Raw genomic sequence first — 69,602 nt, forward strand, 5'->3', positions numbered from 1 at the left:
ACCGCCATCATCATCAACTCTTCCCCCCTCTATGCAGCGGTGTAACCTCTCTCTTACCCGCTGTAATCTCTACTCAAACATGGTGCTCAACGCTATATATTATTTCCCAATGATGTATGGCTATCCTATGATATTTGAGTAGATCCGTTTTGTCCTATGGGTTACTTGATGATCAAGATTGGTTTGAGTTGCATGTTTTATTATTGGTGTTGTCCTATGGTGCTCTCCGTGTCGCACAAGCATGAGGGATCCCTGCTGTAGGGTGTTGCAATACGTTCATGATTCGCTTATAGTGGGTTGCGTGAGTGACTGAAACACAAAGCCGAGTAAGGGGGTTGTTGCGTATGGGATAAAGAGGACTTGATGCTTTAATGCTATGGTTGGGTTTTACCTTAATGATCTTTAGTAGTTGCGGATGCTTGCTAGAGTTCCAATCATAAGTGCATATGATCCAAGTAGAGAAAGTATGTTAGCTTATGCCTCTCCCTCAAATAAAATTGCAATAATGATTACCGGTCTAGTTATCGATTGCCTAGGGACAAATAACTTTCTCGTGACAACAAGCTCTTTACTAAAACTAATTTAGTTGTGTCTTTATCTAAACAGCCCCTAGATTTTATTTATGCGCTCTTTATTTTCTTGCAAACCTATCCAAAAACACCTACAAAGTACTTCTAGTTTCATACTTGTTTTAGGTAAAGCGAACGTCAAGCGTGCGTAGAGTTGTATCAGTGGTCGATAGAACTTGAGGGAATATTTGTTCTACCTTTAGCTCCTCGTTGGGTTCGACACTCTTACTTATCGAAAGAGGCTACAATTGATCCCCTATACTTGTGGGTTATCAAGACCTTTTTCTGGCGCCGTTGCCGGGGAGCAATAGCGTGGGGTGAATATTCTCGTGTGTGCTTGTTTGCTTTATCACTAAGTAATTTTTATTTGCTGTTCTTAGTTGTTCTTTATCTTTAGTTATGGATATGGAACACGAAATACCAAAAAAATTAGGTGTACTTGCTACTCATGGAGATGGGGAACCTCCTAAAACCCTCGATGCTCATTATGTGAAAGATATTATGTACTACTTTGATAATCCTGAGAAAACCCCATTCAATTATGTTATGGGAGACACGTTGGATCAACGTGAATACTTTAGGGATTATCGCTTGACTCAAAAAGGGAAACTATTATGGGATCAAATTCATATGTTAAAGTGGTATGCTAGGCAACTATGCTTGAGATATGATTATACTTGTTGCTCTAGGATGAAGTCTCCACACCTTCCCTTTTCATGCGAATTTAATGATAATGAAGCCTTGGCTACTTATGCTAGAGGTATATATGATTACTATGATGTGGAACAAATAGAAGAATTTGTTGCTTTTATGGGTGCTTATGAAATTGAATCTATGTTCAAAGAGTTTGAAAATCTTTATGATGCTGTTTATAGACCTGAAAATTTAGCTATCCTTAAATATTGCTATGCCAATTATGAATTCAATTCTGATATTGATGCATTTATTGAGAAAGTCTCCGCTGTCCAAGAAGAGACTAATATTTTGCAGGAGTCTATGGAAGAAGAAATTGGTGAAACTGTGAGCTCATTGGATGAAAAAGATGAGGAGGAGAGCGAAGAACAAAAGGAGGAAGAGCGGATTAGCTACCCGTGCCCACCTTCTAATGAGAGTAACTCTTCAACTCATACATTGTTTAATTTCCCTTCGTGCTTACTGAAGGATGATTGCTATGATGATTGTTATGATCCCGTTGATTCTCTTGAAATATCCCTTTTTGATGATACTTGCTATGCTTGTGGCCAAGATGCCAATATGAATTATGCTTATGGAGATGAACTTGCTATAGTTCCTTATGTTAAACATGAAATTTTTGCTACTGCACCCACGCATGATAGTCCTATTATCTTTTTGAATTCTCCCAACTACACTATATCGGAGAAGTTTACCCTTATTAAGGATTATATTGATGGGTTGCGTTTTACTACTACACATGATGGTTTTGATATATATAATATGCATGTGCTTGCTGCTCCTACTTGCAATTATTATGAGAGAGGAACTACATCTCCGCCTCTCCATGTTTCCAATATGATAAAATTGCAAGAAACTGCTTATACTATGCATTGGCCTTTACTTTGTGTGCATGAATTGTTCTTTTATGACATGCCAATGCATAGGAAGAGAGTTAGACTTCGTCATTGCATGATATATGTTACTTTGTGCTCACTACTGAATTACAAATCATTGCTAATTAAAATTGGCTTTGATATACCTTGGGATCCCGATGGATTCACTACTTGAGCACTATATGCCTAGCTTAATGGCTTTAAAGAAAGCGCTGCCAGGGAGACAACCCGGAAGTTTTAGAGAGTCATTTATTTCTGTTGAGTGCTTTCATATAGTTTAAAAACAAAAAATAAAGAGGGGAACCCGAAACTTTTCAAAAAGAAAAGCGAAAGTGAGAAAAACGAGCATTGTTGAAGTGGGAGCTAGCCTTGAACTTTGTTCATGCTCACGGAAACTTTGTGAATCTTGATTGCAGAAACTTTTCAACAAAAATAATTATCCCCTTGTACAATTCCATTGTATTATAAAAATAATGTGCCAAGGTTTGCCTTTAGGATGTTTACAATGCTTGTTGGTTTGTGCGGTGCAAGACAGAAATTTTGGCTGTAGTGCGCGATTTTTAATTTTTTACTGGAACATCAAACGGTTCTGATTCTTTTTGCAATGTATTCTATACAAATTGTTTATTTTTCCAAATTTTGGCAGAATTTTTCAAGTATCAGAAGTATGGTGAATGTTCAGATTATTACAGACTGTTCTGTTTTAGACATATTCTGTTTTTGATGCATAGTTTGCTTGTTTTGATGAAACTATTGATTTATATCAGTGGATTAAGCCATGAAAAAGCTATATTACAGTAGACACAATGCAAAAACAAAATATGAATTGGTTTGCAACAGTACTTAGAGTAGTGATTTGCTTTATTATACTAATGGATCTTACCGAGTTTTCTGTTGAAGTTTTGTGTGGATGAAGTGTTCGATGATCGAGAAGGTCTCGATGTGAGGAGAAGAAGGAGAGGCAAGAGCTCAAGCTTGGGGATGCCCAAGGCACCCCAAGTAAATATTCAAGGAGACTCAAGCGTCTAAGCTTGGGGATGCCCCGGAAGGCATCCCCTCTTTCTTCAACAAATATCGGTATGTTTTCGGATTCGTTTCGTTCATGCGATATGTGCAAATCTTGGAGCGTCTTTTCCATTTAGTTTTCTCTTTTCTTTTATGCACCATGCTGGTATGAGATAGTCCTTGGTTGATTTATAGAATGCTCTTTGCACTTCACTTATATCTTTTGAGTATGGCTTTATAGAATGCTTCATCTGCTTCACTTATATCATTTGAAGTTTGGATTGCCTGTTTCTCTTCACATAGAAAACCGCCATTTGTAGAATGCTCTTTTGCTTCACTTATATTTGTTAGAGCATGGGCATATCTTTTGTAGAAAGAATTAAACTCTCTTGCTTCACTTATATCTATTTAGAGAGTTGACAGGAATTGGTCATTCACATGGTTAGTCATAAAATCCTACATAAAACTTGTAGATCGCTGAATATGATATGTTTGATTCCTTGCAATAGTTTTGCGATATAAAGATGGTGATATTAGAGTCATTCTAGTGGGTAGTCGTGGATTGTAGAAATACTTGTGTTGAGGTTTGTGATTCCCGTAGCATGCACGTATGGTGAATCGTTATGTAACGAAGTCGGAGCATGAGGTATTTATTGATTGTCTTCCTTATGAGTGGCGGTCGGGGACGAGCAATGGTCTTTTCCTACCAATTTATCCCCCTAGGAGCATGCGCGTAGTACTTTGTTTCGATGACTAATAGATTTTTTGCAATAAGTATGTGAGTTCTTTATGACTAATGTTGAGTCCATGGATTATACGCACTCTCACCCTTCCATCATTGCTAGCCTCTTCGGTACAGCGCATTGCCCTTTCTCACCTCGAGAGTTGATGCAAACTTCGCCGGTGCATCCAAACCCCATGATATGATACGCTCTGTCACACATAAGCCTCATTATATCTTCCTCAAAACAGCCCTATCATGGCATTTCCATAGCCACTCCGAGATATATTGCCATGCAACTTCCATCATCATCATATACATGACTTGAGCATTTATTGTCATATTGCTTTGCATGACCGTAAGATAGCTAGCATGATGTTTTCATGGCTTGTCCGTTTTTTGATGTCATTGCTGCGCTAGATCATTGCACATCCCGGTACACCGCCGGAGGCATTCATATAGAGTCATATCTTTGTTCTAGTATCGAGTTGCAATATTGAGTTGTAAGTAAATAAAAGTGTGATGATCATCATTATTAGAACATTGTCCCATGTGAGGTTATCAAAATAAAAGAGGCCAAAGGAGCCCAAATAAAAAAAAGAGGCCAAAGAAGCCCACCAAAAAAAGAGAAAATAAAAAAATGAGAGAAAAAGAGAGAAGGGGCAATGTTACTATCCTTTTACCACACTTGTGCTTCAGAGTAGCACCATGTTATTCATATAGAGAGTCTCTTGAGTTATCACTTTCATATACTAGTGGGAATTTTCATTATAGAACTTGGCTTGTATATTCCAATGATGGGCTTCCTCAAATGCCCGAGGTCTTCATGAGCAAGCAAGTTGGATGCACACCCACTTAGTTCCAGTTTGAGCTTTCATACACTTATAGCTCTTAGTGCATCCGTTGCATGGCAATCCCTACTCCTCACATTGACATCAATTGGTGGGCATCTCCATAGCCCGTTGATTAGCCGCGTTGATGTGAGACTTTCTCCTTTTTGTCTTCTCCACGCAACCTCCACCATCATATTCTATTTCCACCTATAGTGCTATGTCCATGGCTCACGCTCATGTATTGCGTGAAAGTTGAAAAGGTTTGAGAACATCAAAAGTATGAAACAATTGCTTGGCTTGTCATCGGGGTTGTGCATGATTTGAATATTTTGTGTGGTGAAGATGGAGGATAGCCAGACTATATGATTTTGTAGGGATAACTCTCTTTGGCCTTGTTATTTTGAAAAGACATGATTGCTTTATTAGTAGGCTTGAAGTATTATTGTTTTTATGTCAAATGATATACTATTACTTTGAATCACTTGTGTCTTAATATTCATGCCATGATTAGATACATGATCAAGATTATGCTAGGTAGCATTCCACATCAAAAAGTATCTTTTTTATCATTTACCTACTCGAGGACGAGCAGGAATTAAGCTTGGGGATGCTGATACGTCTCCGTCGTATCTATAATTTTGATTGTTCCATGCCAATATTATTCAACTTTGATATACTTTTGGCAACTTTTTATACTATTTTTGGGACTAACATATTGATCCAGTGCCCAATGCCAGTTCCTGTTTGTTGCATGTTTTATGTTTCGCAGAAACCCCATATCAAACGGAATCCAAACGGGATAAAAACGGATGGAGAATATTTTTGAAATATTTGGAGAATATGGGAGGAAGAATCAACGCAAGACGGTGCCCGAGGTGGCCACGAGGCAGGGGGCGCGCCTGCCCCCCTCGGCGCGCCCCTGACCCTCGTGGGCCACCCGTAAGGCGGTTGATGCCCTCCTCCAGCCGCAAGAAAGCTAATTTTTGGAAGAAAAAAAATCACGGCGAAGGTTTCAGTCCAATCGGAGTTATGGATCTCCATATATATACGGAACGATGAAAGGGCAGAAGACGAGAACGCAGAAACAGAGAGAGACAGAGAGACAGATCCAATCTCGGAGGGGCTTTCGCCCCTCCCATACCATGGAGACCAAGGACCAGAGGGGAAACCCTTCTCCCATCTAGGGAGGAGGTCAGGGAAGAAGAAGGACGAGGGGGGCGCTCTCTCCCTCGCTTCCGGTGGCGCCGGAGTGCCACCGGGGGCCATCATCATCACCGCAATCTTCACCAACAACTTCACCGCCATCATCACCAACTCTTCCCCCCTCTATGCAGCAGTGTAACCTCGCTCTTACCCGCTGTAATCTCTACTTAAACATGGTGCTCAACGCTATATATTATTTCCCAATGATGTATGGCTATCCTATGATGTTTGAGTAGATCCGTTTTGTCCTATGGGTTACTTGATGATCAAGATTGGTTTGATTTGCATGTTTTATTATTGGTGCTGTCCTATGGTGCTCTCCGTGTCGCGCAAGCGTGAGGGATCCCCGTTGTAGGGTGTTGCAATACGTTCATGATTCGCTTATAGTGGGTTGCGTGAGTGACTGAAACACAAACCCGAGTAAGGGGGTTGTTGCGTATGGGATAAAGAGGACTTGATGCTTTAATGCTATGGTTGGGTTTTACCTTAATGATCTTTAGTAGTTGCGAATGCTTGCTAGAGTTCCAATCATTAGTGCATATGATCCAAGTAGAGAAAGTATGTTAGCTTATGCCTCTCCCTCAAATAAAATTGCAATAATGATTTCCGGTCTAGTTATCGATTGCCTAGGGACAAATAACTTTCTCGTGACAACAAGCTCTTTACTAAAACTAATTTAGTTGTGTCTTTATTTAAACAGCCCCTAGATTTTATTTACGCGCTCTTTATTTTCTTGCAAACCTATCCAAAAACACCTACAAACTACTTCTAGTTTCATACTTGTTTTAGGTAAAGCGAACGTCAAGCGTGCGTAGAATTGTATCAGTGGTCGATAGAACTTGAGGGAATATTTGTTCTACCTTTAGCTCCTCGTTGGGTTCGACACTCTTACTTATTGAAAGAGGCTACAATTGATCCCCTATACTTGTGGGTTATCAGCTCGCGGCGGGTATCATTATTTTCTCACCTTCACAGATGATTTAAGCAGATATGGGTATATCTACTTAATGAAACATAAGTCTGAAACATTTGAAAAGTTCAAAGAATTTCAGAGTGAAGTTGAAAATCATCGTAACAAGAAAATAAAGTTTCTACGATCTGATCGTGGAGGAGAATATTTGAGTTACGAGTTTGGTCTACATTTGAAACAATGCGGAATAGTTTCGCAACTCACGCCACCTGGAACACCATAGCGTAATGGTGTGTCCGAACATCGTAATCGTACTTTACTAGATATGGTGCGATCTATGATGTCTCTTACTGATTTACCGCTATCATTTTGGGGTTATGCTTTAGAGACAGCTGCATTCACGTTAAATGGGGCACCATCCAAAATCCGTTGAGACGACACCTTATGAACTATGGTTTGGCAAGAAACCAAAGTTGTCGTTTCTTAAAGTTTGGGGCTGCAATGCTTATGTGAAAAAGCTTCAACCTAATAAGCTCGAACCCAAATCAGAGAAATGTGTCTTCATACGATACCCAAAGGAAACTGTTGGGTACACCTTCTATCACAGATCCGAAGGCAAGACATTCGTTGCTAAGAATGGATCCTTTCTAGAGAAGGAGTTTCTCTCGAAAGAAGTGAGTGGGAGGAAAGTAGAACTTGATGAGGAAATTGTACCTTCTCTCGAATTGAAAAGTAGATCATCACTGAAATCAGTTCCAGTGATGCCTACACGAATTAGTGAGGAAGTTAATGATGATGCTCATGAAACTTCAGATCAAGTTTCTACCGAACCTCGTAGGTCAACCAGAGTAAGATCCGCACCAAAGTGGTACGGTAATCCTGTTCTGGAGGTCATGTTACTTGACCATGACGAACCTATGAACTATGAGGAAGCGATGATGAGCCCAGATTCCGCGAAATGGCTTAAGGCCATGAAATCTGAGATGGGATCCATGTATAAGAACAAAGTGTGGACTTTGGTTGACTTGCCCGATGATCGGCAAGCCATAGAGAATAAAATGGATCTTCAAGAGGAAGACGGACGCTGATAGTAGTGTTACTATCTACAAAGCTCGAATTGTCGCAAAAAGGTTTTCGACAAGTTCAAGGTGTTGACTATGATGAGTTTTTCTCACTCGTAGCGATGCTTAAAGTCTGTCCAAATCATGTTAGCAATTGCTGCATTTTATGAAATTTGGCAAATGGATAAACAAAACTGCATTCCTTAATGGATTTCTTAGAGAAGAGTTGTATATGATGCAACCAGAAGGTTTTGTTAATCCTAAAGGTGCTAACAAAATGTGCAAGCTCCAGCGATCCATCTGTGGACTGGTGCAAGCATCTCGGAGTTGGAATATATGCTTTGATGAGTTGATTAAAGCATATAGTTTTATACAGACTTGCGGTGAAGCCTGTGTTTACAAGAAAGTGAGTGGGAGCACTACAGCATTTCTGATAAGTATATGTGAATGACATATTGTTGATCGGAAATAATGTAGAATTATTCTGCAAAGCATAAAGGAGTGTTTGAAAGGAGTTTTTCAAAGAAAGACCTCGGTGAAGCTGCTTACATATTGAGCATCAAGATTTATAGAGATAGATCAAGACGCTTGATAAGTTTTTTCAATGAGTACATACCTTGACAAAATTTTGAAGTAGTTCAAAATGGAACAGTCAAAGAAAGAGTTCTTGCCTGTGTTACAAGGTGTGGAATTGAGTAAGACTCAAAGCCCGACCACGGCAGAAGATAGAAAAAGAATGAAAGTCATTCCCTATGCCTCAGCCATAGGTTCTATAAAGTATGGAATGCCGTGTACCAGATCTATTGTATACCCTACACTGAATTTGGCAAGGGAGTACAATAGTGATCTAATAAGTAGATCACTGAACAGCGGTCAAAATTATCCTTAGTGGAATAAGGATATGTTTCTCGATTATGGAGGTGACAAAAGGTTCGTCGTAAAGGGTTACGTCGATGCAAGTTTTGACACTGATCCAGATGACTCTAAATCTCAATCTGGATACATATTGAAAGTGGGAGCAATTAGCTAAAGTAGCTCCGTGCAGAGCATTGTAGACATAGAAATTTGTAAAATACATACGGATCTGAATTTGGCAGACCCGTTGACTAAACTTCTCTCACAAGCAAAACATGATCACACCTTAGTACTCTTTGGGTGTTAATCACATGGTGATGTGAACTAGATCACTGACTCTAGTAAACCCTTTGAGTGTTGGCCACATGACGATGTGAACTATGGATATTAATCACATGGTAATGAGAACTATTGGTGTTAAATCACATGGCGATGTAAACTAGATTATTGACTCTAGTGCAAGTGGGAGATTGAAGGAAATATGCCCTAGAGGCAATAATAAAATTGTTATTTATATTTCCTTATATCATGATAAATGTTTATTATTCATGCTAGAATTGTATTAACCGGAAACATAATACATGTGTGAATACATAGACAAACATAGTGTCACTAGTATGCCTCTACTTGACTAGCTCGTTGATCAAAGATGGTTATGTTTCCTAGCCATAGACATGAGTTGTCATTTGATTAACGGGATCACATCATTAGGAGAATGATGTGATTGACTTGACCCATTCCGTTAGCTTAGCATTTGATCGTATAGTATTCTGCTATTGCTTTCTTCATGACTTATACATGTTCCTATGACTATGAGATTATGCAACTCCCGTTTACCGGAGGAACACTTTGTGTGCTACCAAATGTCATAACGTAAATGGGTGATTATAAAGGTGCTCTACAGGTGTCTCCAAAGGTACTTGTTGGGTTGGCGTATTTCGAGATTAGGATTTGTCACTCCGATTGTCGGAGAGGTATCTCTGGGCCACTCGGTAATGCACATCACTATAAGCCTTGCAAGCATTGTAACTAATGAGTTAGTTGCGGGATGATGTATTACGGAACGAGTAAACAGACTTGCCGGTAACGAGATTGAACTAGGTATTGAGATACCGACGATCGAATCTCGGGCAAGTAACATACCGATGACAAAGGGAACAACGTATGTTGTTATGCGGGTTGACCGATAAAGATCTTCGTAGAATATGTGGGAGCCAGTATGAGCATCCAGGTTCCGCTATTGGTTATTGATCAGAGACGCGTCTCGGTCATGTCTACATAGTTTTCGAACCCGTAGGGTCCGCACGCTTAAAGTTCAGTGACGATTTGTATTATGAGTTATGTGATTTGATGTACCGAAGGTAGTTCGGAGTCCCGGATGAGATCGGGGACATGACGAGGAGTCTCGAAATGGTCGAGACGTAAAGATCGATATATTGGACGACTATATTCGGACATCGGAAAGGTTCCGAGTGATTCGGGTATTTTCGGAGTACCGGGGAGTTACGGGAATTCACCGGGAGAAGTATTGGGCCTTATTGGGCCATACGGCAATAGAGGAGAGAGGCCAAAAGGAAGGAGGCGCGCGCCCCCCTCTGGTCCGAATTGGACAAGGTGTGCAGCCCCCTTTTCCTTCTCCCTCTCCCCCTCTTTCCTTCTCTCCTACTCCGGAAAGGAAAGGGGAATCCTACTAGGGCTCCCCACACTTGGCGCGTCCCCTCTAGGGCCGGCCTCTCCCTCCCTCCTTTATATACGGGGGCAGGGGGCACCTCTAGACACAACAGTTGATCTCTTGATCTCTTAGCCGTGTGCGGTGCCCCCCTCCACCATATTCCACCTCGATCATATCGTAGCAGTGCTTAGGCGAAGCCCTGCGTCGGTAGCAACATCATCACCGTCACCACGCCGTCGTGCTGACGGAACTCTCCCGTGAAGCTCTGCTGGATCGGAGTTCGCGAGACGTCATCGAGCTGAACGTGTGCTGAACTCGGAGGTGCCGTACGTTCGGTACTTGGATCGGTCGGATCGTGAAGACGTACGACTACATCAACCGCGTTGTGCTAACACTTCTGCTTTCGGTCTACGAGGGTACGTGGACACACTCTCCTCTCTCGTTGCTATGCATCACCATGATCCTGTGTGTGCGTAGGAATTTTTTTGAAATTACTACGTTCCCCAACACTCTCATGGGTGTCGGACGCGCGAGGTATCTTCACCTTGCGCAGCGCGTACAAGGTCGCTTTGGAGGAGCAAACCAGTAGCATCACGTGCACCACGAGCAGGATACCGGACGTCACTCGTGCCGTTTGGAAGGCAGTGTGGGGGATGCCCTGCTCCCCCTAAGGTATGATTCTTCACATGGTAGGTTGCTACTAATTCGCTGGCTACACTTAAAAAAATGTAAGCGAAAGCTTGAGGTCTTTGATACATGTGTTTTATGTGAAATGGAACGAGAGGATACATTCCATGCCTTATGCAGATGCCCCTTGGCTCGACGACTATGGACGAAGATGGCGAATAGGAGAAGAATGTCCAAGCTGGAAAACAGAACCAACACCGGTCCTGAATCGATCATCCATTTGCTTGATGGTTGCACTGAGGAGGAGCAGCTTCCTGTGACCATGACACTGTGGCGGAACTAGCATGTGCGGAATGAGGTCTATCACGACAAGCCGACGCCACCCTTTGGCGCATCTACCAGATTCTTATGTGGCTACATGGATACCTTGCTTGACATACAGTAGAACCCAAGTGCTGATTTCACTAAAGGGAAGACGGTGGTCTCACATAGCGGCTGGAGGAGAAATAGTAAACCGCATGATGTAACAACAGTGTGCATACGACCACCAGAACATTGGAAGAAGCCACAATCGGGATCGGTAAATCTCAATACCGGTGGCTCATGGAAGGAGAAGGATGGCACAGGTGGAGCCGACATGATACTACACAACCACATCGGTGCCGTCATTTTTGCAGCACGTCGCTTCACTCAACGTTGTGCGAGTGCACCGGAGGCAGACAGAGATGGCAGCGCTCACGGAGGGAGTTTCGCTAGCTCTTGAGTGGAGTCCTGATCAGCTCACCATAGAGACGGATCGTGTGGCGCCGGCGGCGCGAATGATCGATGACTCTGCTATAGATAAACCACCCATGGCAGCTATGGTGAGCGCATTAGATACCCACACTCCGCACTCGGCAGCATGCGACAAGAACCGCCATGCGTGAGCACAACGGTGCCGGTCACACCCTCCCCCAGATGGGCCGATCGTTCGCAAAGACATCAACAGTGTGGTCACGATGTGTCCGTACTGAAACTGAAGCTATATGTAAGCATGATTGTAATGACCTTCGTTAAGCAATGGAAGACTCTTATTCGCAAAAAAAAAGCAACCAAAGTGCTTCAAATGAGATCTGCCTATAAATTTCCATTCTTTAAGATTCCTAGTACAAAAGAGGCCTGAAATCTCACCAGAGCTTCCACTCAATTTCACCCACAATGGATCAAATTCACTGATTAAGGAGCTCTCCTTCCAAAAGTCACTCACACCTTCTCAGGTTATGACAAGTGGCGCGCACTCGTAACCTGAGAGTTTTTTTTACATCCGTTTATTCAAGACGCTTTATCTCTTAAACCATGCGTCCAAATCTTAAACTGTTTTCACCGTTGGATCTCATAAACCGATGATTGGATCGAGAAATTCCCCAATCTGGGCCCGAAACCCGGAGCCCGAGAGGGGGAGAAGCCGAGCCCATAAACGGAAACGCCATCCACGCACCCACCCACCCACCCACCCCACCGGGAGCCAAAGCGGACCACCGCCCGCTTAGGGTTTCACTCGCTCCGTTCCCCTCTCGCTCTCCCCCCTAACCCTAGCGACGACCCCCGCCGCGGCGGCCATCCGTCCATGGCGGCCGAAGCGCCCCCGCCGCAGCCGCCCTCCTCGTCCTCCTCCTCCTCCGCCGCGGCGCCCGCGCGGCAGGCGCCGGCGGCCGGGGCGGCGTCCCCGGAGACGTACCTCGGGAGCCTCATCAGCCTCACCTCCAAGAGCGAGATCAGGTACGAGGGCGTCCTCTACAACATCAACACCGAGGAGTCCAGCATCGGCCTGCGCAACGGTGAGAACCCCCCCTCCCCCGCCCCCCGCTCCCTCCTCCCCTCGCCCACACCGCCACGCCGCTCCCCGTCCCCAGATGCGCCCGTCCTAGACCTAGATTTGCTCCGCCCGCCGCGCCCGATGAGGCAGGTTTTAGGTCAGGCGCCCCAGATTCGGTGCCCCCCGCCGCGGCCAGGCGACTCGTACGTAGGCCTGAAACCAGCAGCTCGGGCGGTTACATGATGGAGTGAATAGTGTGTCGAGTATGGGCGTAGTGTTTAAATCCTTTGATTCCTTGCCTTTTACCGCTAGGATTCGCCGCACGAACCGCCGCATCTTGTTATATATGGTAGCATATGTACCGTGCACTATAATTTTGAACAGCCGGTTAACGGTTCGCTCGCCGCCTTTCGCGCTGCGTCGTGCCACGTGTTCTATGAGCCGGTTTGACGTCCGTTCCAATTGTCGGTGGCTGGTTAGCTGTAATTATCAACATGGCATGCTGTAATTCTCAACTGGCATGTCTGCGCTGGCTTGTCGCCTTTCGCTCTGTGATGTGCCCACGTGTTGTATGCGCTGGATTAACATCTGTTCCGATTGTCGTTTTTGCAGTGCGGTCGTTTGGAACCGAAGGGCGGAAGAAGGACGGGATACAGATCCCCGCTAGCGACAAGGTCTACGAGTACATACTCTTCCGCGGAAGCGATATCAAGGTACACGCGGCACCATGGAGACAAATCCTCGCGTGATATTATCATGTTGCTTCCGTTCCTGTACTATAAACGCGTGCACTGAATGGTCCTGTCGCGTTGCTGCTACATTGCTTCCACTTAGTGGGTCTGTATACAGCTTGGTAGGACGTTACTTTTAGCTTGTCTGTCTGCTCGACGGTGTTGAGCAGCCATGTGTGACATCATCTTGTCGTTACACACAAAGTCAAATCCATGATTGGTTATGTTGTATAGTTCACATTATTGGGCGTGCCTCTTGTTTAAATCTCAAAAATCCCAACACACCGTTTGTAAAACCATGTTATGTTTCGAATTTTGGATATGGTAGGATTGCATATGGCTCAACTAAGATATATTCGAGATTTAAGCCAATCAGAAAATCAGATAATACTATGATGGCTAGATTTTGAGAAGGTTCCATCTTGGTAATGTATTAATTCAATTATATAGTGAGAAGGTTTCATTCTTTGTAATGTATTAATTTAGTTAGATAGTGACAAGGTTTCATCTCGGTAATGAGTTAATTTAGTAGCTACGGCATGTTCTCAGCACACACCTGTGAAGTTGTTATTTCTAACATGCCATTTCTGGTATCTGCTACTAGCTATCTTTTCCAGTGTTGTGTTACTGTCATATCTCACGGGGGCAGACAATTCACTTTGCTTCTGCAGGATTTGCAAGTTAAGTCGTCACCGCCGCCACCACAACCACAACCAGCTCCCCTGCACAATGATCCTGCCATAATCCAGGTACTACTATGATGCAAATACATGCAACTTGTACCTTAAGAGCCACTCTGCTGATGCAATTTTGTTCTGCAGTCACATTATCCTCAGCCTGCATCGACGGCCTCAAGTTTGCAGTCTGCTGCTGGTGCAGCTTTACCACACCTCAGCTCCCAGCCAGCCCAATATGGGTTTCAGAGACCAAATTTTCCAAGCAACATTCCTCTATATCAGCCAGGGAATAATCCGTGGGGTTCTTCTGGTCAACCCCCAGCTGGAAATGCTTCTGCTCTTTCTGTCCCCCCAATGTACTGGCAGGGATACTATACACCTCCAGGTGGCCTTCCATCTCATCTGCAGCAACCTACTATGCTTCAGCCCACGCCCGGATTATCAGCTCCACAGACTTTCCAATATCCAGGACTGAATCCATCTTTACCATCTAGGCCCCCCTTGTTGCAACCATCTGCTACTGCTCAAGGTCCTTCCTCAAGTGCTACACCTGCTACAACGGCACCTTCTGCTAGCTTATTAGGCCCAGAAACATCAAAGCCTCTGCTGCCGAACATGGTACCTTTGTTTACTCCTCCGGTGCCATCTCATGGTGCCTCTCTTCCTGTAGCCAGTCAGCCAATTTCCATGACTGAAACTAGTGCAACAGCATCGCAGAGCTTAAATTCTCTTGTTAGTAGTAAGACTCCTGCTGTAAATCCAGGCTCAACACTGTCGCACCAAACAGCATCCCAGGCAATTTCTTCGTCTATTGCCTCATCTAGTCTTGCTGGATTGGAGATTCCAGCACCTTTGTTAGCATCATCTGGCCAGCTATTGCAGAATGCTCCATCCATGCTTTCATCATCTCAGTCCATGCAAACACCTTTACAGATGAGCAACAACATCGCCAAACCTGCTGACCCTAAAACAAAGGTTGCAGAACCACTGCTACCTGATCCTCCGGCACGTGCTGAAAATAATGAGCCTATACTGCCATTGCCAAAACAGACACCACAACGGGTAATACCACCATTTCTATATTTGTATTTGCATGCATTTAGATACATGATTTTTTTTCTTCAGAGTTATACTATATAATTAGCGGCCAGATGGGCTTATCATGAGAAACTTTTGCTTGATTTTGCCAAAGGAATTTGGTTTTCACCCCTTGTTCTTTTCCTTTTCTTGACTTTCCTTTTCTGGAGACCCATCATTTTTCCTGGCTTCATGTGGCTGGACATGTTTAAGCAGCAATTATGGTTAGATAGTATTTTGTAGATGCTTTGTCCAACTCAGAATATCACTTAACCGTTTGAAGCTTTTAAAGCCAGGATCTTAACATTGTTAGAGGGTAATACTGGATTCTTCGCAACTAGTTTACTACCATACAATTAAAATTATCAAATGTGAAATCAGGTTTTGAATTAGGCTGGTTACTGCTTACTCGACCAGTTTAGTGTCTAGTTAACCGCCTCAAAATTCTGTTTATCATCTCAAGTTAAAATATTTGTCAGTTTTCTGATTGATAGATGTCGTCAACTTGCCATATACACATCTAATCATCTTGTTTCTTAATGCAAAATAAGGGATCCTCGCTTTTGCTTTACACCTTTTCTTACACCAAACTTGCTTTTGAAATGAACATCGTTAAACCTACTAGGCATATGTCCTCATAAAAACTTTCTGAAATCTCATAGCATCTTGTCTATCTTTCTGTGCTCATTATTAAGCCTGTCCTTATTATGTTGTCCCTCACTTTATTTTCAGCACAATGGAGCTGGTTCACAGGGCCACCACAACTATAGGGGCCGTGGAAGGGGTAGAGGCAGTGCGGTATGCGACATGCACTCCAGTATATCTTTTTTTTCCGTGTTGTCTGTATTGAATGCTATATTTATCCTGCATGTTATCATCTGTACTACTGCCGGTGCCTGCAATTTTTCTTTGTTGTGGATTTCTTATTTCAGTTGGATCGCTTGTATTTTTTCAAACAGGCTTGCTATCTAAATTATCTTGGGCGTCTTCATTTTATCTATGCCAAAAGTAGATTATTGGTACATTACTATTTTGCATTCTCACATTTGAGAGAATACTTGTATCAGTTGTGATGCATGTACGCACTTCTATATCTCAAAAAAAATTTGTTTATCAGTATACTGCACATATCTTTCTGTTACCTTTTAGCATCAATTCATTTTGTTAGTACTCCCTTTGTAAAGAAATATAAGAGTGTTTAGATCACTACTCAACACTCTTTATATTTCTAAGAGTGTTTAGATCACTACTCAACACTCTTGTTTAGATCACTACTCAACACTCTTATATTTCTTTACGGAGGGAGTATAAAATTAGGGATTCACATGCTCCGAAATTGTACACAGGGGAAAAAGTGACATGTATGATAGTGTACATATAAGAGGGGGTGCTTTGTGTCTGCGTAGGGTAGTCTGTTTAGTTCCCGTTTGCAAGTGTTATCTCCTGCATGAGATTGATCAGTAGTCGGTCTTGATCGTTTGGTGGGTCGCCATGCTCATCTAATTTCTGTATGCGACGGTGGGGTTTTCCCTGGAGAAGAGGAGCTTTTAACTCAAATAGCTGAAACTTGAAGCCCTTCACTATATTGAGGCCTAAATACATGTAGACATTATTCCTGTTATTTATTGTGAAGAGGTTGACCTCTTGTATCATGTTTACATGTTCTTGTATGAAACGCTGAAAATGCTTCTTATTAAAGGATTTGGCTTGATGAGACTGAGGCACTCATGCTTTCTCTTTTCTTGCCGTGCAGTTGTCGCAAGCGTCAACAAAATTTACTGAAGAGTTTGATTTTATGGCCATGAATGAGAAGTTTAACAAAGATGAAGTATGGGGCCATCTTGGTAGGAAATCCCAGTCTAGAGACAAAGATGGTGAGCAAGGAGATGATGTATTTGATGAAGACCTGGAGTACGAGGAAACAGACAATCCAGAGCTAGATGTCAAGGTTTGATAATTTCTTGTGCCTGTTGGTCATTCAAAGGTTTGTGTAGTCGGGCAAAAAAAATCAACCTTTTTGTTTCATTCTTTATGCAGCCTGTCTACGTCAAGGATGATTTTTTCGATTCCCTTTCTGGTGGAACATTTGGACGAGGTGGGCAAAACGGAAGGCCAAGGTTTTCAGAACTGAGGAAAATGGACACAGAGGTACATATATTGCGCCACGTTCATTCTTTTCTGGTGCGCTTTGTATCCGTCTCTGATGATTGTCTTTGTGCAGACTTTTGGCGAGTTCCCAAGGCATCGCCAGCCCTACCGTGGCGGTGGACGTGGTGGTTACCGTGGGGGTGGTGGGCGTTCCCGTGGGTCGTACTATGGTGGCAGAGGAGACTATGGAAACATGGGAAGGGGCGGCGGCCAGGAGAACTACTACGGTGGTGGGAGAGGAGGCCATGGAAACATGGGAAGGGGTGGTGGCGGTGGGCAGGATAACTACTATGGTGGCGGCAGTGGCAGAGGAGGCTATGGGAGGGGTGGCGGGCAGGAAGACTCGTACCCTCAGCGTGGGGGAGGCGGTTCATATGGAAGAGGCTGATGATACTGCCCCCCGGCCATCCGTCATAATACACCGGTGTTGTAGCCCTTCACTTGCTACCTACAGCTCATCTCTCTTGCTCCGGTTCTGCAAATAAGTGCGACTTGGCTTGTCCCTTGGTCCTACCCTACCCACCCCACCCAGCAGGGGTGGCTGCTGCTGTGTAGACTTTGTGTATCTTGATTGTAGTGCGAATCTGAGATGTGGTTGTACAGGCCGCCGATCTATGTCATGCCTGGTGAGCAGTGTTGGGCTCTTATCTCATCACCCATTGTGTCTGTCTGGTTTTGTTCTACAATACATACATTCTAGCTGTATTTTACCAACCGTTTTGTACCGGAATTGAGAAGAAACCGTTGTAAACAGAATCTAGAGCTGATGACAAGTTTTTTTTTATTTCGGTCTTGGTTTCTTTCTTGTGTGCCGCCTGCTTCTCTTCCCGGTCTCCTTTGTTTTGCTGGGGAAATGGAGGTGACGATAAAAAGTCGCTTTAATTGTTTTTTGGGTTCAGTTAGTATCTTTTTTGCCTTTGTTTTGCTTACAGTCTATAGTCTAGATTGCACTTTACCACCTCTTGTGTACTCCCCCTGTAAAGAATTACAATCTTTACAGAGGGAGTAGACCAACAGGGTGATCTAAACAGAGAGTTTGAGATAAGAATCGGAGCAAGTTTTAGTTGTGTTTTTGGTTCCTTTGGCGGCGCTTGCTCCTCATCCTTGTTTGTGTCCCGACTTGGTTGGATTGAAAAGGAGGAGATAAATGCAATACGAATCCGTGTGTGTTTGTTGATGGCATGGCAGGCATCCGGCTGTGTGGTTGGGCAGGGACATGTGGCGAGGGTAGACAATCAGTTGGGCTGGCGCTTTCATTGTTTGGTTTATTTGTTGTATTGGGTGTGTGGTATTGGTAGTAGTAGTGGATGCGTATGATGCATGCATACTTTTTGTATGTATGCATCACATGAAGAAGATAGGACCGCATCTGCTTTGCGTATTGCGTGGCTGGCCTAGAACTAGAACTAGAATGAAGCTGCTTCTGTGCTGTGATGTTGTGCTTGTTTTAAAGGAAAGGGAAGGGAAGGGAAGGTTGGTCGGTCATGTCAGGTCAGGTCCGGTCCGGTCGGCAGAAAGGGTGGAAAGAAGCACACGAGAAAGCAAATCAAACGCGGGCGCACTCTCGCTCTACCCCTGCTGGCCTCGCTCAGCCCTTGTTGTGATTCCTTTCCTTGGCTTTGGGGACTGGACTAGAAAGCAAGCAAAATCTCCTCTCGTATCAGAGCATCTCCAACAGCCGCTGAACGCGTCACGCGCCCATCGCCTGATTTGGCGCGGCGCGCAGCGCTGGCTCCAGTAGTCGCGCTAAAACGCAGCGCGCGCGCAGCTCCAGCAGTGCGCAAAAATGCAGCGCACGCGACTCTCACACAAACAACATATGCATTCCAAAATAGAAGCAAAAAGATCAAACACAAACAAAAATAAATCAAAATAAATAGTTCAATTTCGTTATTACAACTCAAACAAACAGTTTATCGTTCAATACAACAAATAGTGCAATAAACACAATAAATAGTTCAACAATACAATATCGAACGCACAAATCATGATGCTCTTTGTCGTCCATTCGACGCTCACCACTCCTCAATAAGATCCTTCTGAAGATCATTATGCGCCGCGGGACGTCGAATGGCATGACAGGAGGCAACAAAACGGGCCACCCTTTCAGTCCTCCATCGCACTCGCAACTATACCGGTTGCGCGCGCGCTAAAACGAACAAATTTGCGGCGGGGCGCTTGGAGATGCTCTAAGACGCTGACGGCAACCCCGCCGGCCAGCCAGACATTGGTTGGATCCAGCAGCTGCATGAGCCCCCTCCCACATGAGCATAGCACAGTGCCTTGACTAGAGTTTTGACCTATCCATAAACTCTTGCAGCAACTCCGCCTCCATGCACACGGACGGCCGGACAGGGTTTAGTACGTAATAAATCTTAAAGCTTTTATCGTAATCGCCATTCATTAAAGGACGCTAATCTAATCTAATCCAATCACGCGCGGGACGTGACAAAGGAAAGAGGACCCAAAACCATCAGCTCTTCTGTTGTCTGTTGTCTGTCTCTTCCGTTGCTAGCACTGTAGCAGTTAACCGGAAGCTGCTAACTCAAAAACCACTTCCTCCGCTTGGAATTACTTGTCGTGGAAATAGATTAAAAAGAAGATGTATCTAGAGGGACTACTTATTCATCTCGGCCACTGGAGCTGTCATGCATGCATCCCCATCCCCATCCCCATTTCCTAAACTAATCCCTTGCAACTAATGAACCAACTGCTCAAACCAACGAGCCACATTGCACTGTCCATGTATGAGATAGCTAATTAATTAAATTAAAGACCCCCTCCGAAAGAAACCACTCCTCCAACCTCCAACGCGACCATCCATCCACAAAACTCAACCACCTACCCGGTGACGGTTAAGGGTAACATGCCGCGAGTAATTAAATCGCAACTTCGGCTCGCTTCAGGGCTTGTAGTCGTCGCTAGGCGGTCTACGGATCTGGATGTAATTTTTACCTTTGGGTCATACTTCCTCTGTCTCAAAAAACAAGACTTTTCTGACAGTCATAGATAGTGTTAAAAAAGGGCTTAAGTTCTGAGACAGAGGGAGTAATATTGTAGTCATTTCAGTCGTATGCAAGATTGATTCTTTTTAAACACATGTTCAAACACTTGTTTGAGTCCTCTTGTCGAAATGCAAACCGAAACCGAAACATTTCTGAAACTAAAATTTAAAACCAGCCTCGGTCCTCAGGGGCACAACATAGTCCAGCATCCTCGTGCAAACCTGGCCTACGTCATATGCTAATACACCGCATCTGCCTCCACTGAAAGAAATTGTCGTTTTGGATAGCTCCATCTATATCTGGCCATGGGCCGGGCTTGGGCCGGGCCTGAAAAAGCCCATGGCAGAAAACTGAGGCCCAGGCCCTACCATCGGGCCTACTTTTCAGGCCCAAGCCCGGCCCATCTGGTAAAAAGCCCTGAAAAGCCCTTAGGGCTTAGGGCCGTGGGCCGGGCCTCTTCCTTAAAATGCCAATATGCCAAGCCCAAGCCCGTCCAGGCCCTGCTGGTGGGCTCAAAAACTCAGGCCCAAGCCCGGCCCATGGGCAAGCCCATCGGGCCTAGGCCCTGGATTTTAGGGCCAGGCCTGGGTGGGCCGACAGGACCGGGCCTGAGATGGCCAGGACTAGCTCCATCTCTCTGAATTTTAACTCCTGCCGGGAATCTACATTGTTACTAGAATCTTTTCATTATGAAACCAAACAAGGTGTTTCTTACTGCTAATGGCCAAGGAGCACACACGTGATCCATGGCAACACAATCAAGTTAAGGCGAGCGTGAGAGACCATTTATTAAAGAAACTCAGCGATTTAGGTAGCAGTTAGGAGGAGCTTGTAATGTTTTAATTTTTAATTTTTTTTGTGTCTGGCTTGTTGGGGATATGGCGGCGACCGACGATAATCTTTGTTTTGTTCACAGTCTATAGTCTAGATTGCATTTTACCACCTCTTTGTGTACTCCCTCTGTAAGGAATTATAAGAGCATTTAGATTTAAATGCTTCTGTAATTGTTTACAGAGGGAGTACTTGACAGGGATCTCGAAATTTTCGCAAACTGAGGTCAGATCTCAATTAACTTTGCCTCGCTCTGCCTTCCTTGGCTTTGCTTTGGGGACTGGAAATCTCCTCCCGTATCAGACGCTGACATTGGCTGGATCCACCTACTCGTGTCTGACGCTGACGCTCCATATATGCGGAACTTGTGCTGCACGAGCGAGCCCCACATCCACATGAGGAGCATGGCATAGTGACTTGACCAGAGTTTTAACCTGCCCATCAACTCTTGCAGCAACCCCATCTCCATGCACCAACAAGTTCCGCCTTCTACGTAATGAACCCCATCTCCATGACCAGAGTTTAAACAATGTTTTGTTCAATCTACGGCCCATCTCCTAAACTAATCCCTTCCAACTACGTAATGAACCAACCGCTACATTAGCTAGCTAGCTCAGACAAACGAGCCACATTGCGCTGTCCATGTCCATGCCCTGATGCCCATGCCCAGGAGGAGATGGCAAATTAATCAAATTAAAGATCCCCTCCTAAAGCGACGCCCTAAACCACTCCCCCCAACCTCAAACGCGTGACCATCCATCCACAAATCACAAAACTAAAACCCCCCTCTCTCTCAACCACCCGGTGGCGGTTAAAGGTCACAATCACGCAAGTAATTAAATCGCAACATCATGATAACTTAGTGTTGGCATCATATCGTGGCGGATCATGATAAAGTAGCCTATATAACCACCTGCTCCTATTCAAGTGCCTGCTTGTACGCTTTTGTGGCCAAATTTCACCGGAATGTTTACCTTTCGGTCATACTACCTCTGTCGTGAAATGTAAGACCTTTATTGACACTTTCATAGATAGTGTTAAAAAACCGTCTTCAGTTTTGAGACTGAGCGACTGGTATTTTAGTCATTTCAGTTGCATGCAAGATTCGTTTTTTTTAAGGCATGTTCACACTTGTTTGATTTCAAGCGACACTTCCGTGGAAACGCAAACCGACATCACCGGAATTCAGTAATTTCAGTAGGGGCTGAAACATCCCTACTGTAACTGAAATTTGAAACCAGCCCGTGACACAACATAGTCCAGCAACCTCGTGCAAACCTCGCCTACGTCATATGCTTAACACCGCATCTGCCTCCACAGGAAGAAATTGTCGTTTTGGATGGCTCCAGCTCTCTGAATTTTAACCCCACCCCGGAATCTACCATTGCTACTAGAATTTTTTCATTATGAAACCAAACCAACATCTTATCTTACTGCTAACGTCCAAGGAGCGCGCGCGCGCACACACACACACGTGATCCATGACAACACGAGAGAGACCATTCATTCAATAAACTCGACGATTTAGGTAGCAGTTAGGAGGAGCTTGTAGCATCTTAATTATGAATGATAATAGTAGCACAAGCACAAGCACAACAAGGCAAGCTTAGCTAAGCTAGGGGTCCCTCCCTCCCCCTACCCCTGGTCCCAACGACCCCTTCTCCATTCTTGAAACTCTAGCTGGCTTCCTAGCTACCACCAAGCTACTGTCGCTCACCAATCCTTCCTTCTTCCCCGATTACATGCCAGCGTCATGGATGGTTAACTTAGCCTGTGCTCTTGTGTAATCTTTGGGACTTCTCATGGAGAGGCAGCGGGTGGTGGTGGTGGTGGAGGACGCCCCGGCGTCCCGCGCGGCGCTGCAGTGGGCGGTGCGCAACTTCATCCGGGCCGGCGACTCCATCGCGCTGCTGCACGTGTGCGCGCCGGCCCGCTCCAAGCGCCGCCGCCGCCGCCTCCGGCTGCGCGGGTTCCAGCTCGCGCTCGCCTTCCGGGACCTCTGCGACGGCGTCGCGGAGGCCATGGTGGAGATCGTGGTGCGGGAGGGGGAGCTCGCGGCGACGGTGGCCGCGGCGGTCGGCCAGCTCCGGGCCTCCACGCTCGTCGTCGGCCTCCACGACAAGAGCTTCCTCTACGGGTAAGTGGTAGATAGATAGATTCAGCTATCTGAACTCGCGGCGAGGTGCCAGCCTCTGAATTTGTGTGTGTGGTCAGGTCGCCGGGCCCGTACGAGGGAGTGAGCGGGCTGGGGTGCCGGGTGCTCGCCGTCCGGCAGCACGCGACGGCGCGGCACGGGGCCGTGGAGGCGGAGCTCACCCAGGTGGAGACCATACGGCTGCAGTAAGCACACATCACAGCCAAGCACTACTGTATCTGTATTTTTTGACACCAAATTCACTTCTTGCTCTGACGACTGATCGAAACTCGCAGCGTGCCGCCGCCCAAGATCCCGTTCCCGATCTTCGCGCTGCCGCTGGGCGTCATCTGGAGGCGATCATCGTCGTCGAAGAAGAGGAAGTGAATTAACGGATGGATGGCAACATCTCCGGACGAACTTGTATCTGAACCTGCAAGTTCATCCCTCCAACCGCTCCTCTGCTTGCTAGCCCTCCCTTGTACAGACAGACATCTTTTTTTTTTCTTTTCTTTTCTTTTCTTTTTTGCCATAAATCTTTCTTCTTCTTTCATAGCTGATCGAATCGACTGATAGACACAACACATCAATAGAACATGGCCATGATTGATCTTTTTTAAGTGCCGAAATAGGTACGGTCGGGTAATTTTTATTTCATCGTGAAAGAACATGCCGTTGCTTCCTCTGGACTGAGAAAGAGAAAGAAGAAAAGAAAAGAAACGAAAGGATGCTCATGTCTGCATGGACGAACGCACATACAAATACAATCCAATCCAATCTATGAGAAGGCAAAAATTCCATGGAATTCACCAGCTCTGCAGCAAAAAAGAGAAAAATGCATGGACCCATGACGGCACTGTCTCTGTTTTCGACACCCGAAAATGCGTGTCGTGTCTGATGGACAAACAGAATCGAGATGTTCTTCCTTCGAGCAACACCGAGCAACACACACTCTAACGTGCCATTGTTTCCTGGACTTTTGAGTGTTCTTTTTTTTTTTGCCGGACAACTTTTGAGGGTTTCTTCAGTCGTAAAACCCCACAGCTTTGTATGCCGACGGCCGTCATCATGTGATGTTCAAAACTGAGCGGCCAGGCCCACTTGCCAATACTTACTTCCAACTTGTACCCCGCGCAACACCCGCAAAAAAAAAAAAACTTGTACCCCGCGCAAGCGGGAGCTACATGTACCGGGCCGTCCTTTTTCCGAATCTTCAGTGGGGCATGTAGCTTGGCATATCAAAAACTATGGAGTACTAATTTTCTCTTTTCTCTCTTATGTTTTCTTTCGCACTCATCTCTCTTTTCTCTCTTCGATCTTACCCCCTCTGTAAAATAAATAGGTCAAATTTGGACCTAAAAACTTCAGAATGATGATTATCTCAAATTGCTCATCCAAATGATTTTTTTGGCAAAAATAGAATTCATCGCTTTCTGTAAAAAATCTGCCAAATTTGGATAGTAAAATGTGTACATGTTACAAGAAGGAGCCATGCAAAAACCTCCTATTTTGGTGACCTGTGGTGGTGGATGTTGAGCCGTGGCCTGTGGTGGATATTCAGCGGGACTAATACTTAATTAATCAAGCACTCTATATACATGATATTTATTGAGCACTTTGTTTCTACCTGCGGCGTACTTAAGCGATTGAACTCGAAGGACCTTGGCCTCATTTCGATGTTGTTTACTGGTGCACTTTCTTTCAGCTTGCCCGGTACTTAGGGTATCTAACCGGAAGGACTTTTATCCAGTTTCCAACACTAAACATTGGGTTCTAGACATAGAACTTCACGTGATGTTGTTGTTTCTTCGCACAAATTGTAAGGAAAAATTACAAAGCTATACCATTTAGTGGCGCACTTGACCTTTTCTGATCTTTATCGTGCAACTTTGACTATGATTTTTCACTTATTGTATGTCTACAAAACTAGTACATAGACATATGAAATAAAATAGTTTTGCAAGACAAATACGCCAATGCAATTTAGAGATGTTCAGTCTGTGTACTTTGGTATACATTAATGGTCAAAATCATGCATCAAAGACCATGCAAAGTCAAACACGCCTATTTTGGGAAGGAGAGTGTAACGCCCGGATAATCATGCTACAGTAATCTCACGCTAATCTTGCCACGTCACCTCCGTTGCTGTTGCTAACCTCGCAGCATTTCGAAACGGAGTCAAATTCAAATTTAAAATTAAATCAAACGATAAAAGTTTTCAAACATCAAAACAAAAATGTTCGGTGGGTGCCAAATAATACACTGGTAATTATTGTGGAGAAAACTCCTTTTTAGAAAATGCCTAAGTATTTTAAAATGGATTAAAAGGTGAAAGAAAATAAATAAAAGAAAATGCAAAAAAAAAACAAAAGCCCCCCACTGGACCTGGCCCAACTGGGCCAACCCCAGGCCCAGCCGGCCAGCACCATCCCCCCCGGCCGAAAGGCCCAGCTCCACCCTGGCCCATCTGGCCTACCTTATCCCCTCACCCCCACCGACAGCCACCCCCACACCCCCCCGAAATATCTCCCCTGCCTCCCCCGATCTGGATCGAGGAGGAGGCCGTCGCCGTCGCGCTCGACCCCGCCGCCACTGGAGGCCACCGCCGCCGACCGCCCCCGCCGGCCTCGCCCTCGCCTCGCCGGAGCGCTGCCTCGCCGGCCTGCCTCCTCCTCCTCGCCGGACTGCGCCTCGTCACCGCATCGCCGTCGTCCCCGTCTCCCCCTCGACCCCCACTGCCGTGACCCTGCATACCCACGGTGAGGCCACCGGCCTCCGTCGCCCGCCCCCTCTCCTCTCGGTCACCGCCGCCCCGCTCGCGCTCCGGCGCGCCTAGAGGCGCTCGCCCGCGCGCCCGCGTGGACCTCCGCCGTTCGCCCGCACGCACGCCCGCAGCCTCGCCTCCGCCGTTCGCCTCTGCTCTGCCCGCGCTGCTCCGCCGCCGCTCCGGTGGCTCGTCGGAGCCCCGCCTCCCGCCGGCGCCGGCGTGCGCCGTGCGCGCCCAGTGCCCCGCCCCGTTGCCCGTTCGGGCCGTGCCCGATAACCCGCACCCGCATCGCCCCCCCCCCCCCGCTGGGCCACTGCCAGGTGGGCCTTGCCCCACCTGAGCCACTGGCCACTGGGCCCGACCCCCTGGCCCAATGACAAACGGGCCCCAGCGCCCCAGAGCGGTTTTTAAATAAAAATAAAAATAAAATAAATTAATAATAATAATAATAAATTAAGTAATAAAAATAAATAAATAAAGAAAATAAAAATAAAAATAATTTCAAGTTAATTAATCCTGTTTAATTTAAGTTAATTAATTAATTAATTAACTAAATTAATTAAGTTAATTAATCCTGTTTAATTTAATTAAACAGTAATTATTTAGCTAAGCACTAATTAACCTAAACAGAGAATGACAGGTGGGTCCCACTGGACCCACATGTCAGTTTGACTTAGTCAACCCCTGTTGACTGCTGATGTCAGCATGACATCATGCTGATGTCATAAATCCAAATTTCGAATTAAATTAAATAATTAATTAAATTCCGGAAATTAATAAAATCTTTAGAAAATCATATCTTTTAATCCGTAACTCGGATTAAAATATTTTCAACATGAAAGTTGCTCAGAACGACGAGACGAATTCGGATATGCAGTCCGTTCGTCCACCACACCTTCCTAACCTATCGAACTCGCAACTTTCCCCCTCCGGTCCATCTGTCCGAAAACGCGAAACATCGGGAATACCTCCCGGATGTTCCCCCCCTTCGCCGGTACCACCTACTGTCGCGTTAGGACACACCTAGCACCGCTCATTGTCATGTCACGCATCGTCATGCTTATGTTTGCATTGTATTTACTGTTTCTTCCCCCTCTTCTCTCCGGTAGACTACGAGACCGACACTGCTGCTGCCCAGTTCGACTACGGAGTCGACGACCCCTCCTACTTGCCAGAGCAACCAGGCAAGCCCCCCCTTGATCACCAGATATCGCCTATTCTTCTCTATACTGCTTGCATTAGAGTAGTGTAGCATGTTACTGCTTTTCGATATCCTATCCTGATGCATAGCCTATCCTTGCTACTACTGTTGATACCTTTACCTGCAATCCTACATGCTTAGTATAGGATGCTAGATTTCCATCAGTGGCCCTACATTCTTGTCCGTCTGCTGTGCTATACTATCGGGCCGTGATCACCTGGGCGGTGATCACGGGTATATACTTATATACTACATACATGACACATGTGATGACTAAAGTCGGGTCGGCTCGTAGGAGTACCCGCAAGTGGATCTTTGTGGCGGAGCGACAGGGCAGGTTGAGACCGCCTAGGTGAGAGGTGGGCCTGGCCCTGGTCGGCGTTCGCGGATACTTAACACGCTTAACAAGATCTTGGTATTTGATCTGAGTCTGGCCATTTGGTCTATACGCACTAACCATCTACGCGGGAGTAGTTGTGGGTATCCCGGCGTCGTGGTATCAGCCGAAGCCTTCGTGACGTCAGCGACTGAGTGGCGCGCGCCGGATTGGACTGGAACGCCACTAGGCTAGGTCTGCTTCCGGCCGCGTACGCAACGTGCAGGTGTGCATAGGGCGATGGGCCCAGACCCCTGCGCGCATAGGGTTAGACCGGCGTGCTGACCGCTCTGTTGTGCTTAGGTGGGGCTGCGACGCGTTGATCTTACGAGGCCGGGCATGACCCAGAAAAGTGTGTCCGGCCAAATGGGATCGAGCGTGTTGGGTTATGTGGTGCACCCCTGCAGGGAAGTTTATCTATTCGAATAGCCGTGTCCCTCGGTAAAAGGACGACCCGGAGTTGTACCTTGACCTTATGACAACTAGAACTGGATACTGAATAAAATACACCCTTCCAAGTGCCAGATACAACCCGGTGATCTCTCTCTAACAGGGCGACGAGGAGGGGATCGCCGGGTAGGATTATGCTATGCGATGCTACTTGGAGGACTTCAATCTACTCTCTTCTACATGCGCCAGATGGAGATGTCCAGAAGCGTAGTCTTCGACAGGACTAGCTATCCCCCTTTTGTTCTGGCATTCTGCAGTTCAGTCCACTGATATGCCCCTTTACACATATACCCATGCATATGTAGTCTAGCTCCTTGCTTGCGAGTACTTTGGATGAGTACTCACGGTTGCTTCTCTCCCTCTTTTCCCCCTTTTCCTTTCTATCTGGTTGTCACAACCAGATGCTGGAGTCCAGGAGCCAGACGCCACCATTGACGACGACTCCTACGACACTGGAGGTGCCTACTACTACGTGCAGCCCGCTGACGACGATCAGGAGTAGTTAGGAGGATCCCAGGCAGGAGGCCTGCGCCTCGTTCGATCTGTATCCCAGTTTGTGCTAGCCTTCTTAAGGCAAACTTGTTTAACTTATGTCTTTACTAAGATATTGTTGCTTCCGCTGACTCGTCTATGATCGAGCACTTGTATTCGAGCCCTCGAGGCCCCTGGCTTGTATTATGATGCTTGTATGACTTATTTATGTTGTAGAGTTGTGTTGTGATATCTTCCCGTGAGTCCCTGATCTTGATCGTACACATTTGCGTGCATGATTAGTGTACGGTCAAATCGGGGGCGTCACAGAGAGAGAGAGTATTTACTAGTGCATTTCTTTCCGCTTGCCCGGTACTTAGGGTATCGAACCGGAAGAACTTTAGCACTTGACATGATGTTGTTGTTTTCTTCACACAAATTGCATGGGGAAATTACGAAGCACTTCCATCCAACATGGAATTTACTTGATGACTATGAAAAAAGGACTTTAACCAGTGTTGTAAACTACAAGTAGTCCCTATGGCATCATTTCCCATAAATGTTTTTAGTGCTTTGTTGCAACATTTCATATGACTTTACAAGAAGGTAGACAATCCCGAGTTAGGGGCTCTAACTCAATCATGCACTTTACTACCATTTTATCGGGTACTTGGTCCGAGACTAAATGACTTAGACAAGTTCCGTGTATTGAACACTTGGATCTAGGATTCAAATGGGACTTTGATTAAGCGGGACTGATACTTAATTAATAAAACACGATGGAATCAAGCACTCTATATACATGATATTTATTGAGCACTTTGTTTCCGCCTTCAGCGTACTTAAGAACGGGAATGGCTAATACGCCGCTTTGTTACCATTTGCCTAGAACTTAGAGTATGGAACCAGAAGGACTTTTGTTCGGTCTCAAACACTAAAAACCTATTTCTAGACATATCAATTCACATGATGTTGTTATTTCTAGACACAACGGTTGGCGATCTGCTGGTCGTGGTTGGCAACCCTAGCGTCAAGAGCAGCCTTCTGACCCACCTCGTCCGGGTCTGCATGCAACACTCATCTCAATGGGCGAAAGGACGGGTGAGATTTTCGCTGTGAACGGAACGAGATGGTAACAAACCACGTCCATCAATTGTAAACAAATAATACATAAATATAGAACGGTGACACACAGGGGAGGGGGCCAATGTCCCCCTCCAGCGCTCTAACATAAGGTGGGGGAAAAGCCCTGATAGTCCTAAGTTAACTAGTCTTTCATGGTTGCTAGAGTTAGGTAGATTACATTTGCTTGTCCATTGTTTCAGTCTAATATGTTTTCATGTTCTTATGAGCTTTACCACCATGTGCAGTGCTACTTGTGAGTTGCGTTGAGACGCGGTTTTTTACCATCTCGTTGACGACACTAGCCTTCGTTGCCTCAGCTTCTAGTTGGCCGCTTTGTGTACGTCTTTGGTGAGTTTGGCAATCTGTCCTTATAAGGGTGGGGCGGGGGGGTGAGAGAGTGGATGAGATTTCCTTTGTGAATGGGACCAGATGGTAAAAAACCGCGTTCATCAAGTGATGTAAACAAATAATACATAAATATAGCACGGTGACACACAGGTGAGGGGGGCATTGCCTCCCCCCGACACTCGAACATAAGGTGTGTGTGTGGGGGGTGGGGGGGGGGGAGTGCTCTATGATTTTCGCGACATCCCACCGCCCAAGATCCTTTTCCCGATCTTCACACTGTCGCTGGGCATGATCTAGAGGCGATCATGCCCAACGACCGTCAAAGAAGAGGAAATGAATGGATGCCAACATTTCTGGACTTGTATATAAACTTTCAAGTTCATCTGTGATGGAACGAGCCCAGATGGCGACATCGACACGTGCTCGATGGTCATTTGCGGAGCACTCGGTTGGCGCAAGCCTTGTCATCGAAATCAAAGATGTCGTTGGCGCGTGTTTGGTAGCCAGGCCAGCTAGCGGCGAGTTTTTTTGCTTCATATTCCGTGACGGTGATGTGGCAGGGTATGTGACCGTTTAGGATCAATTTTTTTAATTGACAAAAAGGCATGTTTTTCTTGTCTTGTTATAAAAATAGAAACAAGATTAGTGCCTGCCAACTCACACGCACTGGCTGCTAGGGAGCTGGCGTTCGTGCCGCCCCCTTCCAAACCAAACCTCAACCACCAAGCCTGAGCCCGAGCCCAAACCCTGGCTATAAGCCACCCCCTCCTCCCCCGCCCCATCGGCGCCATGCCGTCTTCCTTGGTTCCGCCTCCTAGCCCCAATCCCAACCCGGCCCCGCCTCCCCCTCCCATCCTCGGTGGCTCGGCTCCCCGCCGCCGGCTCGCCACGGTGCAAGGCAGAGCAGAGGAGAGGAGAGGAAATTGAATCGGAGAACCGGTTCCAATTTTTCCACCCATCGACTAGTCGGGATGGCTGATATACCCCTCTTGCCGGTCACTAGGGACGGCGCGGAGGTTGGAGGAGGAGCCGCGAGTCCCAAGAAGAAGAAGACCATGACGTCACTCTACCTCACCTTCTTTGAGACCGCCGCCGACGGCAAGAACCGTGCCTGTAGGCTCTGCAACAAGACATATTGCCTCAGCACCGCCACCAGTAAGCAGAGCACACACCCAACCCCCAATCCTTTTTTTACTTAATGTTACACATCAAGAACACCGTCTAGTCTACGCATTAATTCATTGGCGTAGTGATACATGCACGCTTGTGAGTTCAACATCCGTTTATTTAGCTTGTAATAAACAACACTGGATTGCAAAACGAACAAATTCGATCCGAAATGAAAAGTTTCCCCTTAAAAAACTTTCCCGAGTTTATGGGTTTTCCAGAACCCGCCTCTCAAGTTGGCTTTTCAAAGAATAAAGAAGCAAAATTTCGTACATGCCACGAGAAGGGACGGAGCAAAAGCAACTTGGTGTTTGGAGTTTTCTCAAAAGCATCACATGGAATTGTCTCCCCCCCTCTGGCCTTGGAGGGATATGTCAGACGCCGCCGAGGCCTATTTGGCAGCTACGATGACTTTGAGATGAGTTTAGGCCGCAACTTGGGCTTCAGTAATCGGCTATCCGGGAATCCAACATGCCCTTCCATTAATTGTTGGCTCTCTTTGTCGTTGTCGTGGAGTCGAAGCTACGACGAAGCGAGTCCAGGTAGCGCTCGATGGCTGTTTGCGGAGGGCTCGGTCGGCGCGAGCCCCGTGTTCTCCCCCTTGCGTACCTTGCCGTCGAGGTCGAAGTTGTAGTCGACGTGTGTCAGTAGCTAGGTTGGCCGGTGCCCGTGCCGGTGGCGAGTGGTGTTGCTGTCATATTCCGCGATGGTAATGTGCTAGGGTTTATAACAGTTTAAGCTCCTCCGTTCCTTTTAATTGACTGCCGAAAATGACATGGATTTTTGTCTTGTGTTAAAAATAGAAAAAAGATTGGCGACGGTCAGCTCGCACGCACGCGCGCGCCAGCTGCTGAGGGAGCCGGCTGGTGTTCGAGCCGCCCCTTGGTTCCGACCCAGACCCCGGCCACCAAGCTCGAGCCCGAGCCCGAGCCCGAGCCCAAACCAAACCCTAGCTCCCCACCCGCCCAGATCGGCTCCGCCCTCCCCCTCCCGTCGTCGGCGGCTCGGCTCCCCGCCCCGCCCGCCGCCGCCGGCTCCAATCTTGCCGCGCCCCGTCGACCGACCGGGATGGCTGACATGACCCTCCTGCCGGCCGCCGGCGACGGCGCGGAGGCCGCCAGGCCCAGGAAGAAGAAGACCATGAAGTCGCTCTACCTCGCCTTCTTCGACACCGCCGCCGACGGCCGCTCCCGCGCCTGCCGCCTCTGCGGCAAGACCTACTGCCTCACCACCGCCACCGGTAAGCAAGCCGCAAGCGCACACCCCATGGCCCAAAAACCCAATCTTTTTTTTACTGAATGAAATCCTCAGAACGCAGCAAGAACACCGTCTAGTCTGCGCATTGATTACTGTACTTTAGACCATATTTCCAACTTTAGAACATATGTATCTAGACAAATCTAAGACAAGTAATTAGGGGCGGAGGCAGTACAAACTTTTTTCTGAATCGGATGTATGTAGACACGTTTCAGCGTGTTTGTTCACTCATTTCAATGCGTATGTAGTTCATATTCAAATATCCAAAACATCTTATATTTGTGACCGGATCACCGGAGGGAGGAAATACTAACTAAAATCCCTTTCACATCGGTTCCAATTGTGATGCAGGCAATCTGGGGAAGCACCTGAACAACCGGCACCCGGGCTACGACCAGCTCGCCGACCACCACCTGCACCTGCAGGGCGACCCTGCCCAGAGCGCCATCTCCGGCATGTTTGCCAGGAGCAAGAAGCCGCAGGCCCCGGCGCGAGCTCACCCGCAACCTCAGCCTCAGTCGCAAGCACAAGTTCAGGTTCAGTCTGTTCAGGCTCAGGCCAAAGCGCGGGCCGTCCGCGCTCAGCCTAGCGCGAAGCCGGCGGTGGACGTCGACTACGTCAACTGGTTGCTCCTTCGGTGGCTCATCGGCTCCTCCTTCCCGCCCTCCACCCTCGAGGACAGCTCGTTTGTCGACAGCTGCAGGTACCTGAACCCGGCCGTCAGGCTCTGGCCGAAGGAGAAGGCTCAGGAGATCACCCTTCAGGTGTTCAAGAGCATGAAGGAGGATGTCAAGGCGTCCCTGCAGCGCGTCAGGTCCCGGCTGTCCATCTCCCTTGAGTTCTGGACTTCCTACGAGCAGATAGTGTACCTGTCTGTCAAGTGCCACTGGATCGACGAGACCTGGGTCTCGCAGAAACTCCTGCTTGACGTGTGCCGGGTTCGGTGCCACTGTACCGGTGCTGACATTCTGCGAGTTCTGTTGGCTGTCTTGCAGGATTTTAACATTGACTTGAAAATCCTTGCTTGCACGCACAATAACAGCCAGCATGCTATCCATGCCTGTGAAGAGCTCAGGCGGGAGCTCGAGTCCCGGAAGCTCCCCTTCTGCTACATCCCCTGTGCCGCAAAGGCGCTAGAGGTTATCATAGAGGATGGCCTGCAAAATGTGAAGCCTGTATTGTCCAAGGCCCGCGAGTTTATCCTTGAGACCAATTCGAACCAGGAGATGTTGGTGGATTTTAAGCACTGGACTGAAGTTTACCAAGAAGGCCCATGTAAATTCCCTCTTGATCATTCGGCAAACTGGAACGGCAATTACAATGTGCTCGACATAGTAAAGAAGGTACTGTACAGTCCATGCCTACATCTTATTTTCCATCACGGTTGTTAGTTCTTTTGCTCACGTTTTTTAAGGTTTTTTTTTCTTCAGGCCCCTAATGCGATGGATAACACCATCAAGAAGTTTCAAGACATTTTTGGGCCGAGGGACTGGGTTCTGAGTGACGAGGAGAAGTCAGTGGTGAATTCATTGCATTCGTACCTTGAGCCATTCTATAAAACTACGACCAACCTTTGTACTTGCAAATTACCAACTGTTGGGTTGGTCTTCTTCTTCATGGACCATGTCTTTGAGTTGATCAATGTCTGCCATGACAGCAGCCACCAGAAATTGTTTGAGAAAATCGCCAGAGACATGTCCAAGACGGCTCGTGACTTCACATCTCAAGCTTACAACATCTACACCTTCACGGCCGCGATTCTTGATCCAAGGATCAAAGGGGAGCTCATCCCTGACGCCCTCAACTCCACCAGCAACTTGGAGGATGCAAGGGACCATTTTGTCAGAGACTACAGCAGCATCTTCCAAGCTCCCAGAAATGGCTACAGCACCCAACAAGACAACACCGAGGATGGTGGCGCGTTCTCCTTCGCCGAAGAGATTATTCGTAAACGCCGTCGTGTCAGCATGAGCACTGCCGCTGATGAGCTCACTCAGTATCTTGCGGAGCCCCCCGCACCGATTTCCACTGATGCTCTTGAATGGTGGAGGGGGCACTCCTCCCGTTACCCACGGCTCTCTTTGATGGCCCGTGACTTTTTGGCAATCCAAGGGACCTCCTTGGATCCTGAAGAACTGTTCACAAGCAAAGGGGACAGTATCCACAAGCAGCAGTACTGCCTTCCTCTTAGTAGCATGCAGGCTACAATGTGTATAAAATCGTGGATGCAAAGTGGGTATCAGTTCAATTTTCAGTCGACAATTATTGATTTCGAGAGATTAATCGAGTCTGCTACTGCTCCTGATGCTGTGAATGGTCCAGAGTCTTCTTGAGGAATAAATGGTCAGAAACTCAGGATCCTAGATTAGTTCGGTGGCATCTGTTTCATGTACCATAGGTTCTCATCATGTAAATAGTTCATCTAAGCTGCAAATGCGGGTTTGTTTGTAGTCTCTGCACAAAATCTCATAGTCAGAATTATGGTGAGCAGCCTGTGTTTTCAGAATCATGACATGTAAGTACCTTGAAAGTCATCGTAATCAGGAGCAACAATGCAATTCAGGTTTGTTTCCTGTGAAGATGGCTTAAAAGGAAGATACATGTCCCTTCATGTGATCAGAGGAGTCCTTTTACTGCCCTTGATTCTATAATGGTGTAATTCTCTAGGCAGTTTGCTTCAGTTTTTTTGATCGCAGTATTATTACTTTGCTAGAGTTCAGTCCAAAACTATATCAATGGTGTGCTGCCAAACAAGATGGGCATCTGATTCTGAAGAAAACAAGAGAATAAAAGAAATAGATGGGCAAGTTATGTGCATTAAATTCATGTGATTTTATTGATTATTTTTGTTGTTGCAGAGGAGAGAAAGCAACTTGAAGTTTGCGAGGAAGGTAATGCCGTAATGCTCCTCACGTCTCCTTGGCAGCGGTTCAATCAATTTTTTTATGACATGGGGTGCCATGAATTCTCGGTATTGATGGTTTTAAATTTTAAGATTTATGCTCGAAAGTCACATGGGAATGGACTGGGAAATGAGAATACTGCATAAAGTACTAGATGGTGTGCAAGAATCTTTAGATTTTATTCTGCTGGAATGTGACCTCACACAGGACAGACTGCCATGCCCACAGAAACACACACATGACACCTATGTTTTAGAACCTCCAAAGCACAAAACTGCCAGTAAATATTTTTGCAAGTGAAAATGCGTGGGAAACTGCTGGTAAAATATTTTTTGTGAGGGAAAATGTGTGGTATAAACTGCTGGTAAAATATTTCTTGTAGTGTCCCAAATTGTTGAGATATGATGCATGAAACATCAATCGATTCGTATTTTCCTAGGGAAACGAAACATCTTGTGGAGCTAAAATCATGGGACAGTGTTGACTTTGATTCATGGCAGCCATGCTTGGATCTTCATTCTGATTTGTTTGGCTTGTACCACATTATATTGCATATTGCACCCATTGTCAACAACTAGAGTAATGGAGTTGTCACATGGCCGAAACCGTGATCTGACCTTGGTTTTGCACGATTGGAACCTAGAAATCTGTAGATCTTAGGACCACATGATATGATCACTGTTTTTATTTTCTGCATTCAAGGCACCGACCAGTTGCATGACACAGCATCTCCCTGCATCATTTCCTGCCTTCCTGGCCATCATTATACCACACTGATTAGGGATTAGCAGCATTTCAACGACATTGTTTATCATAATCAGATCGGTTATCTCGTGATGGGTGATGTTAATGACAGTCGGTTCCACATGTCAAGCATCTGATGATGCGTTATCGTGCACTTAACATTAATAGGTTGGATGGTCAGCTACAATCTCTTTCTTTTATTCAGAAGCATTTTAGAGCACTTAATGGGCTCTTTTTTTTTGTTCATTGAGTTCTCAAGTTTCTTCATCCAACATTTAAATTATGTCAGATCTATGTGCACCACAAGATAAAGTTCATCATTTTTTTACCGCAAAAGATCATCATTGCTGCCTGCACATATTTTCCTTAAATTCTCACGTGAACTTTAGAAAGTGACAATTAACCATGCATAGTTTCAGTTTACTATTCTCAAATGAGGGTGAGTTTAGATTGGCAACTCATTTGCTAAATTTGTTTTTGTGGGAAAGTTGTTTTTTACTTTATGATATCATCTGGATGCTTCCTTCGCTCAGTTCTCAACTTTCTTTATCAAGTATTTCAATTATTTCTGATCATCTTCTATGTGGTTTACAAGAGCCGCGGGATAGTTTGGAACACAGCAATCAACAGAAAACAATTCAATTCCCGCTGGAATGGGGAAAAGAAATCTCTACACTTATATTTGAGTAAATTCCACTTTTCAACTCCTATTTGTGCCGAGCTGTTAATGAATAAAGATTACCCCGTTCAAGTTGTTCTTCGTCTTTTTACCCTATAGTTGTGCATTATTCCATATATTTGTGTCATTTTACAAGCCTTCCCCATCCTGACATCTCGAGACCACTTATCAGACCCATGTGTCAGCTCATCACAAATCATTGGAACTTGGTTATTAGTTTTAACTCCACCTTGAGGGGTACTTGTTCCAAAAAGGAGTAGCTTTAATGTAAGTTCTATAGTTTTTTATCTATTGTATCCACAAAAGAAGTTGAAGGCAATTTTAAAATAACTAATAAATTCAATGAAATTGTGAATCTGGGATTCAAGAACATCTAAAGAATCCAAACAAAAAAAAAACACTAAAAAAATTCAAGTATGGTTTTAAGTGTTCTTTTAGAGCAAGTACCACTCAGTTTAAAATTAAAATAGGCGAGACCTGGTTTTCCTAAGATTAAGGGATTTATTTGTGGAATTGCATCGAGGAAATTTCCACATATGAGGTTGTTGTGTGATGTGGAGAAACTTGTTAAATATGGTAACATGTGGAAATGATGCATATGACAAACAGTAAAAATAGAACATATATTTCTTTTGATCCGGAATAGAACATATTTTTAATCGGGTAACTTTTGACGCATGGCACAAATAAGGGGTAAGAAGTGGAATTGAACTCTTACTGTATATTCTTGTGCGGATTCTACAAAGTGACGGCAGTTTTAGTTGTTTTAATGCCATTTTTAGTTGCTGCTGAGAAATTGTGTCTCCACTCCATTGCAACATGATGGCATCATCAAAAGCATCCTAGGATTTGTCTCCATCCTCCTCTAATCACGCACTAACTGCAATTAATTCCAGTTGCATTACAAAACTGTTTGACTTGAGAAAAAACACAAGTAGCCGCACGATCTCTGATCGATGACGATGCTGCGCTATCAATGTTCGTGGCAGAAAATCTGTGGTGCCCAGAACACATAGTACATTCTCCTCTCCATATAAATTTTGTGGTGATTTACTTTGTCTCCAGTTAATTAAGATCCCTAAGAAATATTTGCCAATCTCGATCTAGACCCGGTTGAAAGTTTAAGAGGAAACATAATACTAGTAAGGGTTGCACGATCATGCATGCATGCATTGCTACTCCCTTGACAAGATCAATTCCAAGTGCTTTGATCTCGGTTGCCGATTCAAGATTGAGTGCTCCTTTGATTGGAAGGAGCCTCATAGGAATTCTAGAGAATTTGGATCCTTAGGATTTTCCTTCACTAATATAAAGATTGGTTTGCACTCAATAAGCCTCTGGGTACAATTCATTTAGTACAAAGTTAGTACAAACTTGAGTCACTTATTTTGGAATGGAGGGAGTACTACCCTTTGATCCAAATCCATGTAGTTCAGTCTTCTATTCCCTCCGATCCATATTACTTGTCGCTGTACTAAAGGTACGACAAGTAATACAGATCGGACAGAGTAGAATTCTATGGGACTAAAGAAGAAATAGTAAGTTTATTTTCAGAAAAAGTTCATTTGTTTTCAGGATTTTGTGTTTCAGCAGAAACAATTTTATTGTACTTGCCCCCGGTGGCGGGACCCTGTCTAGGTTTCACCAAGCTGTGAAACATCATGCTCGCCTACGTCTGATTGGTCTAGTTACAGTGATCAGAGCTTCAGACTCCAATACACGGATCAAGGGGATTTGATCTTCTACTTATAAAAGGAGTGAAACAAAAACATGATCATCCATCATGACTGCCATGTATGAATGTTCACAGAGCTGCTTGTGCTCTCTTTTCTTTTCTGATCTTACACGCGGCGCGATCAATCTAAAACTTTGATAAAATTCAACATGGATGGATGAAATTGCCTAGGGTTGCTGCTGAGAGGACAGGATGGCGTCCAGGGCGGTCTTCACTTGGGAGAGCTCCGGGGCCTTCCCTCCTTGCACCGGCCAGAACTCGTCGGTCGCCAAGACCTGCATATATAGATGCCGATTATGCGTGGACCAAGTTATACATTGCAGATCAGACGTCATCGGACTGTAGATCGATCATCCAAGGGTTGAAGAACTAGTAGTCGATGTAACGATGACCGATCGATCGCATACCTTGACTTGCAGCTGCAGGAACTTGACATAGGTGATTGCCTTCTCGAGCATGGTGACCATGTCCACCTACACGAGTTGGTTTCATCCACAAAATTAGCAACTGATGACCAGAACATTTTGACAGAAAAAACTGTGCTAAAGCATGCATGGTGTGCATGAGGAGGAATCATGGTGCGCACCTTCGTGCCGTTGGGCACCAGATCCTGCAGAACTTTGAGCCTCTCGCTGATGCGCTCTCTTCGGACCTACACAGAGATGATCGATGGAGTAACTTGGATTAGTTTGGTTTCGATCGAAGCAATTTCCTCGCCACGCAAAGAATCATTCACCACAAAAATAGGGAGAAGTTGAACTCATGCTGCTTGTATGTACCTTTGCAACGGCGCTCTGAGGGTCCTTGGTAGGCACAACTTTGGCCTTGCTCTTCCTGCCTCCTCCACACTGCTTCTTCGCCGCCGCTTGCGCCTCACCGCCCTTCACAGATAAACACAGATCAGATTATTCACTTAAATAGATCTGATGCAAAGTTTGCGTAGGTAACAACATATTCTCATATGAATGTACGGGAAAGATCTGATGTAGGTATTTACCGAGCTCGCGCGCTTCTGCGCAGACTTGGCCGGCTGCTTGATGCTGCTCTCCTGGATTTCCGGGACGACATCGGCCGACCCTGGGTTCATGAACCCAAACTTGGCAGCGCCATGCTGATGGTCGGCCATGCCGTCCATCCAGAGCGCGCAGTCATCGTCGCCTGTGCCGGCGTTATAAGTCAGCTGATGACCGGCACCGCCGGCATGCTCAAAGCTGAGCACCGAAGAGGTGGAGCTGGAGGAGGCGCCCGGCGTCCCACCGGAGGCGTTGTACGCCCAGCTGTAGTAGTCCGCCGCTGCCGACCCGCACCCGCCTTTGAAGTTATCGACGAAGGAGAGCTGGGGGAGGGCGGTGGCGGTGTCGTCGTCCTCATCGTCGCCGTCGACGACCACGCCGTGGTAGCCGAAGAGCTCGAGGGACATGGAGGAGGGCTCGTCGTCGTACATCGCCCGGAGCTCCCGCGTGGTGGCCCGCTTGCACGCCATTGGCTAGCTAGGCTAGGCAGCTTGCTGCTCTGTGTCACTGTTCCCTAGCTACCTAGGTGAGATCGAGCTACTGGTGACGGTGTTCCGGGAAGCTACTACTAGCTAGGGTTCAGGGCAGCTCTTGGCAGGTAGCTAGCTGAGCTCTGTCAATGCATGAGACGTGCAAGCATGCGGCTACTTATATAGAGTGAGGGGTTTCTTAATCGAGTAGGCGCTAGTGTGCAGAGCTTAATGAGCCAGCAAGGTCTTGAGCTGTCAGTGGAATATGGGGTCAAGTGCTAAGAGGGAGACAGACAGCAGTGGACCCATGATTAATTCCCTTGTTATGCTCAGCTAAGTAAGGTGATTTAGTAGTAGTAGAAGTGGAGCTAACCCCCTCCCCCCATGTTCCAGTGCCACATAATCTACACTCCTCCGCACCCGGGCTCTCTCTTCACGTGGCATTCAAGGCCAAGTTGATGCTGTTTACATTAGTTAAGTTTAAACAAGGGGAGGAGCTAGGTGGTGATGACGTTGTGACAAGCTTGTATTCAATTCAATTCAGGCTTAGCATGCATGAAACAAGCTTGCTGGGGAACCTTCATTGCCATGGCTAGCTAAGCTATAGCTAGCCCATGTGTAAGGCAGCCAAGCAAAAATATGTGTAGGTTCTTGTAGGGTATGTAACTTCAATTATTTCCTTGGTATATATATAATTGATCGGCCGTACGCCGTACGAGTACATGTTTCTTCTATATGTAGGTTCACAAATATTGGTCAGGGTTTAGGTACCTGCTACTGCTAGCACAGCACCAATAATGGTTACAGTGAAAACAAGAAACTATCCCCCTACTACTTCAAATCGCAGGGAATTATAAGTTCTTGTTTTCACCGCAATCTGATTTTTGCATCGACAGAAACTTTAGCTTTATCAGCGACTAATGCAGATCACCAGCAGTTGCACGCAGCAATTCGCCGCAGGCTTAACAAAACCAGCTGGTACCAATGTAGAATTGTATAGATATATGTTCTTCAGACCGAGTCATCGTAAACGTGGCTCAAAGCTACTGGACCAAATGCAGACATGCAATTAACTGAGAGGAAGCATCCATCCATGCATATCCTACGCACATGGGAAATCGGTTGTTATTCACACGTACCTTAAAGAATATCTTGTGCCGGGCGACGCGCAGGATAAACACTCCGTGGACATCTCACGCGGATCAGGATCTGCCTCCAGCTTCGACGTGCGCTCACGATCGGCCCGGTAAATTCCCTGTACATGGCCTGATTAATGAGAGCGGTGTGGCCTCTCAAAGCTTCACATGGCCTAGCTAGCAGAGCTCGGCACTGCAAGTGTCACACTTATTGCAAGAGCATAAACAAAGCCCTCCTCTCCCGAGTAAACTGATAAACCCTGGACGTGCGACGCAGTCGCGGAGCACCCACATCGTCTTTCCCTACCAACCCAACCCGACGGAGCTAGCTCCTCCCCGTGCATCTCGCTGCTGTAGGAATACATATTGGGAACGACGTACAGGGTACTATAATAAGGCATCTCCGTGACTAGTTGACTACACAAGGACGTCTACAATTATACATACATGCTAGGGTTCGAGTAAACAAGTACTGCTGCACGCCTGTACTATTCCTTGTTGATCAGGCAGATGCATGGGGGGATATGGACGGCTGATGCTTCGAGCAGCCAGGCATCGGCAGATCGATTTTCTAGTGTGGCTTTCTTATCTGAACTATCTCATCCTTCCTTTCTGAATTCCCTAATGATTTTCTTTCTTATCTGAATTCTCTAATGGCTGCACAGCTACAGATTATGATACCAAGGCTAGCTAGCAGCCCCTTTGCCGACCACGGCACGCGTACCCACCCACCATCTTGTCCCTAAGCAGCTTAGTCAATAGTCAGTACTTACTGATGAGTAACGCCGGCATTCCAATGATGTCCAGGCTATATATACTACTGACAGCAGGATATGCAATGCAACTGAGGTTATTTATATAGACAAGAGTGAAGAGTCTTTACCTCGTGGAGCCATCAAAACGCGTCTCCAAGTATGTTTGTTCGCAGTTACTTTTATATAGGTACCCCTCTGGTTCAGGTCCAAGCATGCACCTGCAAAACACAACCTGTTCAAGACTTAGGATTCAGTAGTAATAATATGCTCGTGAATAATCGCTAGGCAGTGTTAACTCTACCTTGTCACGCACCCAGGGACTGCAGGATACAGCTCATCATATCCTACGAACGAGCTCTGAAATTCTTCAGTTATGGGGCAGAAAATTCAGTGCATCATGCAAGTCAATGCTATTGAGTGAATCAGGATTCAGGCATTGCTGAGACATTGCACCCTCAGCTCCAAGGTAGCATTTCTAGTAACGCTTCTTTCACCCTTCAGTTAAAATTAGCACACAAAAGTATATTGCACCCTCAGCAATAACCATACCAAAACAACCATCATAATTCACTTCAAAGAGAAAATTTATAAAACATGACATTGTCAGGAATTTCGAAAACAAAGACTACATGATACTAGTAAGCTTCGTGTTGCGTACATGACATGCCTACTGGCACTAGATTATAATGGGGCCTGTTTGGGCCAATTTAAGCTTGGGCCTTATTAGTTAAATATAAGCATAGCGAGTTAAGTTAGAACCAAACAGCTAGCTTATCCGGGCTTAACATTTAACAGCCATCCCTGTCATAACAGAGTGAAAGCAAGTAATTTGGCCCAATTTAAGATTTGGCCTATTATTTAAATAAGCTTAACCAGTTAAGTTAGGACTTTGAACCAAACAGCTAGCTTACCCGGGCCTAACGATAGCAGAACATCCCTGCCATAATAGAGTCAAAGCAAGCAAATGGGCCACAATTAGGCAGGAGCTCATGACTTGTTAGTTTGGTTGCTCAAATAGCTTCAGGCTTATCTATAAGCTATAAGCCAGTAGAGCACCTTACAGGGTAAGATTAGTAGCTCACAGAAATTGAATAACACAAGCAAGTATACAGCTAACTAAATTACTAGATCTTTAACTGTCTAGTACAGTCACTTGTTTCAGGAGTAAAAGGAGTTTAACAGTAGAAAAAGTAAAACATCATCTTTGCTAGGGACAAATCTTCCAAGAATCAGATACTTCCCTTGGAACAGACTGAAGTATTGAACACCTAGACGATTTCAAGTTGATGAGAATAAAGTTGGTCATCTACCGGTATTATTCAATATATCCCTTTTGACTGGGGTATCAAGGAACTCACATAAATACTCTTTGGTCCCATATACTCACTCACAGGAGTGCCATCAGCAACTGGATTTGTGGCAATGTTTGCGGAGAAAGAATGAATGACAAATGGGCCCCGAACTGGGTGGCGTGTCCGCCCTCATGGCGAATACCAGCGTTAAATTCAGTCAAACGGCATTAAGAGTACAGGTCCTAAACCGGACCGTTGCAGAGTTCCAGGTTGAAATGTGAACTGAGGAAGAGTTCAAGGTTAAGACTCTTTCATTCAAACTGGGAGAGAGTTTGAGGTTGAAACCGTTGCCTCAGTTTGAAATGCCAAAATAAATAGGGTAGATACAAGCTGATGATACATATGAAACAGCAAAGAAATATAGGGGGTGTATTCATGTTCAAGAGATAAGAGAACCATTGAAATTTCAGCCATGAGACACAAACTTCCACTACAAACATGTTTCTGCAAATATCTAAAGATATAACTGAGATGAAGCAACATGAGGTAATCCCATACTAGCAACACTAGCTAGCATTACAGAAGCCACGGGAGAAAAGAACAGCCCAGAGAGGTTTGCATTACAATCTGAAGAAAGCTTTTACTTATAGTGTTCGACAGATGGAACATTACCAAGAGCCATCACTTCACTTGTTCACCTACTGGAGTCCTCAAGCACCTTGTTGTAGAGCAGGGCGTGACTACGAATCCACACCTAATGACGCCATCTGTCTGTCGAGCTCATTGCCAGCCTTCTTCAGAAACACATCCCAGCCACTACCATCCCCCCAATCCAGCATATCATACGGTATTGCTGTCATTAACCCTGGCCTCACTGCACCCTGCTGCATCACCACTCGAAACTCCAGTTCGTTCTCCCCTCTCTGCTCCTCCTCAAGCTCCTCCCATGTGAACAGCAGTGGCAAAGTATAGCCACCCCAAGGATTGAAGTCGATCAGCTTCACCCGACCATCGGCTCTCACATACACATCAAATGTGTAATTCTCTGAACCAAACTGTGGCTCGATGAATTCTTCGAAGAAATCCTCGATCTTGGGCTGCACCTCAGCGCTCCACCCAGGCAGCGAAGGGTAGTAGGCAGACGGGTCCCTCTGCGACACACCGACCAGCTTCCGCCCCCGAACAAAGCAGCGGAACTCTGACTCGGGGCGGAGGCCTGGGTACCACTTGCGGAGCGCGAGGTAGTACTGGAACCCGTCGTCCACCCAAGTCTCATCATCATCACTGCTTTCTTGTTCAGCATCCTCTTCCGGCGCATTAGTCCCACCGCCGCGGGCACCTCCCTCGCTGCAGTTCTCACCGGGGTCACTCAGAACACCGGCACCATTGGCGGTCTCACGACTGCCCTCTGTGGCATTCCGTCGAACAGGCTTGGCGCGCACAAAGTCCTGGCAGGAGGGGCGCGCGGAGACGAGGTCGTGGGCGACGCAGTCGGAGGCGCGGAGCAGCATGGCGACCTCGGCGAAGCAGGTGCAGCGGACGGTGCCGTCGGCGGCCATGAAGACGGCGTCCTTGGGCGCGCTCCAGTTGAGCTTGGGGAGCGCGGCGCCGCCGAGGCCGGCGATGGCGTCGTCCACCGCGGCCTCGAGCTCCGGGAACGCGGGCGGGAGCAGGCCCCCCTCGTCGTCGGAGCCGGAGCCGGAGCCGAAGAGGGGGTCGGTGTTGTCGCGGTCGAGGAGGGAGACGGGGTCCGGGAAGTGGCCCTGGAGCGGCGGGAAGGGGGCGCGGCCGGAGGTGAGCGTCGGGAGCACGAAGGGGAGCGGCCCCTGATCGCCCTCTTCGGGGCCGTCGGGGCCGGGGTAGGCGGGCCGGCCGGCGAGGTAGCGGAGGAAGGCGGCCGGGAGCGGGATGATGGCGGTGGGGACCGTGTGGCGCCGGAACGCCGGGTGCCACTCCTGGATCTGGCAGCGGAGAAGCTCCTCCAGCAGCATCTCCGCCGGCTCGTCGGTCGGGTTCGGCGGCGTCGCACGGCGTCGGTCCTCGTCGCCGCCGTCGTGCTTGCGGTTCGCGTGGTGAGAAGGCTGGGCTGCAAACGAGGTGGAACTTCAGCAGGGTTGCGTTGGGCCTACTAGCCACTAGGACACCTCGCTGAAGGAGATAAGCAAGATGGGCCGGCCAAAGAGCAAGGGAGGTCACAACCTCCTTTTTCTCTTTTTTTAGCTTTTGTGTTTTCTTTTTTTTTTCTTTTTTTTTCCACTTTTTAATCTTTAAAAATTTATAAATACATAATATTACAAAAAACACTCCATAAAAAATATTTAAAAAATGTTGACCAAACATTTGAAAAATGTTAAAAGTGTGTAAAGAAAAATGTTTATCACGTATACGAAAAATGAATAAAAAAATATGTATAAGTTTTCTTGACCATGTATGTAAAAATTGATAATCAAGCATTTGAATTTTTTTGAACAAGTATTTGAAAAATATTATTCAAGCATTTTTTAAAATGTTAATGTGTATAGAAAAAATGCTGACTATGTATTAAAACAATGATGCATTTTTTATCATGTATATAAAAATATTAATCAAGAATTTGAAAAATGTAAACAAGTATTTGAAAAATGGTAATCAAGCATTTGGAAAATGTTAAATGTGTATGGAAAAAATGTGGTACATGTATTAAAAATAATGATTTTTTTATTATGTATATAAAAGTGTTGTCAAGCATTTGAGAAAATGTTGAACACGTATTTAAAAAATATTAATCAATCATTTAAAAAATGTTAAATTTGTATAGAAAAAATGTTGATTGTGTATTAAAAATGTTAAATTTGTATCTAGAAAATGTTAATCAAGTATTTCAAGAAATGATAAATGTGTATAGAAAAAAAATTAATCTAGTATTTGAAAGATGTTAATCAAACATTTGAAAAATGTTAATTACGTTATGTATTAGATATATACAAAAAAATGTGTATAGGAAAACAATAAAAGACGAGGGGAAATAAAGAAAGCCGAAAAAACAAGAAAGAAAGAAACAAAACCGAAGAAAAATGAAGAAAAGAATAAACAGAGAGAAAATAAGAAAAATATAAATAAAACCGAAGAAAGACAATGAAAGAAAAAAAACCCAATGAAAACAGAGAAAAATCGATGAAAAACAAAAGAGAAAAAACAGCAAAACCCCGGAAAACCCAACTCGTTTTGCCTCAAGTAGGCGTGGGCATGGACCGAGGACCACATGCAGGGTCATCTAGCCCTATCCGTCCATGAGTTTATGTGGCGGCGGCGCAAATTTTGAATTTCTGGTGTTAAACCCTAGAAATGCACTAAATGCACAGAATATGGTTGGCGGATTCCGAGAAAGGTGAGGACCTGGCACGTGTCTTTGAATGGACTCTTGTGAGCCCAGAAAAAGCTTCAGGTCCAACAGAGGAGCGGGCACCACACCCACTTCAGAAACAGGATGTGTTCCCTCTCATGGTCTAGATCTTTCCTCGGAGATGGCCTAGTTTCCACACAACCTCCGGGAATGCTTTTGCGGAACGGCCTCAAATTTTTACCACGCCCTCCAGGGGCCGTTCGACGACGCCGCACTAGGTCCCTTGAATTATGGGTCCCCCGAGTATTTCCGGTGATTTAAATGGCAGCAAACCTCATGCCGGCGGCCCCTCCATGGCCCCCGGTGCCGGTCCCTCCCTCCCGGTTGGGCGCACAGGGCTTGGGCATGGACCGAGGACCACAGGCAGGGACATCAAAGCCCTATCCGTCCATGGGTTTATGTGGCGGCGGTGCATATCTTGAATTCCCGGCATTAAACCTTAGAAATGCACTAAATGCACGGAATATGGCTGGCGCCCCCCGGAAAAGGGGAGGACCTGGCACGTGTCTTTGAACGGACTCTGGTGAGCCCAGAAAAAGTTATTTGGTATTCCTCTGAAACATCCCATTCAGAACATCTTAAAATTATAACATAGCATAAAAAATGTAATCATTAGCATACATGAAATAGAATAATACAATTTATTTATTGCTTCTAACTCATATTTCCATCAACGAGAACTAGCTAGGGATGTTTTCGTGACAAGAAAATTAAATTTTGATCCGACCGTGGGTATGAATATCTCACGAATGAGTTTGGAGGTCATCTGAAGATTGCGGAATTGATCCATAGCTTACACCATGTGGGGCGCCCCAAATAACATGGTGTTTTCGAGCCGCGTAGTCGAATCTTATTGGACAGAGTGAGGTCCATGAGTTTTCAGAACTGTCATTCTCTTTTTGGGTTGTTATTTTGAAGATGTCAAGCCAGTCTTGCAGCTGCTACTTTCTCGAACTTGTGGTGGAACGTGCATTTTGAGTTCAACTTCACGAGGGTGGGTGTATCACTTAATACCAATATCTTCTCCCATGCAGAATATCATTGTTCTGTACTATATTGGAAAACCTTTTTTCTTCAGGTATCAAGAAATCTATGATGATGTTGCGGCGTGATTTATTCAAGTGGATAACATACATTGCATTACTTCCGTGTAGATCACAATATCACCATTGTATAATAACGATATATCGTCTGAGAACCACTATAGTTCCTGTGAGTCCACTGTCGATTGATCAAACTCTCTAAATCATGAAGACAAGATCATCTATAATTAATAAACCAACCTAGATAACTGACTAGGGATCTAGGTTTAGTGTTTATTTTTCCACACATGTTATTTGGTTTTCCTCTAAAACATCTCATTCAGAACATATTAAAATTATAACATAGCATAAAAAACGTAATCATTAACATGAAGAAAATAGAATAATACAACTTGTTTATTGCCTATAATACATATTTCCAAGAACGAGAACTGGATAGGGATGTTTCCTTGAGAAGAAATAAAATTTTGGTGATCCGATCGTGGGTGTGTATATTTGATGAATGAGTTTGGAGGTCTTCTGGAGAATTGCAGAATTGTTCCATAGCTTGCACCGTGTGAGACGCGCCAAATAACATGGTGTGTCCGAGCAGCGTAATCAAATCTCGTTGGACATGGTGAGGTCTATGATGAGTCTTTCAGAACTGCCATTTATGTTTTTTTGTTGTTGCGGGGTTGTCATTTTGAAGATATGTAGCCAGTCTTGCAGCTGCTATTTTCTCGAGCTTGTGGTGGAACGTAGCATTTTGAGTCCAGCTTGACGAGGGTGGGTGCATCGCTTACTACTAACATTTTCCCCCGTTCAGAATATCATTGTTCTGTAGTACTCCCTCCGTCCCAAAATTCTTATCTTATATTTGTCTAAATACGGATGTATCAAGTCACGTTTTAGTATTAGATACATCCGAATCTAGGAAAATCTAAGACAATAATTTTGGTACGGAGGGAGTATAAAATAAAACTTTCGTTCTTGAGGTATCACATAATCTATGATGATTCTCTGGCGCGATTTATTCAAGTGGATAACATACATCACATTACATGAAGGGAGGGGATAGAAGGGTGTACATTACAAGAAGGGGGGCACATGGTTTAACATAGTAGGACCGATAAGCACGATGGTTACATGCATAACATGTTGAGAGGAGCAAGGAGATTAAAAAATACACGTATATATAGTTTCAAGCGAGATCTGATTTGATTATTTATTCCCGCACCAGGGTAGCATGGTTACATTGCCACCGTAATCTTGTTTTCATGGAGGTGTAGCGCCGCGGCAAAAGGGGGGGAACGGGCAGCGGATTCTAGGTGGAAGCCGCGGCTTTTGCTCCCCAACATCAACACCTGCGGTGAGAGGTAGGAAATGATCAACTAACCCGTATATATTATGCTTTTCGGTCGGAGCACTTTTAACATGGTCCCTCTTACCCCCTCTTTTCATATGGAAGGTAAGAAGATAAGAGTTAATCAGACCACTATTTAATGTAATCAACGGCTCGGATCTATTATATACTCTTACCTCTGTTGTGAAAAGAGGAGGTGAGAGTAACAAGCCGACACATGGTGTTGGCGGCTTTGGGTATAGGGTTAGATCATGATGGTCATTGTGTTTGGTTTGCTGACTACCTTGTTGATGTAACCCGTGCTGTAACTGGCGATATTGCCGTGTCTTAAATGAAAACAAAAAAAGAAAAAGAAAAGATGAGGTGAGAGGAACCATGTTAAAAAACCTTGGTCGGAAGAAGATAAACAACCACAAAAAAAAGGAGAATGGGTTGTGGCAGATTGCAGTATGTGACTATACGCGGCAAAAGGGGTTGCAACATTGTTTAGTGCGGTGTACTCTTTCTAGAGTCCATGCTATTCTTTTTTCTACCTTAATTTTTGCATTCGGGCATTTGTACGTTATAGTATGTAGCAGCATGGAACATAACATAGAAACTAAACTAGAGGCATAAGTGGGATAAATAAGCGTGTACTATATATGATGGCGTGATATATAATAAATAAGGCAGTTTGTGTAGAGGGGAAGGCCGGTGAGTAAATTGCTCACCGTGGGTGCCGGCGTCGTCCTTGGGAGCCGCCGCATGAGCAAAGGGGGCGGCTCCGGAGGCGGGGATATCTCTAGCGATGGCTCCTGAGAGCACTAGGAGGGTGCAGAGGCAGAGCAACAGGTACTTTGAACCCATTGGCATTGGGTGGTGGTGAATGATGTTTAAACGACAGAGCAAATTAAGGGAGGCAAGTGGTCGTTGGCAATGTACTCCGGTCGGTCGAGCGAGCAAATTTATAGGCGTGTGTGTTGGTTGGTTACCTGTGTCCACTTGGATAGGGCCGGGCTGGTCCACTCAAATGGCGGTACTGGTCGCCAACTCAAGTGAGTGGCTGGCGGCGCACGAAATTCTGGAATGGGTAGGGTGCAAACATGTCCATGCATGCATCCCTAGACATCCAAATTTTCTGTCTATGAAGCTGGCTATCTCATTCTCGACTATAAATTTGCTCGCTCTACGAGGGTGTGTGGAAGTGGAACTATACATTTCGGAGGGGTTTCAATCTTTGGGTTCTTCATCGTGTGGCCGGCCCGAGTCCGATGTCGGAGAACGGAACTGAGCTTGCACAAGTACCACCCTCCGTGGATGCCACTTCATCTTTCTCGAATAACAACGGTGAGTCGAGATCGAGCTTGAGTTTTCTTAATTGTTGTTGCAGCGGCCGGCATACTGATATCCAAACGTAATACTCCTAAGCATGCAGGACAAAGGGGCGGCAGTGACGACGCCCGCATCCTCCAACTCTCGGAAATCATCGTCACCGAAATGCGTGCTGCCGCCGTAGCTCTCCCACCAGCACCACTGCAGATCTACCGTGTTCCGGAGGCACAGCTCGCCGCCGACAAGGGCGCGTACCAGCCGACGTTCATGCCCCTCGGACCATACCACCGTGGTGACTCCGACTCTGCCACGGAAGAAATGAGGCGCAACCATGAGCGCAAGCCATGGAACATGGCCTGGGCCATGGAAATGGCAGGCGGTGGGCGGTCGGTGGTGGAGTACATGAAGGCCATCGCGTCCATGGAGTCCGAGGCCAGGAGCTGCTACGACCGCGACGTCACCATGGGATGGGACGAGTTCTGCAGGATGCTTTTGCTCGACGGGTTCCAGCTCATCACATTGCTCGGCTTTCTCGGCTCCAATGGCGAAGAGGCGCCACCAGAACCAGAAGAGACGGGCGGCGGCCCAACACCCCAAACAGGTGTTGTGACCAGTTTCGAACATGACTTGATGATGCTGGAGAATCAGATACCATTCTTCGTCGTCCGGAAGTTGTACGCCTTGCTTCATGCCGATGCCGCCGGAAGTGGCCCCATTCCCATTGTGAAGCTAGCCTGGGGAACCATCAGCAATATCATGGGTGACCTCCGGGCGGCCTCAAATCCTCCGCCGGCAGAGTCGTTCCAGCATTTGGTGCATCTGTGCCATATTTACCTCAAGCCAAGCAACCTCCAAGAGCCGCTGTGAGTAGCTCTGCATCCAAGTGATGCATACATCATTCATCGCGTCCTAACATGCAGATGCATGCATAAACTCTCGTAACCTGCATGCATGCAATGTGCAGAGGCCCATGCGGCGACTATGGAGGAAGATTCCGGCGTGCCACCGAGTGTCACGAAGCCGGCGTCAGGTTCAGGCGGCTTCACAATGAACGAGTCCCCTTGCTCGACGTGAGCTTTCTGAACGGGGTGCTGAGGATGGCTCACCACAAGGTCGACGAGAAGACCAACTACATCCTCCGCAACGTCCTCGTGTACGAGCAGAAGTACATCCGGGAGGCGACGAGCCGTGACACCGGCTACGTGACGGCGTACGTGGTGTTCATGTCGCAGCTCCTGGGCAGCCCCGAGGACGTGGCCCTGCTGTCGCGGCGCGGGGTCATCGAGCACCACCTGGGCAGCGACGCCGAGGTGTGCGCCCTGTTCCGTGGCCTGGCGGAGGGGCTCGTCTTCGACCCGTCCAGCGAGCACTACCTCAACGCGGTGGGGGTGAAGCTGGGGGCCTACTGCCGCTCCCGTCTCAACCGGTGGGGCGCCTGGGTCCTCAGGCACCGCCTTGCCAACCCCTGGCTCGCCGTCGCGTGGCTCTTCGGCGCCACGGCCGTGCTGGGCACCATCATTCAGACCGTCATTGCTCTCCTCCAATACGCCCAGCGCTAGCGCTAGATATATAATACTAGTCCATGCATGCTTAATTATGAACTCTCCAAGGAATACCCAGCATCCTGCTTTTTCCTCCCTCCATCTGAATTTCATCTAGCTTAATTGGCTCATGATAAATATATATGTTCAATTATTTCAGCACTAAATTATGGTCCTCAGATGATATATATGCTGTTACACCAGTGTGATGTTTTCTTATTTGCCCTCTCCTACGTCCATGCAGAAATGATGCATGCTACCGGCCTCAAAACTGAACGACGTACGTCCATCAATGCCCCAAACTAGAAGATTAATTAATCTAGTACATACACTGACTGCTAGCATGGGCATTGTAGTGGCAAAACCGGCAGACAAATCCAACGGGAGCTAACCTACTCCCTCCGTCCTTTAAAGGGTGCACTTCCAACTTTTTTGAAAAGTCAATTTTTTTTATATTTGACCGGGTTTATATAATAATACATCAAAATTTATGCCATCAAATTTGTAGCATTAGATTCGTGATAAAATACACTTTCATCATATACTTATTTGATTTCACAAACATTGATATATTTTTGCACAAACTCGGTCAAACTTTGAGATAGTTTGACCCTCCAACAAAGTTGAAAGTACACTCTTTAAAGGACGGAGGGTTGCACAAAATTATGTTATTAACTAAACTACTTTAAGTAAGGATATCTACGTAGTACATACATGCCATAACTTATCTATCCCATCGGTTTTCTGGGCTCACAGCGAATGGCGTGGGAATTAATTGCATTTTCGTCCATGTCGTCCAAGCTAGTTGGTGCGAGGCCGACCCAACATGCACTGCATAATGCCACCGATGTCCCATTCCTCAGCTATTTGCACAACGTACAGCTACCCAATTTTGTCTATATGTGAAGAATTTCACGGTCTAGTGAACACTTGGATCCAATCTAGTCCACCTCGTGTTTTCATTTTACCCACGTACTTTTTCTTTTGAAATAACTACATATATCCCATTAGTAGACAAACTTATTACAGAGAGTACATATGCGGTCACCACATGAGACATACATAGGTGTCTTACATTTTTTGCACTAAAGATCCTCCAACCGGTAAAACTAGAATTTCACAAGTGGAGAACCTTGTGCCTCGCTGAATCGTTTCCCACCATTGTCCTCCACCATCACCAAGGCAATGCTGGAGAAAAAGGAGAACAACCACCATACCAAGATCTGAGGGAGCACCTTCGCATATAAGGATGCTTTTCGAGCCAATGAACCGGACCACCGCAAGCGACGAGACCGAGGCTTCGGCCGGGGTTCTTCCTCGTGTCCATTAGATCCCGGAATCATTAACTTCATCCAACACGGTTGAAGAAGCGGAATGTCGCTGTCTGCTGCCATCCACGTATCCCACTGCAAGACACCAAACACAACTACAACAACCGATGCCAATGCCACCCAGAAGCATGCCAAGCGTCGACCACTAGACACAAATCTCACCGGATCCGAAGACCGGCAAGAACACCAAGCCATCTGCTCCCCTGCACCGCTGGTTAGAGCATCACTGAGATGGAGGAAAAACAAAGGCAAATTATTCGGACGCGGCGTCATCCCTTCCATTGATGCAACGCCTCTGAAAGTAACTAGCCTACCCTATCTCCTTGCCGTAGAGAATCACCGGGGTCCCCGTCCAATCCCACCACCGGAGCGACAAATAGGAGGGACGAGGACCCTCAGCAACGATGGTGGAGAGAGAGGCAGGCAAAAAATCGCCTTATTTTACCCACATACTTGTGTATTTAAGATATCGACGCTCTAACTCTAGAACAAACCATGTTGACTAGACTTGTCATAACATACCTAAAAGATCCGGGAAGTTAACTGTCGTCTGGTCCGAGGCTGTCCAAGTTCGTTGACGACAGATCCACCTTGCACCCTAGCATATATTTCCTCAGCTACTTGCACAACGTACACCTCCCCTATTTTGTCTAAATATGGAGAATTTCACGGTCTAGTGAACACTTTGATCCAATCTGGTCTATGTCGTGTTTTCGTTTTACCCACATACTTGTGTATTTAAGATAGCGACGGTCTAGCTTGAAAACAAACCATCGTTGCTCCACTGGTAGACAAACTTATTACAGAGAGTACATATGCGACACTACTAGGAAAAGGCCTGCTAGTGGCGCACCTGTTTTGCCTATTAATGACGCACTACAGGTGCGCCACTAGCACCACGCCATTAGATTTTATTACTAATGGGGAACCACAGGTGCGCCATTAGTATACCATTCGGTGCTCCACTGGTATTCCCTCCAGGTGCGCCACTAATAACCTTATAGGTGCGCCACTAGTAATAAAGGAAGGTGCGCCACTAATAAGGGCTTAAATGCGCCACTAGTAATGTATTTGGAAAAAAAATCTAAATTTACAAAAAACAACCTATAAGGAAAAATAATTTAAAAACAAAAAATGAAATAGAATCATAATTTTTATTATAGTAAAAATATTACAATGTCTTTACAAGTTTCCAATAAAAGGAAAATTGCAAGGAAATAAAAGAAAATCCTAAAACTAATCTTCTAGTAATCTTTTCTTCTTTTTCTTCACTTTATCCCTGCAAAATGTAACAAAATAGACAGAAAGACAAACAAACTATTTATCTGACAGAGCTAAATAATCAAGGCATTTACCTTTCGATAATATTATTATACTATACTACCAGTATACTACTCCACTTGGATTTTTTAGATGAGCAGATCTGAGATAGACATCTGTTCAAGTGGCTATAGGTAGGCTTGAAGAATTCTTATCGGTTCAAGTGGCTACAGGTAGTTGCACAGCTGGAATATAGACTACTAGTACTATTTGAAAAGAAAACAAGAGCAAATCTGAACGTACTAGTCAGATCCGATCACATTGAGCTAGAAAGAAAATTCATCAGGAAACAAATGGCCGGCGACTTACTTCCAGACATTGAGGATCTCGTTGTGCCCGGCGAAGACGCTGCGGAGCGCGTCGCGGACGGACTGCTCACAGCGATAGCTGCAGCAGATGAACTCGTTGTCCTGCAGGTAGTCCAGCAGCCAGGAATTAAAGATAGGAGGGCTAGAACTGAAAGAACTAACATCTTAGAAAGCAACAGGAGATAATTCATATATGCAAAATACATATGAAGTGGTATTCACCAAATTTGTTGAAACATGAACGAAATGTTTTAGCAGTACCAATGGTACATGTCAAATTAATTGTTCCTGTCATGACAATGTAAAAGTAGTACTTGCATGCCAATGAAGACTTGCTAGTGTCAGATTCTATGAGGTTCAGGACATGTGTAATTGTGCCAAGTTCACTTGTAATGCCATTATTCATGATCTGAACTTTATCCTCCACAAAATAAAATAACAGTTGATCCATGCGAATGATACTTAATTTTGAAGCTACTGTTAATTTATAAACTGAATATAAAGTGAGTTTATAAATTTAGAAACAGAAAATTCAGTTAGGCTACTGTTAACTGAATTTTGGAGTGTATACTTAACAAAGGCTTCATTTGAATGTACAGTCAAATTAAAAAAAATGTGTTCATGGGGCAGCATCACTAAGATTCGACCGTTTTCTGACGGCCAACATATATATGGATAAATCAGAGATTAGACATGCATATAAAAGAAGGAAAATCAAGAAATATTAATCAATTGGGGTAGTCATGGTGTACTCAGTTTTATTACGGTGGCCAACTTTCACTATGTGTATATGTTTGAACAAAAAAACTGTGGAAATAATGATAACGAATGGAACCGAATAGGTTATTAATAATTAGAGATGTAGTGGGCAATCAGGAACAATACTTAACAGCATGATCCTGGAGTACTTTACATTTATTCTATGCCCTTACAGTGAAGTTACTGCATCATATTTCAACTACAACAGTTCAATATTGCAAATATGAACAAGACTGGGAAAAAACAAGAGCTATGAAAATTTCTAACAACAGAATCACTTCAGAAAGTTTAATATCACCAACTATCAAAATCTATGGTTAAACTGCAGGGTGCCGGTTGAAACACACTGCAAGTGTTTGGAAATGGTATCATACTGGACACTGATCAACCTTGAGTTCGGCATTCCTTTTCAAAACAGTAGCTTATACCAATATCTTGTGCTGGTAAGTGGCAACTACTCCCTCCATCCCACAATATAAGAGCGTTTTCCAAACTAACATAGCTTGAAAAACGCTCTTATATTATGGGACTGATGGAGTAGATGACATGTAAAGGAGCCTAGTTCATAGCCTTTATTTATAAGAAGAACATAAGCTGCATGGATTTGCACAAGATGTTATGAAGGAAAATGCACCATATTTAGATACCATGTCATTAGCAGGCGGCTGCCCTTGGTTCCTCATCTTCCAAAGCAAGTGAACTCTCATTTTTAACTCTTGTCATGCAATTTGCCCTAAGCTGTGGATCAAGACAACAGGGGACAAGGAGAAATTATGAGTAATACGAGATGAAGGCACATAAAAGTTATAAGATTGCATGCAACACTGACAGGCAATGCGAGATGGCACCCTAGAGGCAGTTCAGTCCAAAACCTACTCTAAAGATTCATGGTTCCTAACAAAATAGCAGAAAAATGCTTGACTTCACGACACAGCTGACACCCTATTGGCAGTTCTAGGCAATCAACCGAACACCTTGCGCGCATGGCGGCAACACCCATTGTCCAACAATCCAACAGTAGCATCATGCTTCAGACTCCGGCCTGCTGCGCGCGGCATGACAGCATAGAACTAGCGGCGCCGCCGGCGAGATGGGTTGGGAATGGAACAAAGTCAACGAACCTCCTCTCTCCAGTTCGGGCGGCGTGATTTGTTGGGAACCCTCCGGGGGCGAGCCGAATCCATCGTGGCGGCTGGCCGCGCCGATCGCCGGGAGACGAGGCTCCCGCCGGGTCCGGCCCCTTCGCCTCTGCTCTCTCTTGGTCTCGCCGGCGTGGAGAGCGAAGGCCTGGGGACGCGCGCTTCTCGCCGCGGCGCCTGCTCCGGGAAGGCCTGGGGGAGATTTGCCTCGCGCGACAGAGGAACAGAAAATCGCGAGAGGACGGTGGATGGTGCGATTGATGGTCCCGCGCGAGGCGGCGAGGGGAACTCCTCCTCCTACAGCTCGGCGGCCTCCACACCGCGGAGCAACGCCCTCGCCGGAGGACGTGGTCACCAGCTCTCCTCTGGATCCGGTGAGGAGGGTTGGGGAAGGAGCTCACCATGGCTCCATGCCCTGGATCTGGTGTGAGGGAGGGGGAAGGGGGCTCGCCGTGGTCGAGAGGGAGAGGAAGAGGCGCGCGGCCGGGGCTTCCCGATCTAGATCGAAATCGAGGGAGGTGGGTGGGTGTGTCAGGAGGAAGGGGAGGGGAGAGAACGTGACTAGAGGGAGGGATAAGGGGTGATAGCAATGGCGCACTGGTAGGGGGTGCACCATACGTTAAAACTAGTAATGACGCACTATCCCCTGGTGCGCCATTAGTACTTTGAAAAAAATAATTTTTTTTACTAGTGGCGCACCTTGGATGTGGTGCGCCATTAGTATTTGGACACTAATGGCGCACCAACACATGATGCGCCATTAGTATATAGTAGTGGCGTACCACATGTGTGGTGCGCTATTAGTGTCCATATTATCTATAGCCCTTTTCCTAGTAGTGCGGTCACCACATGAGACATGCATAGGTGTCTTACATTTTTTGCACTAAAGATCCTCCAACCGGTAAAACTAGAATTTCACAAGTGGAGAACCTTGTGCCTCGCTGAATCGTTTCCCACCATTGTCCTCCACCATCACCAAGGCAATGCTGGAGAAAAAGGAGAACAACCACCATACCAAGATTTGAGGGAGCACCTTCGCATATAAGGATGCTTTTCGAGCCGATGAACCGGACCACCGCAAGCGACGAGACCGAGGCTCCGGCCGGGGTTCTTCCTCATGTCCATTAGATCCCGGAATCATTAACTTCATCCAACACGGTTGAAGAAGCGGAATGTCGCTGTCTGCTGCCATCCACGTATCCCACTGCAAGACACCAAACACAACTACAACAACCGATGCCAATGCCACCCAGAAGCATGCCAAGCGTCGACCACTAGACACAAATCTCACCGGATCCGAAGACCGGCAAGAACACCAAGCCATCCGCTCCCCTGCACCGCTGGTTAGAGCATCACTGAGATGGAGGAAAAACAAAGGCAAATTATTCGGACGCGGCGTCATCCCTTCCATTGATGCAACGCCTCTGAAAGTAACTAGCCTACCCTATCTCCTTGCCGTAGAGAATCACCGGGGTCCCCGTCCAATCCCACCACCGGAGCGACAAATAGGAGGGACGAGGACCCTCAGCAACGATGGTGGAGAGAGAGGCAGGCAAAAAATCGCCTTATTTTACCCACATACTTGTGTATTTAAGATAGCGACGCTCTAACTCCAGAACAAACCATGTTGACTAGACTTGTCATAACATACCTAAAAGATCCGGGAAGGTAACTGTCGTCTGGTCCGAGGCTGTCCAAGTTCGTTGACGACAGATCCACCTTGCACCCTAGCATATATTTCCTCAGCTACTTGCACAACGTACAACTCCCCTATTTTGTCTAAATATGGAGAATTTCGCGGTCTAGTGAACACTTTGATCCAATCTGGTCTATGTCGTGTTTTCGTTTTACCCACATACTTGTGTATTTAAGATAGCGACGGTCTAGCTTGAAAACAAACCATCGTTGCTCCACTGGTAGACAAACTTATTACAGAGAGTACATATGCGACAGTACTAGGAAAAGGCCTGCTAGTGGCGCACCTGTTTTGCCTATTAATGACGCACTACAGGTGCGCCACTAGCACCACGCCATTAGATTTTATTACTAATGGGGAACCACAGGTGCGCCATTAGTATACCATTCGGTGCTCCACTGGTATTCCCTCCAGGTGCGCCACTAATAACCTTATAGGTGCGCCACTAGTAATAAAGGAAGGTGCGCCACTAATAAGGGCTTAAATGCGCCACTAGTAATGTATTTGGAAAAAAAATCTAAATTTACAAAAAACAACCTATAAGGAAAAATAATTTAAAAACAAAAAATGAAATAGAATCATAATTTTTATTATAGTAAAAATATTACAATGTCTTTACAAGTTTCCAATAAAAGGAAAATTGCAAGGAAATAAAAGAAAATCCTAAAACTAATCTTCTAGTAATCTTTTCTTCTTTTTCTTCACTTTATCCCTGCAAAATGTAACAAAATAGACAGAAAGACAAACAAACTATTTATCTGACAGAGCTAAATAATCAAGGCATTTACCTTTCGATAATATTATTATACTATACTACCAGTATACTACTCCACTTGGATTTTTTAGATGAGCAGATCTGAGATAGACATCTGTTCAAGTGGCTATAGGTAGGCTTGAAGAATTCTTATCGGTTCAAGTGGCTACAGGTAGTTGCACAGCTGGAATATAGACTACTAGTACTATTTGAAAAGAAAACAAGAGCAAATCTGAACGTACTAGTCAAATCCGATCACATTGAGCTAGAAAGAAAATTCATCAGGAAACAAATGGCCGGCGACTTACTTCCAGACATTGAGGATCTCGTTGTGCCCGGCGAAGACGCTGCGGAGCGCGTCGCGGACGGACTGCTCACAGCGATAGCTGCAGCAGATGAACTTGTTGTCCTGCAGGTAGTCCAGCAGCCAGGAATTAAAGATAGGAGGGCTAGAACTGAAAGAACTAACATCTTAGAAAGCAACAGGAGATAATTCATATATGCAAAATACATATGAAGTGGTATTCACCAAATTTGTTGAAACATGAACGAAATGTTTTAGCAGTACCAATGGTACATGTCAAATTAATTGTTCCTGTCATGACAATGTAAAAGTAGTACTTGCATGCCAATGAAGACTTGCTAGTGTCAGATTCTATGAGGTTCAGGACATGTGTAATTGTGCCAAGTTCACTTGTAATGCCATTATTCATGATCTGAACTTTATCCTCCACAAAATAAAATAACAGTTGATCCATGCGAATGATACTTAATTTTGAAGCTACTGTTAATTTATAAACTGAATATAAAGTGAGTTTATAAATTTAGAAACAGAAAATTCAGTTAGGCTACTGTTAACTGAATTTTGGAGTGTATACTTAACAAAGGCTTCATTTGAATGTACAGTCAAATTAAAAAAATGTGTTCATGGGGCAGCATCACTAAGATTCGACCGTTTTCTGACGGCCAACATATATATGGATAAATCAGAGATTAGACATGCATATAAAAGAAGGAAAATCAAGAAATATTAATCAATTGGGGTAGTCATGGTGTACTCAGTTTTATTACGGTGGCCAACTTTCACTATGTGTATATGTTTGAACAAAAAAACTGTGGAAATAATGATAACGAATGGAACCGAATAGGTTATTAATAATTAGAGATGTAGTGGGCAATCAGGAACAATACTTAACAGCATGATCCTGGAGTACTTTACATTTATTCTATGCCCTTACAGTGAAGTTACTGCATCATATTTCAACTACAACAGTTCAATATTGCAAATATGAACAAGACTGGGAAAAAACAAGAGCTATGAAAATTTCTAACAACAGAATCACTTCAGAAAGTTTAATATCACCAACTATCAAAATCTATGGTTAAACTGCAGGGTGCCGGTTGAAACACACTGCAAGTGTTTGGAAATGGTATCATACTGGACACTGATCAACCTTGAGTTCGGCATTCCTTTTCAAAACAGTAGCTTATACCAATATCTTGTGCTGGTAAGTGGCAACTACTCCCTCCATCCCACAATATAAGAGCGTTTTCCAAACTAACATAGCTTGAAAAACGCTCTTATATTATGGGACTGATGGAGTAGATGACATGTAAAGGAGCCTAGTTCATAGCCTTTATTTATAAGAAGAACATAAGCTGCATGGATTTGCACAAGATGTTATGAAGGAAAATGCACCATATTTAGATACCATGTCATTAGCAGGCGGCTGCCCTTGGTTCCTCATCTTCCAGAGCAAGTGAACTCTCATTTTTAACTCTTGTCATGCAATTTGCCCTAAGCTGTGGATCAAGACAACAGGGGACAAGGAGAAATTATGAGTAATACGAGATGAAGGCACATAAAAGTTATAAGATTGCATGCAACACTGACAGGCAATGCGAGATGGCACCCTAGAGGCAGTTCAGTCCAAAACCTACTCTAAAGATTCATGGTTCCTAACAAAATAGCAGAAAAATGCTTGACTTCACGACACAGCTGACACCCTATTGGCAGTTCTAGGCAATCAACCGAACACCTTGCGCGCATGGCGGCAACACCCATTGTCCAACAATCCAACAGTAGCATCACGCTTCAGACTCCGGCCTGCTGCGCGCGGCACGACAGCATAGAACTAGCCGCGCCGCCGGCGAGATGGGTTGGGAATGGAACAAAGTCAACGAACCTCCTCTCTCCAGTTCGGGCGGCGTGATTTGTTGGGAACCCTCCGGGGGCGAGCCGAATCCATCGTGGCGGCTGGCCGCGCCGATCGCCGGGAGACGAGGCTCCCGCCGGGTCCGGCCCCTTCACCTCTGCTCTCTCTTGGTCTCGCCGGCGTGGAGAGCGAAGGCCTGGGGACGCGCGCTTCTCGCCGCGGCGCCTGCTCCGGGAAGGCCTGGGGGAGATTTGCCTCGCGCGACAAAGGAACAGAAAATCGCGAGAGGACGGTGGATGGTGCGATTGATGGTCCCGCGCGAGGCGGCGAGGGGAACTCCTCCTCCTACAGCTCGGCGGCCTCCACACCCCGGAGCAACGCCCTCGCCGGAGGACGTGGTCACCAGCTCTCCTCTGGATCCGGTGAGGAGGGTTGGGGAAGGAGCTCACCATGGCTCCATGCCCTGGATCTGGTGTGAGGGAGGGGGAAGGGGGCTCGCCGTGGTCGAGAGGGAGAGGAAGAGGCGCGCGGCCGGGGCTTCCCGATCTAGATCGAAATCGAGGGAGGTGGGTGGGTGTGTCAGGAGGAAGGGGAGGGGAGAGAACGTGACTAGAGGGAGGGGATAAGGGGTGATAGCAATGGCGCACTGGTAGGGGGTGCACCATACGTTAAAACTAGTAATGGCGCACTATCCCCTGGTGCGCCATTAGTACTTTTGAAAAAAAATAATTTTTTTAGTAGTGGCGCACCGTGGATGTGGTGCGCCATTAGTATTTGGACACTAATGGCGCACCAACACATGGTGCGCCATTAGTATATAGTAGTGGCGCACCACATGTGTGGTGCGCTATTAGTGTCCATATTATCTATAGCCCTTTTCCTAGTAGTGCGGTCACCACATGAGACATACATAGGTGTCTTACATTTTTTGCACTAAAGATCCTCCAACCGGTAAAACTAGAATTTCACAAGTGGAGAACCTTGTGCCTCGCTGAATCGTTTCCCACCATTGTCCTCCACCATCACCAAGGCAATGCTGGAGAAAAAGGAGAACAACCACCATACCAAGATTTGAGGGAGCACCTTCGCATATAAGGATGCTTTTCGAGCCGATGAACCGGACCACCGCAAGCGACGAGACCGAGGCTTCGGCCGGGGTTCTTCCTCATGTCCATTAGATCTCGGAATCATTAACTTCATCCAACACGGTTGAAGAAGCGGAATGTCGCTGTCTGCTGCCATCCACGTATCCCACTGCAAGACACCAAACACAACTACAACAACCGATGCCAATGCTACCCAGAAGCATGCCAAGCGTCGACCACTAGACACAAATCTCACCGGATCCGAAGACCGGCAAGAACACCAAGCCATCTGCTCCCCTGCACCGCTGGTTAGAGCATCACTGAGATGGAGGAAAAACAAAGGCAAATTATTCGGACGCGGCGTCATCCCTTCCATTGATGCAACGCCTCTGAAAGTAACTAGCCTACCCTATCTCCTTGCCGTAGAGAATCACCGGGGTCCCCGTCCAATCCCACCACCGGAGCGACAAATAGGAGGGACGAGGACCCTCAGCAACGATGGTGGAGAGAGAGGCAGGCAAAAAATCGCCTTATTTTACCCACATACTTGTGTATTTAAGATAGCGACGCTCTAACTCCAGAACAAACCATGTTGACTAGACTTGTCATAACATACCTAAAAGATCCGGGAAGGTAACTGTCGTCTGGTCCGAGGCTGTCCAAGTTCGTTGACGACAGATCCACCTTGCACCCTAGCATATATTTCCTCAGCTACTTGCACAACGTACAACTCCCCTATTTTGTCTAAATATGGAGAATTTCGCGGTCTAGTGAACACTTTGATCCAATCTGGTCTACGTCGTGTTTTCGTTTTACCCACATACTTGTGTATTTAAGATAGCGACGGTCTAGCTTGAAAACAAACCATGTTGACTAGACTTGTCATAACATACCTAAAAGATCCGGGGAGGTAATTGTCGTCTGGTCCGAGGCCGTCCAAGTTCCTTGACGATAGGCCCACCTTGCACCCTCGCATATATTTCCTCAGCTACTTGCACAACGTACAACTCCCCTATTTTGTCTAAATATGGAGAATTTCGCGGTCTAGTGAACACTTTGATTCAATCTGGTCTACGTCGTGTTTTCGTTTTACCCACATACTTGTGTTTTTAAGATAGCGACGGTCTAGCTTGAAAACAAACCATGTTGACTAGACTTGTCATAACATACCTAAAAGATCCGGGGAGGTAATTGTCGTCTGGTCCGAGGCCGTCCAAATTCCTTGACGATAGGCCCACCTTGCACCCTCGCATATATTTCCTCAGCTACTTGCACAACGTACAACTCCCCTATTTTGTCTAAATATGGAGAATTTTTTGCGGTCTAGTGAACACTTTGATCCAATCTGGTCTACGTCGTGTTTTCGTTTTACCCACATACTTGTGTATTTAAGATAGCGACGATCTAACTTGAAAACAAACCATGTTGACTAGACTTGTCATAACATACCTAAAAGATCTGGGAAGGTAATTGTTGTCTGGTCTGAGGCCGTCCAAGTTCCTCGACGACAGGCCCACCTTGCACCCTCTCATATATTTCCCCAGAGACTTGCACAACGTAAAACTCCCCTATTTTGTCTATATATGGAGAATTTCTCGGTCTAGTGAACACTTGGATCCAATCTAGTCTACCTCATGTTTTCGTTTTACCGACATATATACTTGTGTATTTAAGATAGCGACATCTAACTTGAAAACAAACCTTGTTGACTAGACTTGTCATAACATACCTAGAAGATTCGGGGAGGTAATTGTCTTCTGGTCCGAGGCCGTCCAAGTTCCTCGACGAAAGGCCCACCTTAGACCGTTGCATATATTTCCTCAGCAACAGGGCCGGGCCCATAGGCGTGCAAACTGTGTGGCCCGCACAGGGCCCATAAATTTTGGGGGCCCTAAATTTTTATATGAACCTAGATGTATTTCTTAAAAAAACAAAAAATTGTTCCTGGACGCTCGGCCTCGCATTGCACTGGGCCTGGCACGTAAGCGTGAGTCAAGCAAGGCCGCTGATTGACGAAATCACTAATTGAGAAGTACTCGTTGCAAAGATCAGTCCAACTCCCTAGGTTGCGACAAGTGACGAACATGCAGTGTGCCACTTGTCGTAACCTGGGAGTTTTCCCTTTTTTTCTAGATCCGTTTATTCAAAACGTTTTATCTCTCAAACCGTGTGTCCAAACTTGAACCGCTTCACCGTTGGATTCCACGCGTCGAGATCTTCAAAACTAGATCCCATGTTGATAGGTTTTGACGAACTTTTTATCACGAAAAAAACCGGACAAAAAAACAGGACGAAAAACCGGACGAAAAAACCTGACGAAAAAACCGAACCAGAAGCACAAGTTTTTTCCCTTTTCGAAAGAGGCACGCCCGTGCCTCTGACGAAATCACAACCGTGCCTCCCGCGAAAGCAAAACCGTGACTCCCGCGGAAGGAAAAAAAGGGAAAACACATTCTTTTTCGTTTCCGAGGAGGCATGGCCGTGACTCTTGCGAAAGCACACCTGTGCCTCTCGCGGAATCAAAACCGTGACTCTCGCGAAAGAAAAAAAAACAAAAACGTGTTTTTTTCCGTTTCTGAGAGGCACGGCTGTGACTCTCGCGAAAGCACAACCGTGCCTCTCGCGGAAGCAAAACCGTGACTCTCGCGAAAGAAAGAAAAACAGAAAACACGTTTTTTTCGTTTCCTAGAACGCGTTTTTTTCGTTTCCGAGAGGCACGACGCGACTCTCGCGAAAGCACACCCGTGCCTCTCGCGAAAGGAAAAAAAACAGAAAACACATTTTTTTCGTTTTCGAGAGGTACGGCCGTGACTCTCGCGAAAGCAAAACCGTGCCTCTCGCGGAAGCAAAACCGTGACTGTCGCGAAAGGAGAAAAAAAAAGAAAACGCGTTTTTTCGCGTCAAAAAATTTCGGTTTTTTGATAAAAAAGTTAAGGAAGACCGGTGAGAAATCAAAACGTCAAAACCCCCCGAAAAAAAACCGTTTAAAAAGCCGAAAACGCGTGGGAAAAAATAAAAATGCAAAATCCGGAGGGAGCGTCCAGAGCGCGACACGTGGCGAATGGCTGAGAGCGTGCCAAGTGGCGCTGATCGTTGCGAGGCTCCCGAAGGAGCGCTCATTAACTAGTTGCTTTCGCTGATTGATCGATTAGAAACTGGATCGTCGGTTCCTAAAAAAGAAGGAAACGGGATAGGCAGGAGTACTCCGATCAATCGCAGAAGGCAAACTGTAAAGGCACTCGCATCGGCTTCCCTACAGCCTTACAGGAAACGAGATCGTCGCCTCGTCGGAACGATCGGTGCATTCCTCAGGCCACCGCTCAATTGGAAACGGGGTCGTCGGATCAACCGGCGACCTCGACAGTTCCAGACTCTAGATTTTGCCGGCCCGGCCCTGCTCTTTCTATTTCCTCTTCCTCAATTAACAGAGGATGAGATCACGATTTGATGATTGCAAACAAGTTTCTCCTCAACTTTCAATGATATGTAAAATCCTCTTTCTATAATTCCCAGTTTAATCTATTTTTCTTCAGTCAATTTGATTCCATAGTTTTTTTATAACCCTACTCTGCATAAACTTTAAGGGAAAAGTGAGATCTAGGCGTCAAAAGGCAAGGGGATTACCTATAGCCAGTAGCCACATCGCAGCAGGGTGGTCCAAGGGCATAGTCAGCAAGAGGATCGCACGCCTAGCTCAATCCTCCAGGTTCTTTTGTTTCAATTTCATGCCATAATTCGTGTGTTGTTTGTGTGCTAAGATTCATCAAGAAAAGTAGTTAATTTTTGTTTGGACGATTGACTTGAAGATTTCTTACCGCCCCTGCTGCGCGGTAGAAAAATAGTTAAGCTTTGTTTGAACGATTGATTTGAAAACTGCTTACCGCACCGGAAGCTGCTCCATGAACTATACTTATGCCCGACGTATGCATTTAAATCCATCGGCCGGTGCTGTTTCAGTGATACTCATGTGCGGCCTGATTTAATCATCATCTGTCAATCGTCCGGTTTCTGTCGTCTGTATAGCACGACTCTACCGCACCTACTGCGTGGCAGAAAAGTAGTTAAGCTGAAAACAAGTTTTTCAATGAATGAGTGCGATTCTTCATATATCATATCCTATTCCTAGGTAACACGTCTATATATTACTATTATAGGTCTATTTTTCTAGTGTGTTAGGCCTTGTTTTAGAGTTTGGCACGTGGCCCCTTCTTTTGTCGGGCTGGCCCTGCTGAGCAACTTGCACAGTCGTACAGCTCCCCTATTTTGTCTATACTAGCAAGAGGCACATGCGTTGTATGAAACATCAAGATGCATTTATATGAGTTGTTTATCTTGTGGGAGACAAAGATGAACGAGGGAAGGCCTTATGTGCAAATGTAAAGAGGGGTGCGGGTGTCTTTTTGCAAAATTGCCATAGTTTGCTTTCTATCCGTCAGATATAGATCGGACGGTCTATATTGCAGGATGGCAGACACACCATCATCACCAACTCGGTTTTTTAATAAGAGTAGTAGATATGAAGAATTTCACGGTCTAGTGAACACTTGGATCCAATCTAGTCTACCTCGTGTTTTCGTTTTACTCACATACTTGTGTATTTAAGATAGCGACGGTCTAACTTGAAAACAAACCATATTGACTAGACTTGTCATAACATACCTAAAAGATCCGGAGAGGTAATTGTTGTCTAGTCCGAGGCTGTCCAAGTTCCTTGACGACAGGCCCACCTTACACCCTCACATATATTTCCTCAGCTAGTTGCACAACGTACAACTCCCCTATTTTGTCGAATTTCATGGTCTAGTGAACACTTGGATCCAATCCAGTCTACCTCGTGTTTTCGTTTTATGCACATACTTGTGTATATACGATAGCGACGGTCTAACTTGAAAACAAAGCTTGTTGACTAGACTTGTCATAACATAGCTAAACGATCCGGGAAGGTAATTGTCGTCTCGTCCGAGGCCGTCCATGTTCGTCGACGACAGGCCCACCTTGTACCCTCACATATATTTCCTTGGCTACTTGCGCAACGTACATCTCCCGTATTTTGTCTATATATGGAGAATTTCACGGTCTAGTGAACACTTGGATCCAATCTAGTCTACCTCGTGTTTTTGTTTTACCCATATACTTGTGTACTTAAGATAGCGACGGTCTAACTTGAAAGCAAACCATTTTGACTAGACTTGTGTAACACCCAATGTGTGATTATATCCCACACGTGTTGAGGCACGACTTAGGAGCATAAGCGCTTATTAGGTTCGTCACAACGATGGTTATATCTTCACACATACCATGCAATGAACATGAGAGAATACTAGATAAAGGATTACACGCGCCACATGTCTACAACATACATACGTCCATGGTCCTCGTCATACTCCCACTGGAGCTCTATACCATCACATGTGTCTGTCTTAGAAGTACATGCAGTTGTTGTTGTAGTAATCTGTGAGCCAAGGGGACTCAGCAATCTCATTACCCAAGATATCAACTTAATGGGTGAGGTATGGGTATCTGGTGTGGTTGCAGCAAGCACTAAGCATGATTAAGTGGCTAACTTACGAGTATAGGAATAAGATGAGTGTTGTACGTATAATCGGTTGCAAATTAATATGATCAAGAGGTGATCCTGAATACTATTTATGGTTCAAACATAACCCCACCGTGTTCTCTTCCCGAACTTCGTCGAAAAAAGAGACGATCACGGTTACTCATGCTGTTGGTGTATTTTAATTGAATCTAGTGTGAAGTTCTCTACTACCGGATATTATAAATTTTCAAGTCATCCATAACTGCAGGCACGACTCTCGAAAAGGTTTAACCCTGCAGGGGTGTCCCAACTTAGTCCATCATAAACTCTCACAACCCGCTTTAGAAAACCTCAACCTCGAGATAGCTCGAAGTATCCTCGGAATCGCGGTGCACAAGACATTTCGACAATGGTGAAACAAAACCAGCAAGACCTCCCGACGTGCCGACACCCCGATAGGAGCCGCACATATATCGTCTCAGGTCATGATCAGATGGGCAAGCTACGAGTAAACCAGACCTCGAATTTCCCCGTGGTGGCCCCGCAGGCTGCCCGTTTTGGACCAACATTCACGAGGAGCACTGCTCCGATTTGTTTATTAAGAATCCGTGGGTTAATTACTCCCTATGCAGTTTTAGTTGTTATTAAGCAAATGTTAAATCCAAAAGTTGGACCTTGCTGGAAGAGTTTTATTCAAAGCGAACTGTCGATGGGGGCCCATAAACCCCAACCGTGGAACGCAAATCAAGGAACATAACACCGGTATGACAGAAACTAGGGTGGCATGAGTGGAACAAAACACCCAGGCAAAAGGCCGAGCCTTCCACTCACAACCAAGTATATAGATGCACTAATTAAATAAGAGATATTGTGATGTGCCATGATATCCATGTCCCAACATGGAACAATCTGCACTGCACTGCACCTGCAACTAACAACGCTATAAGAGCGGCTGAGCAAATGGTAACATAGCCAAACAACGGTTTGCTAGGAAGGTGGGGTTAGAGGCCTATCATGACAATTTAGGAGGCTGACAGACAAGTAGTAGGTAGCGTGACATAGCGACAGCAATGAGACAACTAGCAAGCAAAGATAGTAGTGATATTGAAGGTAATGATCATCTTGCCTGAAATGTCCTCGGTGGGATCGAAACCTTGCTCCTCGCAAACATTCTCAGCAGGATCCTCGTACTCGGACTCATCTCCCGGTACCACCCATAAGAAAATAACAAGCATACAATAAACAAACAACCATGGCATGACAATAAACATATTCTACACACCAATCTATTACGAATGCATATGAAGAATGCTATGTTCGGAACTACGGTTCTACTGGAATGAACGATATGATATCGGGAAGGAATCGGTGAAGAAAAGATAGTTGTGGGCAAATTCTTGGCAACCCAAGCATTCCACTGGAAAGAATGGAAGATTTTAGTCCAAATGGATATAAAGATCATGACGAACGGATGCATAGAACTCAAATGGTGAGCAAAATAAATATGCAATGCAATATGCCACAAACAGCAACATGCCTTTTACAAGCAACATTACAACATGCTACAGTAACAGAAAGTGCTCATCCA

General features: G+C 45.7%; 6 protein-coding genes and 3 long non-coding RNA genes across 11 annotated transcripts; 4 read left to right on the top strand and 5 right to left on the bottom strand.

The window, feature by feature from the left end:
- The first annotated feature begins 12,447 nt into the window (after positions 1–12,447).
- On the top strand, positions 12,448–18,236 carry LOC109777875 (protein decapping 5). The gene is made up of 8 exons (XM_020336430.4): positions 12,448–12,841; positions 13,432–13,532; positions 14,222–14,299; positions 14,372–15,289; positions 16,037–16,102; positions 17,058–17,252; positions 17,342–17,452; positions 17,526–18,236. The coding sequence occupies exons 1-8, from the start codon at positions 12,631–12,633 to the stop codon at positions 17,838–17,840; spliced, it is 1,995 nt and encodes a 664-aa protein (XP_020192019.1). The 5' UTR covers positions 12,448–12,630; the 3' UTR covers positions 17,841–18,236.
- A 4,605-nt stretch (positions 18,237–22,841) lies between these two features.
- Positions 22,842–24,051, top strand: LOC109777874 (uncharacterized). The gene is made up of 3 exons (XM_020336429.4): positions 22,842–23,425; positions 23,503–23,628; positions 23,719–24,051. The coding sequence occupies exons 1-3, from the start codon at positions 23,091–23,093 to the stop codon at positions 23,807–23,809; spliced, it is 552 nt and encodes a 183-aa protein (XP_020192018.1). The 5' UTR covers positions 22,842–23,090; the 3' UTR covers positions 23,810–24,051.
- A 6,934-nt stretch (positions 24,052–30,985) lies between these two features.
- LOC109771884 (putative AC transposase) lies at positions 30,986–35,200 on the top strand. 2 transcript variants are annotated; one of them, XM_045234500.2, is made up of 3 exons: positions 30,986–31,315; positions 32,936–33,927; positions 34,015–35,200. In XM_045234500.2, exons 1-3 carry the CDS (start codon positions 31,132–31,134, stop codon positions 34,915–34,917), a joined length of 2,079 nt encoding a protein of 692 aa, XP_045090435.1. In that variant the 5' UTR covers positions 30,986–31,131; the 3' UTR covers positions 34,918–35,200. The 2 variants fall into 2 exon arrangements, with proteins under 2 accessions (XP_045090435.1, XP_020186165.1); XM_020330576.4 differs by lacking the exon at positions 30,986–31,315 and adding an exon at positions 32,235–32,567.
- A 3,287-nt stretch (positions 35,201–38,487) lies between these two features.
- Positions 38,488–41,383, bottom strand: LOC109771912 (uncharacterized). Its single transcript, XM_040403148.3, has 5 exons — positions 39,643–41,383; positions 39,425–39,526; positions 39,232–39,297; positions 39,053–39,118; positions 38,488–38,920 (listed from the first exon to the last, which is right to left on the bottom strand). The coding sequence occupies exons 1-5, from the start codon at positions 40,126–40,128 to the stop codon at positions 38,813–38,815; spliced, it is 828 nt and encodes a 275-aa protein (XP_040259082.1). The 5' UTR covers positions 40,129–41,383; the 3' UTR covers positions 38,488–38,812.
- Positions 41,384–43,758: 2,375 nt separating this feature from the next.
- LOC109771875 (uncharacterized) lies at positions 43,759–45,434 on the bottom strand. The gene has a single exon (XM_020330568.4). It carries the CDS (start codon positions 45,300–45,302, stop codon positions 44,052–44,054), a length of 1,251 nt encoding a protein of 416 aa, XP_020186157.1. The 5' UTR covers positions 45,303–45,434; the 3' UTR covers positions 43,759–44,051.
- A 3,453-nt stretch (positions 45,435–48,887) lies between these two features.
- Positions 48,888–50,008, bottom strand: LOC120975259 (uncharacterized). The gene is made up of 2 exons (XR_005771046.3): positions 49,789–50,008; positions 48,888–49,079 (listed from the first exon to the last, which is right to left on the bottom strand). It is a non-coding gene; the product is annotated as an uncharacterized lncRNA (long non-coding RNA).
- A 128-nt stretch (positions 50,009–50,136) lies between these two features.
- Positions 50,137–52,115, top strand: LOC109771894 (UPF0481 protein At3g47200). Of its 2 annotated transcripts, none has more exons than XM_040401889.3 (3): positions 50,137–50,404; positions 50,486–51,252; positions 51,354–52,115. In XM_040401889.3, the coding sequence occupies exons 1-3, from the start codon at positions 50,375–50,377 to the stop codon at positions 51,946–51,948; spliced, it is 1,392 nt and encodes a 463-aa protein (XP_040257823.1). In that variant the 5' UTR covers positions 50,137–50,374; the 3' UTR covers positions 51,949–52,115. The 2 variants fall into 2 exon arrangements, with proteins under 2 accessions (XP_040257823.1, XP_020186176.1); XM_020330587.4 differs by having other exon boundaries at positions 50,139–50,404; positions 50,493–51,252; positions 51,354–52,114.
- Positions 52,116–54,396: 2,281 nt separating this feature from the next.
- On the bottom strand, positions 54,397–55,887 carry LOC141020877 (uncharacterized). Its single transcript, XR_012180880.1, has 2 exons — positions 54,891–55,887; positions 54,397–54,540 (listed from the first exon to the last, which is right to left on the bottom strand). It is a non-coding gene; the product is annotated as an uncharacterized lncRNA (long non-coding RNA).
- Positions 55,888–59,051: 3,164 nt separating this feature from the next.
- LOC141020878 (uncharacterized) lies at positions 59,052–60,541 on the bottom strand. Its single transcript, XR_012180881.1, has 2 exons — positions 59,546–60,541; positions 59,052–59,195 (listed from the first exon to the last, which is right to left on the bottom strand). It is a non-coding gene; the product is annotated as an uncharacterized lncRNA (long non-coding RNA).
- Positions 60,542–69,602: the final 9,061 nt, after the last annotated feature.

Source organism: Aegilops tauschii, chromosome 3, assembly GCF_002575655.3.
Source record: "Aegilops tauschii subsp. strangulata cultivar AL8/78 chromosome 3, Aet v6.0, whole genome shotgun sequence".
Taxonomy (NCBI): Eukaryota; Viridiplantae; Streptophyta; class Magnoliopsida; order Poales; family Poaceae; genus Aegilops; species Aegilops tauschii.

What these genes read in the sequence shown, in the direction of transcription:
- LOC109771894 (XM_020330587.4), top strand. Translation starts at nt 50,329, where the DNA reads ATGTCGGAGAACGGAACTGAGCTTGCACAAGTACCACCCTCCGTGGAT. An exon ending in ATCTTTCTCGAATAACAACG is followed by an intron (nt 50,405 to 50,492) that starts GTGAGTCGAGAT and finishes CTAAGCATGCAG; the next exon opens with GACAAAGGGGCGGCAGTGAC. An exon ending in AGCAACCTCCAAGAGCCGCT is followed by an intron (nt 51,253 to 51,353) that starts GTGAGTAGCTCT and finishes TGCAATGTGCAG; the next exon opens with AGGCCCATGCGGCGACTATG.
- LOC109777875 (XM_020336430.4), top strand. Translation starts at nt 12,631, where the DNA reads ATGGCGGCCGAAGCGCCCCCGCCGCAGCCGCCCTCCTCGTCCTCCTCC. An exon ending in CAAAACAGACACCACAACGG is followed by an intron (nt 15,290 to 16,036) that starts GTAATACCACCA and finishes CTTTATTTTCAG; the next exon opens with CACAATGGAGCTGGTTCACA. An exon ending in GAAGGGGTAGAGGCAGTGCG is followed by an intron (nt 16,103 to 17,057) that starts GTATGCGACATG and finishes CTTGCCGTGCAG; the next exon opens with TTGTCGCAAGCGTCAACAAA.
- LOC109771912 (XM_040403148.3), bottom strand. Translation starts at nt 40,128, where the DNA reads ATGGCGTGCAAGCGGGCCACCACGCGGGAGCTCCGGGCGATGTACGAC. An exon ending in CGCAGAAGCGCGCGAGCTCG is followed by an intron (nt 39,527 to 39,642) that starts GTAAATACCTAC and finishes TTATCTGTGAAG; the next exon opens with GGCGGTGAGGCGCAAGCGGC. An exon ending in CTCAGAGCGCCGTTGCAAAG is followed by an intron (nt 39,298 to 39,424) that starts GTACATACAAGC and finishes ATCTCTGTGTAG; the next exon opens with GTCCGAAGAGAGCGCATCAG.
- LOC109777874 (XM_020336429.4), top strand. Translation starts at nt 23,091, where the DNA reads ATGGAGAGGCAGCGGGTGGTGGTGGTGGTGGAGGACGCCCCGGCGTCC. An exon ending in GACAAGAGCTTCCTCTACGG is followed by an intron (nt 23,426 to 23,502) that starts GTAAGTGGTAGA and finishes GTGTGTGGTCAG; the next exon opens with GTCGCCGGGCCCGTACGAGG. An exon ending in GTGGAGACCATACGGCTGCA is followed by an intron (nt 23,629 to 23,718) that starts GTAAGCACACAT and finishes CGAAACTCGCAG; the next exon opens with CGTGCCGCCGCCCAAGATCC.
- LOC109771884 (XM_045234500.2), top strand. Translation starts at nt 31,132, where the DNA reads ATGGCTGATATACCCCTCTTGCCGGTCACTAGGGACGGCGCGGAGGTT. An exon ending in TTGCCTCAGCACCGCCACCA is followed by an intron (nt 31,316 to 32,935) that starts GTAAGCAGAGCA and finishes ATTGTGATGCAG; the next exon opens with GCAATCTGGGGAAGCACCTG. An exon ending in TGCTCGACATAGTAAAGAAG is followed by an intron (nt 33,928 to 34,014) that starts GTACTGTACAGT and finishes TTTTTTCTTCAG; the next exon opens with GCCCCTAATGCGATGGATAA.
- LOC109771875 (XM_020330568.4), bottom strand. Translation starts at nt 45,302, where the DNA reads ATGCTGCTGGAGGAGCTTCTCCGCTGCCAGATCCAGGAGTGGCACCCG.